The sequence below is a fragment of the Cheilinus undulatus genome, linkage group 10 (assembly GCF_018320785.1).
Source record: "Cheilinus undulatus linkage group 10, ASM1832078v1, whole genome shotgun sequence".
In the NCBI taxonomy this organism is placed as follows: Eukaryota; Metazoa; Chordata; class Actinopteri; order Labriformes; family Labridae; genus Cheilinus; species Cheilinus undulatus.
The window spans coordinates 47,618,680-47,672,911 of record NC_054874.1 but is presented as its reverse complement, the minus strand read 5'-3'; the positions used below and the strand labels follow the sequence as shown (position 1 = coordinate 47,672,911).

The 54,232-nt window shown below is 41.5% G+C and overlaps 1 protein-coding gene across 1 annotated transcript; it reads right to left on the bottom strand.

The window, feature by feature from the left end:
• Positions 1 to 625: 625 nt before the first annotated feature.
• abca1b (ATP-binding cassette, sub-family A (ABC1), member 1B) lies at positions 626 to 53,953 on the bottom strand. The gene is made up of 49 exons (XM_041797376.1): positions 53,881 to 53,953; positions 45,840 to 45,952; positions 43,277 to 43,370; positions 38,212 to 38,353; positions 37,694 to 37,812; positions 33,236 to 33,357; positions 32,593 to 32,796; positions 29,978 to 30,067; positions 24,784 to 25,024; positions 24,217 to 24,356; positions 23,816 to 23,932; positions 23,235 to 23,429; positions 22,814 to 23,019; positions 22,554 to 22,730; positions 22,250 to 22,472; positions 19,469 to 19,690; positions 18,492 to 18,696; positions 17,841 to 17,954; positions 17,587 to 17,761; positions 17,331 to 17,462; positions 16,753 to 17,030; positions 16,463 to 16,680; positions 16,294 to 16,369; positions 15,919 to 16,169; positions 15,480 to 15,531; positions 15,270 to 15,395; positions 14,654 to 14,802; positions 14,455 to 14,579; positions 14,255 to 14,353; positions 13,946 to 14,135; positions 13,656 to 13,750; positions 13,544 to 13,576; positions 13,344 to 13,449; positions 12,094 to 12,168; positions 11,459 to 11,628; positions 11,100 to 11,277; positions 10,910 to 11,025; positions 10,589 to 10,733; positions 10,374 to 10,497; positions 10,162 to 10,291; positions 9,248 to 9,374; positions 8,733 to 8,795; positions 8,552 to 8,658; positions 7,226 to 7,367; positions 5,601 to 5,735; positions 4,539 to 4,642; positions 3,866 to 3,958; positions 1,996 to 2,239; positions 626 to 1,436 (listed from the first exon to the last, which is right to left on the bottom strand). The coding sequence occupies exons 2-49, from the start codon at positions 45,903 to 45,905 to the stop codon at positions 1,284 to 1,286; spliced, it is 6,888 nt and encodes a 2,295-aa protein (XP_041653310.1). The 5' UTR covers positions 45,906 to 45,952; positions 53,881 to 53,953; the 3' UTR covers positions 626 to 1,283.
• Between the last annotated feature and the right edge of the window lie 279 nt (positions 53,954 to 54,232).

Genomic DNA, 54,232 nt, shown 5'->3' with positions numbered 1-54,232 from the left:
ATCTACCTCCATCCAGTGGCTGGTAGCTCTACCTCCATCCAATGGCTGGTAGCTCTACCTCCATCCAATGGCTGGTAGCTCTACCTCCATCCAATGGCTGGTAGCTCTACCTCCTCTTTCAGCTGGTAGCTCTATTTTCCAACATTGGCTGGGAGTTCTACCTCCATCCATTGGCTGGTGGCTCCACCTCCATCCAGTGGTTGGTAGATCTACCACCCTCCAGTGGAGGGTAGCTCCACTACCCTCCACTGGAGAGTGGCTCTACCTCCATCCATTGGACGGTAGCCTTACCTCTATCCATTGGCTGGTAGCTATACCGCCATCTAGTGGCCGGTAGCTCTTATTCCATCCAATGGTGGGTAGCTCTATTTTCCAACATTGGCTGGTAGCTCTACCTCCATTCAGTGGCTGGTAGCTCTACCTCCATCCAGTGGATTTTTTGGGATTGAGTGGTATTTACCATCGTTCCATATTCAGGTGAAACTCGATGATGTTAATACAACAGGTGTGCATTTTATTGATCACCTTTCTGAATGAGAGCATATTCCTAATGGTATCTCTAGATTAAATAAAGGTTCAATGAATAAATGAATATAAAAATAAAAGTCCCGATGACAGACAGGTGTCAGATTTGTTTCTTTTATTTTGAAGGACAAGTCCAGGAAACAGCTCCTCTTCATCAGTGTGATAAAAAAAAAAGTCTAAAGTCAGAGGTGTCAGTGCAAACACGTAAAGTGCTGAGGAGCTCATTGACCAATCAGCCAAAGGATCAATTAACTGATCAATGGACTAATCAATAAATTGATGAGCTGTCTGCGGTGATCAATACTGTGCCGTGAGGAGCTGCTGAGGTATTTCCTCCAAACTACAAATCCGTTTTTTTCTCTTTTCTTACAAAAACTATAAAATCAATCGACTGATCACTGATGGGCTGTTGAACAGGAAGCAGTGATGTCACACAGATTAAAGAAACATAAATAAGTTTAAAAACGGAATCAATCGTTTTTAAAATCCTCTCAGGCGACGCTGGCATTTGATTGGTTCTTCATGTTGGACCTGATCAATCACAACAACAACTTATTCAAGTGTCTCTAACAGTCACATGATCGGCGACAGCGCTCGTGGCGGCGGCGCCCAGAACACGAAACGGTTTGCATTGAGTGGCATGAGGCAGCAGGTGACTCTGCCCACAGTTTAAAATCACTATGACATCACAGCGGGAAGGCAGGGCTTCAGCTCTGCTGGTGTCAAGTCCACCTTAACAAGGTCACACAATCACATGATCACATGACGCTTTCCCTCAGAGAGCTCCGCCCCTCTGCCGCTCCAGGAGAGGAGCTCAGCGTGGGGATATTGATTGAGATGTCCTTCCTTCTGACCGAGGCATCTTTGGAGTGGTAGTCATCGCTCTGGTCCTTGGCAAAGTTTACAAACACCTGGAACAAACAAACAAACAGGTAAATAAACAACAATGTAAGTAGACAAACAAATCAGTAAACAAGAAATAAACAAATGAACAGATATGCTCTGATCCTCGGCAAAGTTTACAAACACCTGAAACAAAGAAACAAACTACAAAAAATAAACAAATCAGTAAACAAACAACAAAGAAATAAGTAAACAGATAGGCTCTGGTCCTTTGCAAAGTTAACAAACACCTGGAACAAACAAGCAAAGAGATAAATACTTAAAAAAACAAAAATAACAATTAAAAAGTAAATAAACAAACAAATACACAAATAAATTACATAATGTACAAAAATCAACAAAAAACAAAAACAGTATAAATATAATTCTGAAAAAAAAATCAAATAAACCTATGAATGAACAACAAATAGTTTATGAAATTAAAAACAAGAGACAAATAATAGAAATAAAAAATTAAACAAACTAATGGACAGAAAAAATAAATTATTAATTATTATGCAAAGAAATAAATACATACACCAATAAAGTTAATAAGTGTTAATAAGATTGACAGTGTTGGATGTTTACCTGGTCCAGTGTGGTCTGAGTGACCGAGTAGTCCTCGATGCGGAGCATCTCCTTGTTCTTGGCGAGGATGGAGAAGATGTGGGTGAGCGAGGTGAGGGAGGACGGCAGCTGGTACTGTAGCATGTTACGGTGTTTCTCCTTCAGAGTGCTGCCGCTCAGCTCGCTCTCAATGAACTTCATGACGGGGAGCAGGTCAGGGTCAGGCCCTGCTACCCTCAGGATGATGGTGTACCCATCACCAAACCTGGACGACCAAAAAACAGGATGTTTAGAGACAACCAAAAAAGCAGGAAGTTTAGAGACGACCAAAAAAGAGGACGTTTAAAGATGACCAAAAAACGGGTAGTTTAGAGAAGACCGAAAAAATAGGTAGTTGAGAGACAACCAAAAAACAAGACGTTTAAAGACAACCAAAAAACAGGAAGTTTGGAGACAGCCAAAAAATAGGTAGTTTAGAGACGTGAAAAAGGAACAGAAACATGGATTAGGCCAAAGGGTTTGGTTTTTCTCTCATTCCTAACTGTAATTCCCTTTATTCCTTTTTCATTTGTTATTTGCAATTTTGTTAAATTTCCCATCTTTATCATTATATGCCATTAATTTCTTCTTTTATCCTTCCTGAAGCCTTTTTCTCAAATGTGCATTTCCCCATTGTCTTCTCTTTTGTAAGAAAAAGGCAGCGTTAAACACTTTAACAAATTCTGACATGAACAAGTGAATCCACAAAAAACATGATGAATAATTCATGTAAGGCTAATAGGACAGTGTCAAAGCTACTGCAGCATAATAGGACCGCTCGAAAAAGAGAATATGTTTTTGAGAAAATAACTTTAAGATACTGCAAATTTGTAGATTGCCAAGAAGCCAAATTCAAAATTTTGGGTACAAAAAAGTTCTAAATTTACAAGAAAAAATTCAATAATTTGGAGATCAAAACGAACAGATTTTGACATCACGAACTCAAAAGACTAATAGAGCTTCTACAAAATAATATGAAACAAGGATCAGCTTTCTTTCTGATCAATTTTTGTTTTATGGTCACACATTTACTGCAAAAACATGAAGTCCTTTTTTAAAAGTCGACCTTGTAAGCTCAAATTTCACCTTTATAGTCATAATTTATGATTAAAAAATCAATACATTTCATGGTTGAGAGTCAAAAGTTGTGTAAGAAACCAAACTCAGAGTTATTGGATTGTAAAGTCATTACATTTTTGAGTTTATCAGGTTTAAATTGATGAGAAATTAAAGTGAAAGCAGGTTTTATCAGAGTCGGTTTCCAGATTAACTGTAAGTTTACTGAAATGTCTCTGATAAGTTCAGATGATAATGAAGGATTCTGGGATTAAATATATAGGATTTCCTTATTGATCAGTCCCAGTGAAGTACTGATCAGGTTTCTAAACTGCAGGACTGGTGCAGGAAAGCGGCATTATCTGGTCGATTTTTGAGGACTTTTTAGACTAAAAGAATTTCAGTTTTTCTAAAAACTTTCTTTTTGTTTAGAGTGGCCCTAATTAACAGAGTTATGTACAATTAATGTTAAATTTTAAAGTAAAAATATAGAGTTTAAGACCTCATAAAAGTAGAAAGTATGACTCTTTAGGACATTCTAAGACTCTTAAAGGACACATGGAATATAAATAATTACATAAATGAATTATCAAATAAATTAATAAATAAAGGCTGATAGTGCAGTGTCAGTCTCTAGTCTTGTTTTAAACCTTTAAAATAACTCAGTGGGACTCTGTCGCCCCCCAGTGGTCAAAGCTGCCCCCCAGGTGCTGTTTGGTTTATTGTGCAGCTGATTAATTGAAATATTACATGGTCCGTCCCTGTTGTGTGATTTAAAGCTTCAGTGTGGTCTCACCTGTTCTTCAGGTGTTGGACGCTGCCCAGACACCTGAACCTGCCGTTCACCATGATGGCCATCCTGGTGCACAGAGCCTCACATTCCTCCATGCTGGGAACAGACAGACACGGTTAGAGCGTGCTCAGAGGAAACTGACAGACCGAGCGAGCTCAGACAGAGCATGCTCAGATTGAAAATTTTCTGTTTCTGTTTCAAGATTTAGTCCTGGATCAGGTCTTAGATAAACCATCTGGTTTTGGTTCTCAAAAAAAAGAAAAAATCCATTGATTACAATCTTGGTCAAATCATGTTAAATTGCCCCGGTAAATCCCAAGATGTTGACTTAGTCCTATTTAAAGGTCAGACGTCTACTTAAAAAAGCCCCCGGAGGAGTTCGAAAGGTCATGACCCCTGGCAGAAAAATGACCCAGATTTGACAAAGTTATTAAAATGGTGGATTTCCTGTTAGAGACGTGGTCTCACTGGGGTTTTCACATCCTTATAATCAGGCTCTGTTGTTTATAAACAATGACCATGTCTATGCGCAGAGATGATGACCTCTTTCCTCTACAGGGGCCAAATATGTCACAACATGTTTACATTTTTATTCATAAAGGAGGCGGGACTTAAAGATGAAGAGAGCAGTGAGGACGGTGGCGTGGCTACCTTTGTGGGTGTGTTTGTCTCTTACCTGTGTGAGGTGAGCACGACGGAGCGTCCCTCCTTGATGACGCTGTGGATGCAGTTCCAGAGGGCGCGGCGAGCTTTGGGGTCCATTCCTGTAGTGGGCTCGTCCTGTAACAAGGAGGACAGCGAGGTTAACGTTCGCCCACAGGTGGAACAGGAAGCAGAGGGTGAAGGTGAGGAGGAGGGGGAGGAGGTGCATGTCTGCGTCCTTCTTCTTATCTGCTTTTATTCTTTTTCTTCTGTCCTGGTGAAATGCTGCTGCTGCTGCTCTAATCTCCCTCTGTTATACAACCCCCCCACCACCGCACCCCAAATCCCCCTCAGCTGCTCTCTGATTGGCTGACAGAGCTCAGAGGCTGTTGTGTAACTGTAAACAGTGTGCTGCCTGAAAACTTCATTAACTCTTCATCAGCATGGTCTCCTTTAAAACATGAGGTTCAAATAACTCTGCTAATGGTCGACTTTTCCTCTCACATCATATCCTGATGATGTTTTTAAACAAGTCAGACTAAATGGATCACTTGTTTGAGTTTGGTTTCTTTCTAATTTACAATTTTGAATCTCAAAAATTCATATTTTTTGTTTCTGTAAAAATAGGTTTATAAAACTCTAAAATGTCTTTTTTGTAGAAAACAAAACATTCATTTGATCTTATTTCAGCTATTAACGGTAAACAAGCTGAGCAAAAATAGACAGCGCCCTCTTCTGGTTAAAAAGAGCACTGAATTGTTTTGTTTCATAAAGTTTTTGAAATTGTCTATTTTGTCCTGATTTTTCAATCAAACTTATTTTTACATCCCTAGATTTCTGTGTTAGTGTTCTGTCTGCTAAGCGATCAATAAGCAGATCTATAATATCTCACCCTTCATATTTGTAACTGTCTATGTTTAACCGCTGATATTTATTACTTTATAACTGTGTTTCAGCACCACACTGAGATATCAGAGGAAAAGAACGTCAGCATTCAGACTCTAAATCACCGCTGTTTTTACACCTCTAATGTTTTTGTATTGATAATAAATATTCAGTTATTGTACCAAGTGTATTTGTGATGTGTGTTTGTTACCAGGAAGACGACCGGGGGCGCTCCAATCAGAGCCATGGCTGTAGAAAGCTTCCTGAGGTTTCCGCCACTGTAACTTCCTGCTTTCTTATCGGCGTACTTCACCAGACCCAACTTCCTGATCCCCCACTCAGCCACCTGTCAATCAAACATCATCTTCATCATCATCATCATTATAATCTGAATCACCCTTTTATCTTTCATTTCGTCTCCAGTCTTGTTTCTCTCCTCTTCCACCATCATATTTTCACACCCAGAGAAACAGCAGAGCTCTGAGACGATGCTAGGTTTTAACCCTGCGGTGTCCTACCTGTGGTCTAAGGGCTAAATGTGGCCCAGTTTTAATTGGTCTGCAGGAAATTAAAAAACAGAATGAAATATGGCCCTCATTAGAATATGGAGCTTGGGCTTGACTGCACTGTCCTTCTTAGTGGACACCAGGTGGTGCTGCTGAGTTAATTCTGTAAACAAACATTTTGACAAGAATTCATTAACGCGTGTTTAATCATGACTGAACGTCAATATAAATGCTGCCAACCAAAATAATAATGAAACCTGGATCCATACTGAGAGTCAGTGTCTCTACAGCTAACTAATTACAAATGAGACATCCAAAATAAAGAAACAAGTCCTTTCCTAATTACTGCTTAAAAAAATGAAAAATAAAAAGAACAGCCACGGAAATCTAAAACCTGCCCTCAGCGCTTTCAGCAGGTTTGATACCAGAAAAATCAAAATACAGAAAATATCAAACGGTTTTCTGTTTCTCCTCTTTCAGTGTAAATGTTTCAGAAAAGGAAGAGCAAAGAACAGAATATTAATGATTTAACATTATTTTGTTTCCAAAAAGGATGATGACAGAACAGAACACTGGTGATGTAACATTATTTTGTTTCTAAAAAGAAGATGAAAGAACAGAACACTGGTAAAGTAACATCATTTTGTTTCCAAACTTGAGGATCAAAGAACAGATCTTTTTCCCCTTGGTGTCTAAAAAGAAAGAATGCTACATGGGCTGACTGTGGTTCAGTAGGTAGAGTTGGCTCCTGCAGCTCCTGCAGTCACATGCTGATGTGTCGTTGGGTGATCCACCAGTCTGCTCTCACTGCTCCGTTGGTGGTGTGTTAACAGGTGTGGATGTGTATGAATGGGATTAGCTGATACTGATGGCCAATGATGAGTGAAAGAGTCGCTGTGACCTGAGTAGACAGATGACTAGTAGAATACTATGACAGCTTTACTTTAACATTACCATTTACATCATCGGTACTCCAACTTTTGATCTATTTTTGATCTGAACACATTTGTTGTTGTGAAACAAAAACTGAGGAACTGAAAATTAAAAACAAGGAACAGAAAATTTAAAAAGTTGACTTTAATTTTCTGTTTTAATCCTCAGTTTGGTTTCAAACTGCCTGAAAGAGCCCAGTGCATGTTTTTTTTTTTTTTTTTTGAAGTTCTTCTCTCCCATTTAAAGCTGTTCTTGAAAACATCTTGTTTCCTGATTCTGGATTTCTTATTTTTAAAGTACGGCCTGTTTAAGAGGCCCCTGGTATTTCTGCATGTGGCCCTGAGTGAATATTGTTAGGACCCCCCCAGTTTAGCCCTTGGTCTTGTGTTATACTCACGTCACACACTTCCTTCTCAGGGACTCCTCTCAGTATGGCGTACAGCTCCAGGTGTTCTCTACCGGTCAGCAGGTCATTGATGGAGTCAAACTGAGGACAGTAGCCCATGTTCTGGTGAACCTCGTCGATCTCTCTCAGGATGCTGCAAAGAACCACAGACAGGTGAGCAGATCTAAAACCTCATCACGCTGATCTCTGCTCTGAGCAGGTAAAGTCGACAGGTGCGACAGTAAAGAGCCGTCCCATCAGGAACCAGCGTGTCCTTCTGTTAGAGCGCTCATCTACACTTCAGAAAGTTTAGTTTCATGTGGTTCTGGGCTGTTTGTTCTCTTTAAAAACATCGTCAGGTTTCTGATCTAAGGTTGATATGGAGTAAGGTGAATCCTCCTCTGGGTAACATGGACTTGCACCACAGGACCCTGGGAGTGTGGGGGACAGCCCCACAGGGTCCCTGAGCCTCAGGTAGAACCCCTGCTGTAGCTTTGAGATTAACAAATGAAGAAACACGTCTGTGATCATTTGGATTAATGAGCTTAACGAGGAAGAAAGTAGAACAGCAGCAGCTGATCTCAGATTAAACATTCACCTAGAAACACTCTGAACCAAATCAGCTCCAAACAACACCAATCACATATGTATATACTAGTACACAAATGTGCAGGACTTTTAGGCATGTTTGGGCCCGAGAAAGCGGCTGAAGTAAGTTGTGTAATGGCACCATTGGGTAGAAGGAGGATTTACACAACCCCAGTCATGCTCTGAATGTCCAGGCATATTACCAGGGGTGTGAGAAAATAATCTGTTGTAAGAAAACAAAGTCCACAGCTTAAGTGTGGAGTCAGGGGTGGATGTGCAGGGTAAGCACAGCCTAGGGTACCACCAGGAGGGCAGCAGGGGTTGCCACAAGCCCCTGAATGTGTGATTGATGTCCCAAAGGCCTGAAAACTGCTGGCAGCCTCCGAGCCTCTAACAAGGGTTGTAGAGGCCCAGACACAAGAGATTCTATCAAGGCTGACTCTAATAGACCCTGAGGAGTAGTACAGAAGACCTCAAGATGGATCCTCTGTGTCCTGCATGCATAAAAACTTAAGTCTGGCCTTTCAGCAGTGACCTTCTGTGGCTTATCCTTATGCTTATTGTAACAGTAGTAATAATAGTAATGATGGTAATAACTCTGTACTTCAATAATGCTAATAAATCACCCCTGTATTTTTCTGAGTTCTGTCCTGATGTGACTGGATGTTTTTGCTTCTCTGAATCCTGACCTGACCCTGAACATTTATGTCTTAATCCTCTCTGTTAATCCAGTTTTGGCTCTCAGCTCACCTTTTCCCCGACAGGAATGCCTCGCCGCTCGTCACCAGCGTGTCACCCGTCAGCATCTTAAAGGTGGTTGTCTTCCCTGCCCCGTTCACACCGAGCAGCCCGAAACACTAAGCACAGAGACACAGCGTTAGAACTGATCACTGATCAGGATCAATTATCAGTGATGGCTGATCAGACTCACCTCTCCAGGTGGGATCCCCACACACAGTCGATCCACGGCAGGTTTCTGCTTCCTCTTAAACACCTGGAAGACAAAATCCACCCAATCAGATGCCCAGATCTCCTCCCATATCCTGTGCTGCCACTGATAAACTATTCAAAGGAGCAATACGTCTACATTGCTGCCATCTTGGAGAGGGGAGGCTTATAGAGGTGGACTGTTTTTAATTGTTTTAGTTCAGAGAGGGGCCAGGCTTCAGAGCTCAGAACATCTGAAGATCTGTCCTTTTAAAGATTTTTATTATCGTCCATCATTACGATAAGACTGTTTCTGTAAAACATCAAAACCCCTCAAAGTGACAAAATGTTAACCACATTTTTATACAATTTAGACAGGTTTCAGGAGTTTTCTTGTGGTCTTTGAAGGATCTGTTCCTCTCCTACACCCCAACTGAGACGATGTGCATGTATGTGATAGAATGTTGGGACTCTAGCTAATCTAGGGTATTTGGTTAAATTAAAAGTACAGAATCTTACCTTGGTGAGCTGTCGGAGCTCCAGGATGTCTCCATGTCCGAGCCCGTGGACAATCCTCTGCCTCTCTCTGGCGACGTCCTCGTCTTCTTCTCCCAGAGGAGGAAGTTTGGTGAGTTTGCTGACCGGCCTGCATAAACACAGTTAGTTTATGATGACATGTGTTGAATCAGATTCTTTTTAAACTTCACGTCCCTCAAACCATACACATTTGATGAGATAGATTAATGACAGGAACTTTATGAAGACCATGATGGGGACTGAGTCTGGTCCCCCTGTTAGATGGAGAGACTGTACCATCTGCATAGAGAGGAACTATCAAAATGCCAAAGTCTAGCTCTGTTTAAAGCCATGACATCTGTTATGGGCTACATTTGAGTCCTGATGGCAGTGATGCATTAAGACAAAATGTTTATAAAGCTCACAGCAGCAGACAGATTAAAAATCTCCATCTAAAGACTGAAGGGGCCGAGTCAGACCACACACTCGTTTAGTCCATTTCAGTTTGGTTGAGTCCTGTTTGTCATAGTAAACTCTGATTGTTCCACACCTGATGTCTGTCCAGCCTCACTAGTTCTGATGGGAAATCTGTCTCTTTGTAGAGATCAAGATCATTTTGCTCAGTGCAGTTGTAAAAGCTGGTCTTTGGTCCTCCTGGCTGGCTCGCCAAAAGAGTACCGGTTTAGGTTTTTAAATGAGGATAAAATAAGACGAACTAACAGTCCCTCATGTTGACTATCCTTTGTTGACAACTTTTGGAAAAGTAGGTGGAACCTAGCTACTCGCCAGTTCCACCCTCCTTTCCAAAAGTTGTGAACTATGGCCTGCTCCTTGGCAAAAATGAAGGGAAAAAGCCACCATTTCCAAAAACAGGCATTCCTAGCTCCACCTTTTCCCTCCAGGACAGGTGTTTTTACCTGGGTTTGATGCAGAAGCGGTACTGGATGAGGAGTGTGATGATGAAGAAGACCACGCCCTCCACCGCCATGGCAAACAGGTTCTTTCCCACCATGTCCCACTCCAGCGGTGAGCGTAACCTGTTCTCACCTGGATTAAAAACAGAGACAGGTTAAATGTTTGGAGGATTAAAGCTGGGACCAAGGAGCATCATGGGAAAACAAGTCTGTACCGAATCTCTCAAGGGCATCTGCCATTGCCTGGTTCTTCACCATGTCGATGAGACCTCGGCCCAGACAGAAGTGAGGGAAGATGAGCAGGACATTCTTCAGGATGTCATTGATCCCGCCGATCTCCTAGGGAAACAGAGGAATAGGCCACGCCTCCTCGTTAGAGCCTGATTAAGGTTTAAGCTTAAAGCTACGGGGTGTTTTCATCGCGACTCACGTTGTTCCCAAACAGCTCCATGACGAAGGTAGAGATGCTGCCGTTGATGCCGATGAGAATGTTGACGCTGGTGAGGACCACGTATGCCGTGCTCGGGATGGTGAAGAAAAAGGAGGCGGGGTACATCAGAGGGGTGATCGACCAGCTACCAGGGGCCGGAGACAGAGGGACAGGAAGTGACATACCAGCAGAAAATAATAACACCCAAACAGGAAGTGAGAAAAACAAAACATCAGCTGGCAAGAACAACAACAACTTGGTTAGATATACACCTGAATAGTATAGTGGTTTTGTGTTTTTGTAGTTTAGTAGTATTTTTACCCATAGAGCAGCAGCAGCAGGGCGAGCGCTGGCAGGTTGGTGGAGGACACATAGGCTTTTTGTTGGAAACAGATGAAGATGAGGATAACCAGTGTTGCCGGGACGATGTAGTTACACTGCAGAGAAAAACAACAACGTGAACTCAGAGGCTGGCTGCAGGCTTGAAGGGTGCATTTGATATGTGTCTCACCATGTCCCAGATGAAGCTAGCAGTCCAGTAGAGCAGTGGTTGTACCCCGCTGATGAAGTGCATGTGTTTGGTCTTACTGACACGCTCCTGGATCAGGAAGACCACGAAGCTGGCGGGGACGAATGACATGGCGAAGATCACACAGATTGACACCAGGACGTCCACGGAGGTAGTTACCCTGGAGACACAGGATCAGGGTTATTTCTGTGAGGTTATCAGCCCTTCACTGGCAGAGAGCCCCAATAAAAAGCCACTGTTGGGCTACGTCCTGTTAGATGTAATCTTATGACCATATATATGTGTACACTGTCTGTATTGTATTTTTTTGTGTATATTGTGTAGTGTGTCTGTGTACTCACAGGGCGACCTGCGACAGCTGCTCCTTGGTCAAGTTCAGCGGGTGGTTGAAGGCCGAGATCCCGTAGCTGCTCGGGTCTTTACCTGGAGGCAGGTTAGCTCTGAGGATGGCGTTGTTCATGACATTGACGAACGCGCCGATGCTGTGCCAGCCTTTGTTATTGAACCAGATCTAATCAATCACAAACAGCTGATCGGTTATCAATACTCATTTCTCCTTTTCTCATTTTAATTATTTTGATTTTAATAAAACCTTTGAAGGTTTCTCCCTCAACATTTTACACTCTTATCTTTAACACAACCACATAGAGCTTAACCTATCAGCTCCCATAAGAGTAACTCTGAGAATTTAGAGAAAAATCTTTATCTAACTTAAAAATGACAAAACATCAATGTAAACCCCGGTGTTTGTGTTTAAATCAATCACACTTTAGTCCTCAGGACGACCTCTGTGTCCCAGCAGCTGTTTTATTGCCTTATTATATATGATATCCATATATTTTATGGCCGTTTATTACTTTATTTAATATGATAGCCATATATTTTATGACAGTTTATTACTTTATTATATATCTCACATCTATAGATCATGGTCAAGGCAGGTTTATAGTTCTGTTTTCTGTCAGCTCTGTCTCACCTTCACGTTGTTCTTCGTGTCCAAACCGTTGATAAAACCTGAGAGATTATCAAGGAACCGATCAGCAGCTGCTCCCTGAAACAGGATTTAAAAATGCTGTAAGATTAGGATAAAGACAGGAATGCTTACACTTCTGATGTAGTTTAATATGTTAATCTGCAAGAGACTGGTAAGACTGGAGGGACAACTGGGGGACTAGACTGGTCTGTTTCCTACAAGGCAAGGATGGAATGTTTTATAGACACTGAAATAAGACATCATCTTTAGAGACAAGGAAGGAATGTTTTATAGACATTGAAAGACGAGATCATCTTTAAAGGCCAGGATGGAATGCTTTATAGACTTTAAAGGATGACATCATCTTAAGAGGCACGGATGGAATGTTTTAAAGACATTAAGCCATAACAACATCTTTAAAGGCAAGGATGGAATGTTTTAAAGACATTAAGCTATAACAACATCTTTAAAGGCAAGGATGGAATGTTTTATAGACATCAGAGTATGACATCCGCTTTAAAGGCAAGGATGGAATGTTTTGTAGACAAAGAAGTATGACATCATCCTAAAAGGTAAGGATGGAATGATTTGTAGACATCAAAGTTTGACACCCGCTTTAAAGGCAAAGATGGGATGTTTTAAAGAAAATTAAAGTATGACATCATCTTTAAAGGCACGGATGGAATATTTCAAACACATTAAGCCATAACAACATCTTTAAAGACAATGATGGAATGTTTTAAAGACACTGAAGTATGACATTTTTAAAGGAAAGGATGGAATGTTTTATAGACATTAAAGGATGACATCATCTTTAAAGGCAAGGATGGAATGTCTTATAGACATTAAAGGATTACATATCTGAAGGCAAAGATTGAATGTTTATAAGCTTTGATGACATCATGTTGCTGAAGCCTATTAAAGACTTTAAAGGATGACATCATCAAGGGTTGAGGATGGAATGTTCGTGAAGCTGGTGGTGTGGGGGTTTTCCCTCCATTTTTACTATACAGTAAACCATGGTTGGTTGTTTGGAGAAGACTGTGGGACTGGCGAGGAGTGACAGAAACCTTTTGAGGTGTCTGAGATGTTCTTTTCCTTTTTTTTTTTTTTTTTGGCTTAGGGATGAGAGAGCAGGGAAGAGGCATACAGGAAAGTGCCACAGGCCAGATTCAAACCCAGGCTGACTGCGTGCATAAACCACCTGCGCCCCATGAGATGTTCTAATTCTAACAGATGTCTCATTCTTTCACCTTTTTGAGCTCGAAGATCTTCCTCACTCTTGCGATGGCGTCGTCAATCTCTTTGGCCGGTGGGAGGACCTGAGTGCTACGGGCACCCAATGACAAGCCTCCATACCTGCAGAGCGAAAGAGAAGGATCCACATGGTCACACAAAGGTGAAAAAACAGGAGAGGATTTTTAAAATAAAAGCAGAAGAATTAAAGACTCACCTGAACTCGTTCACCCAGACTTTATTCTTCAGACTAAAATTAAAAACAAATATTTAATCAATGACTCCTGAAGTACATGTTTGTATTAGAGTGGGGTCGTAGAGTGTCTCACCTCTTGCCGATGATCTGAGCGTACGTTTTCACCAGGTAGTCTGAAATGTTTCTACCTGTCAGGTTCTGTAGCGTGTCTGAGGCGCTCATCTTCATCTGTGATAAGGTTTAAATACAGATATAGTAAAAATATATAAAATACAGAAAAGCTAGATTACATTAACACAGAAACCCTCCACTGGAAACATAAATCCATCAGCATTCACTAGCACAGATGCTACTGTAGATGTTGCCATACTAAAATGTGTAGTATCTGAAAAAGTTGACTCCTGGTGTGTTGTAGGCATTTACCTCCGGTGGCGGCAGTCCTCCGGCGCCGGCGGGGCACTCTGGCAGCATCTTCTTTTTTCCCTCACAACTGCAGAAACACGCCGGAGACGGGTTGTCCATGGTCCAGTTTGTGGAGCTGAACAGCTGCTGGACACTTTCAGGAACCTCCGGAAAGATCCAGTCCTCATCACCCATGGTACAGGGGGCCTCTCTAAAGGGTTGATAACCAATAACTATCAAACAGGTGGGAGATTTAAGAGCTACAGACTTCATCTGATAATAAAAAAGGAGACTTTTCATCAATCAGTAAATATTTAGGTGGTCTCTTACGGGATAGGGTGTCCTTCCATGCAGCGAGTGCCAAAGCCTGGAGGGTCGAGGAGAGCGCTCAACAGTCTCTGCATGTTAGCATCTGTGGGGGCGTCGTCACTGACACAAACATGTTCACGCAACGTTATAATGAATATTATATTTAATATAACAGCTATATGATTCTATAACAGCAGGATCTGTGTAGGACAGGTGTGTACCTGATGAAGGTGACCTGGTCCTCATACATCCAGGGCTGCAGCTCCAGACTCGGGTATTTTCCAAATGGGGGGACGATGAGACTGAAGACAAGAGCGATGCACACAAACACGGCAGGCAGAACGATCTAGAAACACAGATATGATGTTTTAAATGTGATTTTTAACCTGCAGTAGAAAAAAAGTCAAGGTGTGTCCGTACCTGGGCGAAGAAGCCCTTCCTGGAGCGGCGGGCGTACAGGAAGCGTTTCCACATCAGAGCCACAAACTGCTGCCTCCTCAGGCTCCACCCCTTCACCTGGTACGAGCCTTTGCCTTCAGTCACCTTCAGCCAGTCCGTCTCCCTGCAGTCTGAGACAGGTGTCATACCGACAGGTGTTAAAGGGGTACAGAGATGTTAACAGACAGGAGGTCTTACTCTGATCATTTTCAAAGATCCTAATATCCTTAATGTTTATAATAAATAAGGGTTGTAAAAATAATCAATACTTTGATATTTTTCACTTATTTTAATGATCCCAAAGATAAAACTGATAAAGCTATCAATAATGATCAAAAAGGAAAGAAACTTTCCATTAGACAGCAGTGTACAAGAGGAATAAAAGCAGCAGATATTACAGGAAACGCCAGTTAAAATTCTATAGTTTTTTCCTAATTTTTCTGGGAATCCAAAGCAGGACATGCTGCCTATCTAGGACTTGTATTTTAGATGCCAGAGTATCCTACAGCCGTTTGTGTTGTCTCATTTTTACCAGAATTACCAGACTTATAATTTCCAGCATCATGATGATCCCCTAAACGAAGACCGGGTGACGTACCGGGGTCTCCGTCAGACTCGTTGCACTCGTTGTTGTCGTCCTCCGTTAACGGTCTCAGGCAGCTCTGATGGTCTCCGCCCCCGAAGGCGTGAGTCCTCCTCCGCCTCCGCACAGGAAGTGTACCATCTGAAAAAACGCAAAAACAAGGTCATTTCAATTCAAGGTCAGAAATATTTCACAGTGATGTCACAGTTAGAGGTCGGTCATTACCTGAGGGAACGTCAGTGTCCACGCCGTTATCCTCGGCAACTTTCAGGAAAATCTACAAAGACAGGAATATTTCCATTATTTCATGGTTTCTAGAACATTTTATCTTTTCTTCAGTGTTTTCAGAACTTTGTTCTTAGTGCCGTACTATCCCTCTAGATCCTTGCGCTCCCAAGATGCTACCCTGCTTGTGCTACCTTTAGTCTCTAAAAGCAGTATGGGAGGTAGATCCTTCAGTTATCAGACCCCCTCCTTTGGAATCGTCTACCTTTAGGGGTCCAAGAGGCAGACACTCTCTCAACCTTTAAGAGAAGGCTTAAAACTTTCCTCTTTGATAAAGCCTATAGCTAGGACTGGCTCGAACCTGGACCAGTCCTTAGCTGAACTGTTATAGGCTTAGACTGCAGCACTGGAAGAAGACATAGAAGTCATGTGACGTCACCTCCTCAAGTGTGGTGTCGGAAACGCCGTAGCTGGAGATGCCGAGGTCAGGCAGCTTCAGGTCCAGGTCTTTAAACAGTTCAACGAAGGCACCATCTTTGGCAGCGCTGTATGGCAGCACATAGGTCAGCTCATGTCCCAGGTCCTCAACCAAGCGGGCGGCGGGGACGTGACTCAGGATCACATTAGAGACCAGGGACACATCAGGGGGTACAAGAGGGACGTCACAGACGGAAGCTGCAGGGCCGTTCTCTGTAGGCGAAGACATAAAACCATCAGAATGAGCTGAAGGTGAACAAATCAAGCTTTCCCAAACCCAGAGGTCCCTAAACCTAAACCCCTGTCCAAACCCAGACCCCAAGGACAGAGAGCTCACCGATGGTCGCTGCCTCACTCTCGTGTTCACTACCAAGGCCGGCGTCGCTGCTGCTAACAGACCCACACTCTTCTTCCTGAAACACAAAGAAACGTTTAGAAGTTACCGAACAGAGAGAGGAAGTTAAATCAGAGTCCTCCTGGGTCTAAAGGCCATCTGCATCCCTTACCTTGTTGATGGACACTGTGCTGGATGAGTTCCTGCAGGAGCTAACAGAGGGTTCCGGTTCTTTCTTAACGAGGGTCAGGTAGTACCCTGTCCCCAGCTGGTTCTTCAGGAAGAGGGAGGAGCCTACGCAGCACAGTTTCCCATGAGAGATGATGGCAATGCGGTCTCCTAAGATGTCGGCCTCGTCCATGTGGTGTGTGGACAGGATGATGGTGCGGCCTGAGGGGGCGGGACAGGAAGTAAGTGCTGCAGCAGGTCAGATCACATGATCAAAGGTTTTTAGATCCTCACCTTGTCTGTATTGGAGTAGAAGATCCCAGATCCCCCTGCGGGCGTACGGGTCCACGCCGGCCGTTGGCTCATCCAGAATGACGACCTTAGACCCTCCAACGAAGGCTAGAGCCACTGACAGCTTCCTCTGCATCCCCCCTGACAGAGCGCTCGTCCTGGACCGGCGTTTGTGCGGCAGCCCGGTGTCCTGAAGGATCTGCTCGATCTCACCTTTGACCTGCTCCTCTGATAGACCTTTGAGACGGCCGTAGAACCAGATATGCTCCTCCACTGTCAGCCTGCAGGGGGCGCCATAATGAGTACAAGTTAGACTGGTTTGAGTAGTTTGATTTAAACAGGTCAGAGCTGAGGATGTTGGGAACTCCTCCATCTTTGCCAAACAGTAGGCCATAGTTGGCAACTTTTTAAAATGGGGTGGGAAACCCTCCCTCTTTACCAGTTCCACCCACTTTTCCAAAGGTTGCCAACAAAGGACAGTCAACATAAGGGATCCAGATTTTGGGGTACTCTGATCCAGGACCAGGACCCTAATGTAGACCACCCTCAGACCCCACAGACAACGGTTTTGTTGGACTCACATGCTGAAGAGGACGTTGTGTTGAGGACAAACTCCCAGACTCTGTCTGATGGCGCTCAGCTCTGACCGGATGTCTCTGCCCAGGATGTAGGCGGTACCTGAGGTGGGCGGGAACAGACCGGTGAGGATCGACCTGAGGGGGGACAGGATATGAGTCAGGACTAGTCATGACACCAGAGTTTAAAACTCCGACATGATTTTAGTAAAACTTTAAATACTACTGTTTGATATGTCAGCATAAATGGTGGTGTACTCACATGGTTGTGGTCTTCCCGGCGCCGTTGTGTCCCAGAAAAGACGTGATCTGTCCCTCATAGAATCCAAGCGTCAGTCCGTCCACCGCCAGCTTCTTCCCGTGTCGGTAAACCTTTACCAGGTTCTCGATGTAAACGCCGGGCTCCAGGTGAGCCGGTTCCTCCTCCATACACACCGCTGAGATTCAAACAAGGGTTAGAGGAAGTGTCTTTCACAATAAAAGCCTTGACTAACCTATATGCAACACCAGTCTCACCTCCAACATTTCCTCTGCGGCTCAGAGGGACTTTAGTGGACTTCCCATCCTTCTCTCCGAACCAGTACGACATAGTGAAGGGGAAAAACCAGGGCCGGGGGATACCGTACTGACCTGGACAACAGGAAAAAAACAAAACTCTGGATTTTAATACGTCTAAAAAATTAATAAAAACATTATATAAAATCCATAAAAAGCAACTAGAGTCCTAAACAACCAAAACAGACCCCGTTATTATGTTTAAAAGTTAAAAAAAAAAAAAAAGGGTTCCAGAAAACTCCTGAAACAGTCAAAGTCTGATCAGAAGAGATGGTGACTATGGTGCCAACTTAGGGAAGAAAGAGAGGAAGGAAGTATGGAGGAAAGAAAGGAAGGAGGCAAGAGGAAAACTAGAAGGAAAGAAGCAACAAAGGAAAGACTAAAGGAGGCTGATAAAGCAAGCAAGGATGAAAACCTGAAGGAAGAAAGAAAGGAAGAAAACAAGGAGAAGAACTGGAAGAAGGAAGCACGGAAAGACAAGAACAAAGATGCAAGACGAGAGACTGAGTCTGAGGGGAAGGCCTCAAGGAAGCAAGGAACCAAGGAAACAAGGAGGAAAAGTAGAATACAGGGAAGCAGCCAATGAAGAAAGAAAACTGGTTCTCTTCTCACCTGGAAACACGGCCTCCAGGTACCAGGTGAGCACGCCGTAGAGGAAGGAGTCGACGTACATCATGATAATGGCACTGCGAAGGCTGAAGTCATCCTCCTCCAGAGGACTGGACACCAGGTTCTTCCACTGGATACCCACACCCTGTTCCTCAAACAGAGCAAAGTACTCACAGCCGAACCCGAACGCCACGGGAGACAGGAAGCTCTGAGGGGGAGGAGATGGCAGGAATGTTCGACCAATCACAAAAAAGACCTGGGGTCTAATTAAGGCTGCCTGACTGTGTGAGGAAAGGAGGCATATAGGGAGGGAGAGGAAGCAAGGAGGGATACTAGAGGGAAAGGAGGCATCTAAGGAAGGAAGGAAGAAGGGAGCAAGGAGGAATACTAAAAGGAAAAGATGTATCTAAGGAAGGAAGGAAGCAAGGAGGAATACTAAAATGAAAGAATGCATCTAAGGAAGGAAGGAAGGAAGCAAGGAGGAATACTAAAAGGGAAGGAGGCATCTAAGGAAGGAAGGAAGAAAGGGGGAAAACTGGAAAGAAACAAGACAACTAAGGAAGGAAGGAAGAGATTAAGGAGGAATACTAAAAGGAAAGAAGACATCTAAGGAAGGAAGGGGGCAATGAGGAATACTAGTAGGAAAAGAGGCAACTAAGGAAGGATGGGAGGGAGTAAGGACGAATACTAGAGGGAAAGGAGGCAGCTAAGGAAGGGAGCAAGGAGCAATACTTGAGGGAAAGGAGGCATCTAAGGAAGGGAGCGAGGAGGAATACGTCAATGAAAGAGGGCATCTAAGGAAGGGAAGAAGGGAGCAAAGAGGAATACTAGAAGCTATGGGAAGTACCAATAAAAGGCTGCAAGGACTTAGGAAAGGAAAAAAGGTGACAAACTAAGAGGAAGGCAGCATCCAATCATCATCATTTCACTAGAACCAATGGTATCCTAATTTCTGTGGTCATGACATCACACGGTCTTACAGCGAAAACTTTGGCACCAAAGCCGATGTAGTCCTGCCACGCCACACACAGAACGTAGGGTAGATACAGCGTGAAGTAGATGATACCGCCGCATGCCGCTGCTAGGTTAGCACGAGCAAACGCTGTACTGAGCAGGAAACACTGCATGATGGTGACCACAGCGAAGGAACCGAGGAAGAGGAAGACCACGCCAGGGTCACTGTAGGGCAGAAGGTTCCCTTGCTGAAAGAGAGAAGAACAAACCGTTATTAAGGTTTTTACCATTTAATCATTAAAAACAGAGAAAACTTAAGGGTTAAATGAGGAGCTATTGACGGATCCATACATAGTCCCAACATTCTGTCACATACACACACAGTGAAAGTCTGAGAGTCAAAAATCATCAGACTTAAACAGTACTTATTAAAAATCTGTCAGAGACACAGAAATAAAGTTAATTCAGCATAAAAAGCTGAATAATTTTTCTACTTTTTAAAGTCGACATGAAGTTTGTAGGACGAACCAAGTGGGAGTTTTAGGGCTTGGAGGTCGACTGAGATTATGAAGTGTGTATGTGATAGAGTGTTGAGACTACAATTCATCTGTCTTCTGTCGACCTAGTTTCTTTTGTCCTAATACCTGATTTCTGTGTCCTCTGAGATACAAACTTATTGACTGTTTGGATCATTATTTATGGTCTATGCGTCTTAAGCATTTCAGGAATCTAAAAAAAAACTTTGTTTCATGCAAAACAAAAAATTGCCTTGTCTATGTTGTACTGATGTGACTTGAGGAGACTTCTTGGCTATGATGTAGGCCAGGGGTGTCAAACTCAAGGCCTGGGGGCCAAAACTGGCCCATGATACAGTTACACGCGGCCCGCAAGTTCAAATCATATTCTTATTATAACTGGCCCTAAAATACTGTATAAGGTCTGCAGATTTCCTCCTGTATAAAAATGTAAACTTAACCTTGATGATATCAAATATCTTTAAGTCATAAAAATGTGAAAAAAAGAGTAAAAATAACTGGATCAAAAGAAATGTGGGAAGATTCATTCGTGTTTTCATTTCATATTTTTAATTTTGCATTGGGCAGGTATGACTTCAATCTATTACTTTCATTCTGTATCTCAGATTTGACATTTTCAATGTATTACTTTGACCTTGATATCATATTTTGACCTTTTTGGTGCACCATTTTTAATTTTAAGTATATTTTTGCCTTCAAAACATGATTGTGACTTTCTTTTTTACAAATTTGCCTATTAAAAGCATTATTTAAACATCTAATTTTGTGTTTTGAATTTTTGAACAAATAAGTTTGACTTTTTATCCCTATTCCGTATTTGGACTTTTTACATCTCAAAATCATTTATAATCATTGCTAATTTTTTCCCTCATAATTTATTTCTGGCAAAAATGAGGCTGACAGTTAAATGTGGACCCTGTTAGGCCATTAGGTCAGACCTAAATTCAGAATATGGACCCCTCTGTGATTGAGTTTGACACCCCTGATGTAGGCATATCAGGCTAGATCGGCTTAAAATAATCATGTGGTTCTGTGTTTCTTAGCCCGTAACGTGTACAAGCACACTGGCCCTCCTTGTTAACTCAGACAGAGTCTTTATTATAGTTGATGAATTCAACAGGATTTATCAACCTAAAACTAAAGCAGTGGTCCTAAAATGAGATCAAAGGAAGGAAGGAAGGGAGCAAGGAGGAACAATAAAAGAAAAGGAGACATCTAAGGAGGGAAGGGAGCCAGGAGGAATACTAGAGGGAAAACTCGGCATCTAAGGAAGAGAGCAAGGAGGAGTTAATAGGAAAGGTGCCATCTCAGGAATAAAGGGAAGAGGAAGCAAGGAGGAATACTAGAAGGAAAGGAGGCATCTAAGCAAGCAAGAGGAAGTGAGGAGAAATTCTGGAAGGAAAGGAGGCATCTTAGGAGGGAAGGAGAGGAAGCAAGGAGGAATACTAGAGGAAAAGGAAGCATCTAAGGAAGGAAGGGAAGAGGAAGCAAGGAGGAATAGTAGAAGGAAAGGAGACATCTAAGCAAGGAGGAGGAAGTGAGGAGGAATACTGAAAAGAAAGAAGGCATCAAAGCAAGGAAGAGGAAGCAAGGAGAAATACTGGAAGGAAAGGAGGCATCTAGATAAGATAGGAAGGGAGCAAGGAGGGATAGTAGGAGCAAAACTAAAGCAGCGGCCCTAAAATGAGATAAGGAACTTTGTCCTGTGTTAGTATTTGATGTTTTATCTCTTGTGGAAACAGGCCGTTACATGCATGGCCCTCATACAGCAGAGAGACCTGTCTAGGGGCTGCTTGTATCAGAGAAACCATACAGTTGTCCTTTTTCTGATATCCTAAATAGGGATATGTATTGTGACTCATTGTCTGTGCTCAACTTTTCAGCCACTAGGTGGGAGTATTTGCATCAACAGTTGTCACTGAATATTGTAGCGCTTGTATTTTTGCTGGCTCTGTGGTTATCCTGAGTCTTTAGTGAGGTTTAGCCCTCTATGACTCCTGGATTTCATTATAATAGAGGCACAGACTTTATTTAGATCTCTTACATGTTTATATTCTTGTTTGTGCACATATATGAGACCCACACTGTACTAAAGTCTAACTCCTTCATGGAGGAAAAGCACAGAGACCTCACCGCACAGAGACTTTGGGGGTTTAATGAGTCATACTGTCATGTGAGTCCCCCCTTAGTTAATGGCGCTGTACTCTCACATCCTCCTGGTCTATGGCCTGTTGTAAAGGTTTCAAAGACCGAGTGTGAACATGTGATCACCTTGAGCAGCAGCACCAGCAGCCCGGCGCTGATCAGCAGAGGGATGAGGCTGCTGATGAACCAACTGAACCACAGGATGCCGTTATTCAAACCCATGATCCTCATCGTCTCCTTCAGACGAGCCTCCTTCTCGTACACCACGCTCTTCAGGATAATCGCCACCGAGTACATCCACGCCAGAGTCATGAAGAGCGGCATGGAGCGGCTCATAACTCGCAGGAATCTAACACGGAGGAGGAGGAGTCACAACCACAGAGCCTATCCATAGAATAACCAATGACAGATGAGCGGCGGTCATTCTTACATGTCGTCCACGTAGCACGGGTACGGCATCTGCTGGATGTACACCCCTGTCTTCTCCTTGGTGCCCGTCACTGCCCGGATGATGCCCTGCTCAATGACGTCCTGCAGGTACGTGAACCCGCCCCAGATGTACCGCATGTCCTCAAAGGGGTCGGCCCGAGGACCGGGGTCCCAGTACCTGGACAGGAAGGGAAGACGGTGGTGTTAGTCTGAGGGTGACGAAGGAGAGAGAACAAGAGGAGCTGAAGAGGGAGTCCTCACGCGTCTTTGATTTTGTTGGTCCGCTCCACGTTGTCGATGTCCATGCGGATCTTGTAGTTGAGTTTGGCGGGGAGCTCGGTGGCATTCGGATCGACGTCGGGGAAGACGATCCCCGCCCAGAACTTCCTGTCATCCAGCAGCAGCATGGACTGATTGATGAGACGCTCCTCAGTGGAGACAGGCTCAAGTTTGTCCAGGTTTACACACTAAACACAGACAGAGAGAGGGGAGAGGTCATGTGATCGTTCCCACCAATCACAGCTGATATTAACAGCTGACCTTCCAGTTTCATGGCCAGTTTAAACGTCCTCACAGGAAGTTAGACATCTCTGTCTAAGACGACACAGAGACTGAAGAAACACACATCAGGGTAATGCTGACGCCATGATGGTTTCAGACTTCAGAGTGTTGATAAACCGACCTCCATGAAGCGGGAGATGCTCATGATGGCCTGGTCTGTCTCGTTGAACACTTCCCTCCAGGTGACGGCACCGCCCTCTGGCCGGCGATCCTCTGCCTTCTTAGTCAGGAAGTTGGAAATGTCAGCGACGGTGTAGTCAGTGCCGGACAGCTGAGCGTGAAAGAACCCTGCGGTGACGTTGTTCTTGAGGAGAGTCTGAAGCAAAGACAGGAAGGAGGGTCACAGTAGGGCTTTTATTTTGGTAAATAAGACTAACAGCAGATCCAACAGCTGACTTTAGAGCCTCTTTTCTTCCTTTCTTTTTAACATTTGTGAAGCAAAAACAGGTTCAACCTCATATCAAATCAGCTATGAGTCCACCAGCAGAGGGGGCTAACAGCTCATTCTATGTTTCTACTGGTTAGAGGAAAAACTACAAAGACATGAATTATGTCAAAGAGACGACCTGTGCAGGTGTCACTTCAGCTCTCACATGGACACTAAATAATTAATTAATTAAAAAAGGCAAAGAAAAAACAAAAAATAAAAAAATAAAGATCAGAAAATCTAGTAAAGGTGAGCTGTGGGCAAAGCCTGTTTACCCGGATCAGATCCATCTGCTCGCTGTTCTCCATGAAGTCCCAGACTTTTGGTCTCATCTCCTCCCACATCCCACCAAGGTCCCTGAACACACCAAGCTCCTGGAATGTCCGATTCACCTGAATGCAGTTGGGACAGATGTGGGACAGAGGGGGGACAGAGGTGAGACAGGGGTGGGACGGAGATGGGATAAAGGTGAGACAGAGGGGGGGACAGAGGGGAGGGTCAGTGTATTTAACAGTCAAATGTGTTTTTTTTTTTATCTGAAATGAGAAATCTAAAACACAGACCGTGTGTTTCTTGATTTTTTAATTTCTCATTCCAAATTACAAATCTGTTGGCTGTAAACTACACTGACCGCTGAGACAAGGGGGGAAACAGGTGAGATAGACCGTTCACTCACCTCGTGTATAACCTTGGCGGTGGCGGGTGTGTGCGGCGTGTACAGGATCTTCCCCAGCAGCAGAGGCTTGACAGCAGTCCAGATCATCCGAGACATGGGGTTAGAGTCCATGCTCCTGACCAGGCTGTTACAGAACGGAGCTACAGACAAACACAGAGGTATCATCATCAGAAGTGTAGTTATGGTTTAGAACAGCAGGGTCAGAGAACAAGGACTACATTACCCATAAGTCTGTTAGAGAACTGTGACTATAGTTACCGTCTGAATCTGCTCAGTCAGACCGGGACGGCCCTGGTCACACTGAGGGGGTAATCACACTCAGCAGTCAGACCCCCAAAGTCCACTTTAGCATGGTTACTGTTCAGGTACATCAGGGACCCGAGTCCTGATCTGAGTACACTAGACCCTGAAGTCTGGTACGAACACCATCGGACCGTACACGGTGACATGCCTGAGTCCTGATCTGACCTTTAAGTCCTGATCTCTGTGCTTATATTTTGACAAACTTTCGTTGGACTAAACGCCGTCCCCTGTGATGGAGGCGAGGCTGAAGGCGTGTTGACTCACTGGTAGAGTTGTCGTAGAGCGCCGCTGGCTCGTCCTCGCTGCTGTTGTGGTTTCCAAACAGAGCCTTGTAGTTGCTGTCCTCGTACCAGTTTAGAGACTTGATCTGCAGACCGCCCCCCTCCGGGTGACCGCACACGATCCTAGACACAGCCTGGTACATGGTGCTGGGGGATGACGTGGCATTCCGGGTCAGGAACACGATCTCGTTCCTCAGGTCAATCCAGCTCTTCATTCCCGCCAACTAAAAGAGAACAGAACACAGGAAAGGGATTTAAGGATCTGGACCAGATCTATGATACCAGACGGTCTATCTTTATCTCAAAATATTTAGATTTTTATTCTGGGTTATCAGGAAAGGGGCTTAAGGATCTGGACCAGATCTATAGTACCTGAAGGTCTATATTTATTTAGATATATTTAGAGTTTTATTCTGGGTTATCTGTTCCAGTCCATGTCCCTGTCAGAGAAGCGTTTACATTCTTGTTTTGTTTTTTGGGTTATTTTTTTATTTTTAACTCTGAGGCCGTTTAAATGTGATTCTGGTTTTAAGGCGGTTCAGTCTGATTCCTGATCGATGGTCCAATAAGGACGAGTTCTAAAACCAAACCTCACTACTTTATGAGTCAGATGTGTAGCTGAGGGATGAACCTCACATAAACTCCTGTAAACGGCCTCAGTTGTACAAAAAAGTTGTCAACATTTAGAACAGTTGGAGGCGTATTAAGTTCCACACTAAAGCTCTACTCAAACAGGATCAGGACTACCTAAGGACCTCTGTGAGCCTGAATGTGGTCTTTAATTTACCCAGGACCTTACAGACATGGTGGATCCAAAAACCCAGACATCCTCCATGATTACTGAACTATCAGAGGTCATAGGTCAGGCTGATCCTGAGTGAACTCGAGTTATTCTAAAATGATGGTACCACAGCTCTGTTTCACCTCTCTGAGGAGAGGGAGGAAAACCGGACAAAAACATTGTCAGCATCTAAACAAGGCCGTCATTATCACAGCTGTCAGACGCCTGATTGGATGAAACAGCCTCAGAGTCGTGATGTCATCGGCGTGTTTTAGTGCTGACTCGGCAGAGATTTAACACGCTAATGAACTCCAGTGACTCCAGCTGAAGCTCCGAGGTCACATGTTTCCTGCTGCATGACGACGAGGAAGAGGAAGAGGGAGAGGGAGAGGGAGAGGAGGAAGGAGAAGGAGAGGGAGAGGTTACTGAGGGTCAGAGAGACTGAGAGAGAAGTGAAACTAAAGTCAGAGAGAGAGAGAGAGAGAGAGAGAGGGCGATCAATACTACTATATCTTACATATCTATCACTGTAACCTGATCAGAGCTGAGGAGACAGGGGAAGTGAAACTAAAGTCTGAGACAGGAGTCAGAGAGGAACATGAGGATTGGTGCCGTTATTGATGACTGATCATATCTATAGCCTGATTAGAGCTGAGGAACTTTAGCAGACATCTGAGTGGATGAAGACTGGTGAGGTTCACGGTCCTTTAGTTCTGCCAGCTCCTCTGTTTGAGGTTTTACTGTCAGAATCAAAGTAAACCTCTGATGAGCTGAAAGATCTGACTGAGAAAAACCCATCAAACTCCTGATCAGTGACTAATCAATACATGATTGATAATGATTCAGAGACTACAGGAAGGCAGGAGTAAAGCTGTATGATACCTTCATCATATCAAAGTCAACAAGACAGTTTCATTGGAGGATTAGATTTTTTCATTGTGATGGTAATAGGGAAAACTTGTTTAAAGAGGACATAGTATGCAAAAATCACTTTTTCAGGCTTTTCTAGCAAAATATGTGTGCCCCTAGCCTGCCCACAAAAAATACATTCCCTTTCCCCTCTCTTTCTCCACCTTTCCGAAAATGTGTGCTGAAACAAGCAGTTCTCAGATTTCCCCTCATGATGTCATGTGGGGAGTTATCCCCGCCCCCAGGTTTGGTAGGCCCTACCATGATAAAACTAGACTAAAACTAACAAAAATAGATCTACGATGACTAAAACTGACAAAAACTAAGTTTAGTTTTCATCAAGATGACTAAAACTAGACTGAAATGTAATGTGGTTTTCGTGTGACATTCAAAATCCATGATATTTCTCCGTTGTGGGTAAATCTGTCAAACAACAATGCAGCTGTAGCTATTCTGCCTCTCATCTGTAGAAAGCAGGGACCCCAGGTTTGGCAGGTGGATAGAACACACTACCATGGCTTGGTTCAAGATTTAGTCAAGAGAATAAATGCTTGAACTAAAAGTAAAGACTTAAATGTGAGGAGAGTTTATCAACTACAACGAGACTAAAACTACAAAGGATAGAAATGACTAAAATGTGACTAAAACTAAAATGCATTTCATTTAAAGACTAAAAGTAAGACTAAAATTAAATATAGCTGCCAAAATTAACACTGGAATATAATAAAAAAATGTGGGGTTGTTTGAAAAAGGTGATTTATTTGACTGGAATGTGTGGACTTAGTGAAGTTTGACGGAAACATTTTGGGAATAACTAAAGGAATATTGGTGTAATTTTATGGCACACTTTAGAAATGTGGTTACAGAAATTATAGGAAACTTCTTCAGAATTTTAGGGATTTTTTTTGGGGGGGGGGTTTTAGGAAACTTAAAATGGGTGATATCCAAATAATCCAAGACTTTAAATGGCAATGTCACTCATGCTTAGGCTGAATCAGTCCTTGTAGTCCATCTGTGGACATCCTCTTAGGTCTAAACTACTTCCTGTTCAATTAAAAGGCTGAGCTGTTTCCCTGATCAGGTCCATAAACGAAAACACAAAAACAACCCAAAAGTTAGGAGCTCAGATGAGAAACTGGAAATTACAACAGGAGGGAATGCTGGAAAGGAAGTGACAACTACAGTGAGTGTGGATGAATAAATGAGAATATTGGTCAAAAATGTTGTCAACCATAGAGATATCATAGAGAAACTCTCTGTCTCCTGTTAACTCTAGAATGATGGATGTAGGTCAGAGGGCAGAGACCTAAAGATGCAGCACTTATGAGGTTTCCACATGACACAGAAGGAGGTGAGGTTTTAAATACAGTTTTAAACTATGAGATCATCACAGGAAGTGTTAAAGGTAGTCAGGATTTCAAAATAAAGGTCCTTAAACAAAAGATGATGCTGGTTTGAACAGAGTTTCTGACAGACGCTGATTAAAAACATGTGACTGTGTTTATGCTGACGCTGAGTCAGGAAGAGCAGCCGTAACCTCAGGGAGGAAAAACTACAAAGTGGGTCATTCTGGATGAACTTTACCCTGATTATCAAACCTACAGTCCTCTTCAGTCCTCCATAGTCCTCCATAGTCCTCTACAGTCTCTTACAATCCTCTACAGTCTTCTAAAGTCCTCTACAGTCCTCCATAGTCCTCTACAGTCTTCTACAATACTCTACAGTCTTCTAAAGTCCTCTGCAGTCCTCCATAGTCCTCTACAGTCTTCTACAATCCTCTACAGTCTTCTAAAGTCCTCTACAGTCCTCTACAGTCCTCCATGGTCCTCTACAGTCCACCACAGTCCTCCATCATCCTCCAGTGTCCTCCACAGTCCTCCAGTGTCCTCTATAGTCCTCCAGTGTCCTCTACAGTCCTCCAGTGTCCTCTATAGTCCTCCAGTGTCCTCCACAGTCCTCCAGTGTCCTCTATAGTCCTCCAGTGTCCTCTACAGTCCTCCAGTGTCCTCTATAGGTTCTCCAGTGTCCTCTACAGTCCTCTACAGTTCACCACAGTCTTCCATGGTCCTTTACAGTCCTCCACAGTCCTCCATGGTCCTCCACAGTCCTCTACAGTCCTCCACAGTCCTCTATAGTCCTCCAGTGTCCTCTACAGTCCTCTACATTCCTCTACAGTCCTCCATGGTCCTCCACAGATCCAGTGTCCCCTACAGTCCTCTACGGTCCTCTACAGTCTACCACAGTCCTCCATGGTCCTCTACGGTCCTCTACAGTCTATCCTTGACTGTCCACACCCAGACCTGATCACTGCCAGACCTGTTGAATGAATAAATCCTTTCTATAGAAGCTGTCTGACAAAGTGAAATAGGATAAAAGATCTCCAAACATCATCAAACCATCTAAAGAAGAACAGATGAGAAACAAAGTCACTGACATCTATCAGTCTGAAAGGGTTGCAAAGACATTTCTAAGACCTTGGGACTCCAGCAAACCACGCTGAGAGCCATTATCCACAAACTGGGAAAACTGTGAACAGACGTGAACCTTCCTAAGAGTGGCCGGCCTACCAAAATTACTCCAAGAGTGCATGGACTACTTATCCAGGAGGTCCCAGAAGAACCCAGAACAACATCTAAACACCTGCAGGCCTCACTGACTCAGTTAAGGTCAGAGGTCATGATTCAACAATCAGAAAGAGAAAAATGGCATTTGTTCAGTGTTACAAACATGCTATAAAAAGTTTTTTTTTCTTTTTCACAGCTCTGTTAGAAGATAAGTTTGAAGACCATGAACCAAAGATGAAGAAAAAAAGAAGAATTCAGACAGAGGAAGAAGAAGTGCACCTTGTCTTAGTCTGACCGTTCTGTGCTTTTGCTGACCATGCATTTTTTTCCTGTTTGAACTTTACCTCATTTATTACTAACACAGCTGAGTCAGATCCTTGCCTCTTATTGGTCGATGACAGCATGCCTTGGTCTGTTATTGAAGGACTGTCAGAGACAGGCTTCAGAGGGAGAGGGGTAAGGCACAGGACGGACCCTAGACCAGACCACCAGGGTTTATGGGACATGACCATGTGGACCCTGATATCACTGGTTTAAAATGATGCAATCACCGCTATCAGATATCAGACCATTCAGGATTGCCAGTCAGTATCTGGAGGATCAAACCAGATCTAAATCCTGCTAATGGTGTAGGAATGGGGTCTGTGTGGGACTGAGCATGTTTGTTTGTTCAGACTGGAGACTAAAATCCTGCTGAGGATCTTTGTTCAGCTGCAGACCCTTTAATCACAGACCTACAGAGACCCCCATGGGGTCCTCAGTATGTATGTACGAGAACTACAGAGATCCTTGTTTGGATGATTCAAGAACCCTGGGTCTGATTCTAGGTTATCTACAGTGAGTTATTAATATGGCGTCTGCTGCATCATTCACATCCCTCTTGACATGATGACATCACAAAGGTGTCCAGGTGTGACTCTTACCTCCACAGCCAGTGAACCCAGACTGTCCAGGAGGTTGTTTGTTGCCTTGGCGACCTGTTGCACGGCCTCAGGGTCAGACGTCACGTCCCTCTGAGAGACACAGAGACAGATGGTTTACTGATTAACGATGATTAAATAATAATTTTCTAACAGCTGATGTGAGAACATTGAAGGATTTTAGACCACACCGAATGTCTGACAAAGACTAAAGTACATTTTAGTCTAATTCTGGTCATCAAAGATCTGGTTTTGGCTAGTCTCAGTCTAGTCTAGTCTGTCCACCAACAGTTTTAGGGGACGAAATTAAGACTGAACAGGTGTCCATGAATGAAAACATTCACATGGCTGATTAAACTTCATTCTAACATAAACCTAGCACAGAAGTAAGTCAAGGATTATTTCTCTGCTGTAACGATGGTTCTGGTCTTATTGTTGTGTAAACCCGGGTACCAGAAACTTAAAACAAGAGGTCATCATCATCATCAACAACAGCAGAATCAGCAGAGGACATCCAGAACATTCTTCATGGACTAACCCACATCCTCGGCTCTGCTGCTCATCCCACAAACACATGTTCCTTACAGATGTGGCTCCATTTAAAAGGAAATAAACAGACTTTACTACAGGATCAGATTTATGATAAGAAGCATCATAACAACAAAAACATAATCAATAACACTCATTAACATTAACCCTGGACTAAACCAGTGACTCCTGTTTAAGATCTGTGCTATTCTACCAGTGTTCTCTCCCTGTTCTCTAACCTCCCCTGTTCTCTAACCTCCCCTGTTCTCTAACCTCCCCTGTTCTCTAACCTCCCCTGTTCTCCCTGTTCTCTAACCTCCCCTGTTCTCTAACCTCCCCTGTTCTCTAACCTCCCCTGTTCTCCCTGTTCTCTAACCTCCCCTGTTCTCCCTGTTCTCTAACCTCCCCTGGTCCCTCTGTTCTCTAACCTCCCCTGTTCTCCCTGTTCTCTAACCTCCCCTGTTCTCCCCGTTCTCTAACCTCCCCTGTTCTCTAGCCCCTCCTGTTCTCCCTGTTTTCTAACCTCCCCTGTTCTCCCCGTTCTCTAACCTCCCCTGTTCTCTAGCCCCTCCTGTTCTCCCTGTTTTCTAACCTCCCCTGGTCTCTCTGTTGTCTAACCTCCCCTGTTCTCTAACCTTCCCTGTTCTCCCTGTTCTCTAACCTCCCCTGTTCTCCCTGTTCTCTAACCTCCCCTGGTCCCTCTGTTCTCTAACCTCCCCTGTTCTCCCTGTTCTCTAACCTCCCCTGTTCTCTAGCCCCTCCTGTTCTCCCTGTTTTCTAACCTCCCCTGGTCTCTCTGTTGTCTAACCTCCCCTGTTCTCTAACCTTCCCTGTTCTCCCTGTTCTCTAACCTTCCCTGTTCTCCCTGTTCTCTAACCTCCCCTGTTCTCCCTGTTTTCTAACCTCCCCTGGTCTCTCTGTTCTCTAACCTCCCCTGTTCTCTAACCTTCCCTGTTCTCCATATCCTCGGTTCTGTGATCAGCAGCCTCTCTCTAAATAAACCTGTCCCAGTGTCAGAGTTTCTCACAGTCCGTCAGTAGCTCGTACATTTCTCCACACAATGAGGAGCTGACACACAAAACCCTCCAAACACGTCTCCAGGCTACGAAAACTGAGACTGTAAGAGACGGGCTGGGACACGCCTCCTCCCACACACAAAATACACACAGAACACACACTCTAACCTCAGTGAATAGAGGGAGAAAGGCTCGGAAATCACAGAGAAAACACACCCTGAGAACAGCTCCAGACACCTGGAATAAAAACACTTAACGAACACGGTAAAACAGCCTGATATTTCCACGCCTGCACCTCTGTCAGTCCAGAAAATAATGCTAGATTTCCTCTGTCAGTCCAGAAAATAATGCTAGATGTCCTCTGTCAGTCCAGAAAATAATGCTAGATTTCCTCTGTCAGTCCAGAAAATAATGCTAGATTTCCTCTGTCAGTCCAGAAAATAATGCTAGATTTCCTCTGTCAGTCCAGAAAATAATGCTAGATTTTCTCTGTCAGTCCATAAAATAATGCTAGATGTCCTATGGCAGTCCAGAAAATAATGCTAGGTTTCCTCTGTCAGTCCAGAAAATAATGCTAGATATAATCAGGACAGGATTCAACAAAAAAGGGACCTTTAGACGGGAAATAAACCTGAGAGGAAACAGAAGGAACCAGCACTCTACAGCGCCACCCTCTGGTTTAAACATCCATCCATCATCCATCCCTCAGCCATCCATCAATCATCAATCCATCCATCCATCATCCAGTCATCCATCCATCAATCATCCATCCATCCATCCATCCATCATTAATCATCCATCCATCCATCCATCCATCATCAATCATCCATCCATCCATCTATCATCCATCAATCATCCATCCATCCATCCATCCATCATTAATCATCCATCCATCCATCCATCCATCATCAATCATCCATCCATCCATCTATCATCCATCAATCATCCATCCATTCATCACCCATCTATCATCAAATTCATCCATCTATCATACATCCATTTATCCACCCACCATCCATCCACCCATCAATCATCCACCCATCATCCATCTATCATCCATCAATCAGTCTTTACCTGGATGGGTTTCAGGAAGTCCAGGTTGCTCATGAACAGCTCCTCGGCCTGGTTTAACCAGGTGGGCGGGGCCTGACAGAGGATTTCCTGTACCAGCGTGGACACGTGAGGGTCTGAGATATTAACAAAGTCCTGTAAGCTCCGCCCACTCCCTCTCCTGGGACACATGTTCCTCAGATGAATGCCAAAACCTTTGAGGAGCACCTGAGATGGACGGAAGGGGAGGAAGGTCAAAAACCAGGATTCAAACATCAGTTTGAAGACTGAGACAGATGTTCAACATTTTGATCATATTAGCAACCGTAGAACAGGAGAGTCTGTCCAAAAGTTGTCAACATTTTTCTCATTAAGTGTGTCATAATGAGACATCTAAATCCATTTATCTGAGTTTGAATGAGTTGTTCATCGTTTTGAATTAACTTTTATTAACCGGCATCTATCTGGACCGGTCAGCTAACTGATACCAAGGAAAATTACATTTCATTTTTTATGTAGAGTTTATATGTTTGATGATACATGACACTCCTGGGATTTATGAACAACTGTCAAAAGATGATTGAACCCATTCTGATGTTTCTCCGTCTTCGACTCGTTTTAATCCACATGGTCATACTGAGCATGTGCAGAGCAAGCATGTCCTCACCTTCTCCAGGTTGACGTCGGCGTTTGTGATCTGCTTCACATCTTGCTCAGAGAGTGAGGCGTTCCTGCGTAGGAACGTTGACAGAGTCTCATCATCACGCAGGAAGTGCTTCAGCTTAAACCCTGAGGGGAAAACAAGACAACAGGGTGAGTCAGGCACACAGCATGCCACCAACCCCGTTAGAAATCCAGTCTGGACTTGACCAGACCTTTAACTGGACGCTCTGACACACGTGGACCCGTTAATTCGAGTCTGAGCGTGTTGTCACTCGCCTGCAGGACAAAGAGGAAACTCCCCCTCCCTTCTTCTTCTGCTGCAGGTTTAAACGTGCCGCAGTGACGAGGACAAAAAGAAGCTTCTGGAAACATGTTCAGGTTTACATGTTTGACTCTATAAACAAAGATTGAAGCGACAGGTCTGAACACATGAGGTGTTTAAAGGAGCACGCCTCAGAATCAGAAGGGGAAAAAGAGACAGTGACTTTAAAGGAAACAAGGATCCAGGTCTGGAAAATCAACCAAAAATCATCAACTCTAACCAGTTATTTAAAATTCACCAAAAACCATCAACTCTAACCAGTTATTTAAAATTCACCAAAAACCATCAACTCTAACCAGTTATTTAAAATCAACCAAAAACCATCAACTCTAACCAGTTATTTAAAATTCACCAAAAACCATCAACTCTAACCAGTTATTTAAAATCAACCAAAAACCATCAACTCTAACCAGTTATTTAAAATCAACCAAAAACCATCAACCACAACCACTGCTAAGCAGTTATTTGAAAGTACAACTGTTCAGCAGGAGCAAGTATGGAGGCCTCTAAGGGTCATATCAGACCCAGGTGGACCTGGTCAGATCCCCCGCTGACTGTCTGACATCAGCAGCTCGCTGTGATGTGATTGGTCAAATGAGGAACCGCTTTGATGCACGGCTCCAACAGAGAGAGCCGTCAAATCCAATCAGAACACTCAGAGAGAATTTAACCCTTAAACCCCCAGGTCTGGTTTTATACCTTAACCTTGCCGTGATCCGTGATAGTTTAGATGGGTTGTTAAATGGCCTGGTAGTCTGGTTTTAGACCTTAACCTCACTGTGATCCATATAACATGCTGACAGCCCTGTTAACATATCTTACCTTATTATAGGGCTGAAGGATTCTGAATAAATACCCATTTCTGTTTTATTTTTTTAATCACACTTTGAACGGCAGAACATTTGAGGAGGAAGCAGAAGGACGGCATTTTACAGGGATCATTTCAGGTTCCTTAAAGAGTTCTTCAGACAGGAAAAGGCAGGATAGCTTAAAGAATCATGACTAGAGGCAGAGCAGCATAAAAGAAAGACTCTTCAGATCCAGGGACGAGTAGAGAGTGAGGCCTTCCACCTGACATGGCACCTTTAGGAGAGGTATCAGTGTGGATGTAGGACCACGGTGAGAAGGAAGTCGAGGCTGTAGTAAGGTCTACAAAGGCTTGGAGTCCCTACTGGGTCTCTGCAGCGTGCCTAAGGTCCTCCGGTTTCTATGTTGATTACTAAGGTTAGTATGGGAGAAACAAATCCTGATTCCCAAGGAGAGGGAGTCCTTTGATCTGAAGTGGTTTAGAACCACTTCACTGTTGAATGTAGAGGGAAAGATCTTCTTTAGTATCGTGGCACAGAGGCTTAGAAGTTACTTGGTTTAGAACCGTTTAACATACGTGACAGTGCAGAGAGCAGGGATCCCAGGTTTGGCAGGGTGCATAGTACACACAAGCATGATCTAGCAGCTAAGTCTTAAATTAAAACGTTAAAATCGGGGCGTCTGATTGGGCCTTAGTTTTTCCTTCTGCTCTCTAAATCAGCAACCCAATGATCCAAGTCTGCTGTGTCCTGTAAAGACCTGGAGTGACTCAGTGACACGGTGCAGGTCTGACCCGGTGTCAGCTCTCTGTATGTCTCTGGAGAAAATCAGGGTTTGTTCAGCTGCAGAGAGACGGTCTGAACTCAGCGACGCTCAGCACGCCGCCGCCAACACCGGGAGGAAGAGGGAGAGAAGAAAAGGGCAAGGGAGGGAAAAACTGCAGGAGAAACCATGCTCTGCACCAGTTAGATCCTCCACTTCCTGAAACCTGTCATCTCTCACCTGGACTACCCTCCACAGACAGACCATCACATGATAAATGTTCCTCCTGCTGAGTCTGTGGTTCTCAAACATCTCCTGATCTGCTGTCAGACCAGGTGAGCTCACCTGAGAACACTCCAACAGGTAAACCTGCCTCAGCTCGCCCCCCCCACCCCCCGCCCAATAGCAGCGTGCTCTCAGATCTCGTGTGAGGTGATTAGAGGACTAAATGCTGAACCACGGGGGTGGGGGTGGGGGGCAGGCTGGTGCAGGTAGAGAAAAGAACCCCCCCTCCTCCTCCCGCAGAGAGAAAAAGGACAAATTAACACAAAGAAGGAAAATTCTTTATGTTCAATGAGGCTGAAAATCACCAACAGAGACCTGCTGAGTATACGGAGCTCTAGAGACGAGAGGACGACTGAACACAGGTGGACCGCCACAGCAAAACACACACACACACACAATAATCATAATAATAATCCTCAGTGTTCAATACCACAGAATTAAACTACACCAACAATAATCATAATAATAATACACAATGTTCAATACCACAGGATTAAACTACAAAAATAATCATAATAAAAATCCTCAAGATTTAGTACCACAGGATTAAAATACACCAACAATAATCATAATATTAATAAACAATGTTCAATCACAGGATTAAACTACACCAACAATAATCATAATAATAATAATAATAAACAATGTTCAATACCACAGGATTAAACTACACTAAAAATAATCATAATAATGATCTTCAATGTTCAATACCACATGATTAAACTACACCAACAATAATCATGTTAATAATAAAAGCCTGTAAGATACACCAGATTAAACTATACAACCAGATAAATAAATTAATAGCTTAATAAATATCTAACTAACCCAGGTTTAACTATAAAATAATAATAAATAAATAAATGACTAAATATCTAGGTAAACCCAGGCTTAACTATAGAACCATAGTAAATAAATCAATTAATCAATAAATAAATGAATGAATGAATGAATGAATGAATGAATGATTTAATGAATGAATATCTAGGTTAACCTAGGTTTAACTTTAGAACCATAATAAATAAATGAATAAATAAATATCTTGGTTAACACAGGTTTAACTAAAGAGCCAAACTAAATAAATAAATAAATAAATGGGTTAACCCAGGTTTAACTATAGAGCCATAATAAATAAATAAATAAATAAATAAATAAATATCTGGGTCAACCCAGGTTTAACAATAGAGTTATAATAAATAAACAAATAAATAAATAAATATCTGGCTTAACCCAGGTTTAACTATAGAGCCATAATAAATAAATAAATAAATAAATAAATAAATATCTGGGTCAACCCAGGTTTAACAATAGAGTTATAATAAATAAACAAATAAATAAATAAATATCTGGCTTAACCCAGGTTTAACTATAGAGCCATAATAAATAAATAAATAAATAAATAAATAAATATCTGGTTAACCCAGGTTTAACTATAGAGCCATGATAAAAAAAAAAAATCATAATAAAATAAATAAATCAATGAATAAATAAATATCTGGCTTAACCCAGGTTTAACGATAGAACCATAATAAATAAATAAATAAATATCTGGGTTAACCCAGGTTTTACTATAGTGCCATAATAAATAAAAAAATAAAAAAAATAAAAAAAATAAATGAATTATTAAATAAATGAATAAATAAATATCTGGGTCAACCCAGGTTTAACTATAGAGCCATAATAAATACATTAAAAAATAAATAAATAAATAAATATCTGGGTTAACCCAGGTTTTACTATAGTGCCATAATAAATAAAAAAAAAAAAGAATAAATAAATGAATATCTAGCCTCACCCAGGTTTAACGATAGAACCATAATAAATAAAAAAATAAATAAAATAAAAAAATAAATGAATAAATAAATAAATAAATAAATGAATATCTAGCTTAACCCAGGTTTAACGATAGAACCATAATAAATAAATAAATAAATATCTGGGCTAACCCAGGTTCAACTATAGAACCATAATAAATAAATAAATATATAAATAAATACATATCTGGGTTAACTCAGGTTTAAGTATAGAGCCATAATAAATAATAATAATAAAAAAAAAAAAAATAAATGAATAAATAAGTAAATAAATGAATAAATAAATATCTGGCTTAACCCAGGTTTAAGTATAGAACCAGATTAACTAAATTAATTAATTATTTTTTAAGAAAGCTAAACTATCTTGATTTATTGTTTGTCGATCATTCTTCTCTGGTCTGTTTTAATTTTAAATAAAAATATTTTACTTCTCTGTATATGATTTCACTGTATGATGTCACCAGTCTCTCACCTGATTGGCTTTTCTGCATCACCTGTAGGGCCTGAGAAAGCTCCTTGAACCCCTCCAGGTTTTTATCATTCTGACTGTACAGAAGAATCTTCTTAGCATCTGAAAACAGGCGGGAAATTCTGCAGAGAAACACAGAGACAGTTAGAGCTCAACCAACTCAAGTAATTACTCTCCATGTTTTTGTTTATTCATCAATAAATTCTCAATAAACCCTGAATCTGGTCTGACAGGCTCAGAGCGTCAGTAAAACCCCACATAAGGTCTGACAGGCTCAGCGAGTCAGTTAAACCCTGCTTATGGTCTGATAGGCCCAGAAGCTCAGGTAAACCCTGCTTGTGGTCTGACAGGCCCTGATCCTGGTCTTACATCAGAATTGTTTTAATTTGAATCAAAGTGTGAAATCTACAGAGTCATTGGGTCGTTTATTTTCATCAAATTAAAAACAAAAAACAAACAATATTGGAGCTTTTCACAATAAAAGCAGAGCAGATTTTCATAATAAAAGCCTGTGCTGTTACATGGAGTCGTTGAAGTTGCCGACGACACCCGGCGACTCTCCTGGTGTTGGGTTCCTGAAACACGGGTTGTTGGCGTTACAGAGGATCCCCTGTATCCATGGTAACGTGCCTGCTGATGGCATGGCTTTGTTAGGGAAGTGACCTGAGGAAACAGGAAGTGAAGATCAAACACACTTTTCTGAAACATCCTGTCCGAATTTGAACATATACAAGTACAAAAATACAAATATACATATTTAAAGAAAGACAGTCAAACTGGTACCAAAAGAAAGAACTCAGCAGATATAATCCTGTTTCTGAACAACCACAACATAATCATGTTTTTAAATGACTACAACAGATATAATCCTGAGAAAAAGAGTAAATTAGGATAATCATTGGTGTGGATGTGTGACCATGTGTGTCTAACAGGATGTGATGAGATGTTCAGTTGTTTATCTGCTGCAGCGTTGGAAGAAACGTCCACCTGGACATGAAGATAACCGATGACTTTATAATCACCTGAATGTAGAGAGAGCAAGAGCGGTGACCTTTACCCTCTGAGAGTGAAGACGCTGCTATCAGAACCTTTAAGACTGCCAACTATCAAACAGTGATAAGATAAACGGTCATGTTAGTGAAGGAACACTCTGATCAGCCTCATTCATAAACCTCAGTGATGTTAATAAAGGTTCTCTGCTCTCATTGGTTCAATCAGCACATTTAATATAATAATAATGATGAGAATGATAACTCATCTCTCATTGGTTCTGTATTGATATCCCTCAGTGTCAAACTGTTTATCGAAGGGTTGTTTTCTTTGCTTTTAGACCTGGCCCATACGTGGGACCACAGAGGCCACTGCTGCTTCAGGCACTAGAGACACTAACAGAGACATAGAGGCGGAGCTAAATTCTCCTGATGAACACCTACTACACGCTGACATGTATTCATATCAGCTATGTCCCTAATAAAGAAAACTGATGAGATAATACAGCATCTTTCAGCTCTCTGTCATTATTAGAACACAGATATATCAGTAATCTTTCTACTATATGACAACAATGAAGGAAAAAAGGCTCCAACATATCAAGCTTTAACAACATTCCATCCTTGCCTTTGAACACTACGCCATCCATTGAGTTTTGAAAACCTTCTATCCTTGCCTTTGAAGATGACATCATCCATCTAAGTTTTTTAAACATCATATCCTTGCATTTGAAGATGACATCATCTATTGAGTTTTAAAATGTTCTATCTTTGCCGTTGCTTCTAAAGACAATATCATCCATTGAAGTTTATGAAGTTTATAAAACATTTTATCTTTGCCTTTGAAGATGATGTCATCCATTGAAGTTTATAAAACATTTCACCCTTGCCTTTAAAGAGGATGTTCTCCTTCTACAAACCAAAACGGATGAGTTATAAAAAAACACTACCCTCTGTCCAGTGTGTGTCCATAAAGAGATTTAGATGTATTATAAATGTATATTATTCTGACATTCTTTCATAACATTTTGACATTTTAAATGTGGACTGGGTCCTTGGGGTGCCAGGTTTTGATCAGCACCCCTAGTGGTGGGTCAGGCTATAGTACCATGTCGCCGTGAATATGTATTTAGTAAGGTGGCAATGGCCTTTGACCTCGCAACTGTTATTAATTCACCCTTTGGTAAAATCACTAAAATAAAATCACAGCAGAGGAAAAAGAGCTGATACTGAACCATCAACACCTAGTCTGAACCGTTAATCTAAAACCTGATGGTTGACTCAATATCAACAGGTGAGAATAAGAGGAATAATCCAACATGAGCTCCATGTTTAAGATGACATGGACACCTGGACAAAAACACTGATGATTAACAGACTCTACTGAAGCCCCATCCACCACAATCACACCTGTTGGTTATTTCCAAGTGATTTAATGTCCTGATCTTTAAAAATAAACCAGAAATGAAGTTTAATGTTGGTACACAGAGAGCTTCTCTTATGTAACCAATCAGAACGTTATCAATGGTCAACGGCGCTCAGTGACCTTGGACAGGTGTGATCAGGACGCTCAGGTGAGATAAAGGGTCATAAACACAGGTAACTCACCTGAGGAGCTCAAAGAGAACCCCTACTACAGCTGATCAATCACAACACCTGCACTAACAATCCCAGCATGCACCTGGCCATTCAGTCAGATGGTCGACCACAGAGGTGACAGGTGACTACGGTGGGTAACCTCAGCTAAGCGCTAACCATTAGCTTAGCACTGCAACACAATCCATCAGTGTTTATTTAAATCATAAAAGACAGCAATCACGCACTCCACAACAATCTAACAGGAAAAGACCTCCAACTAACCTTCCGTTAGGCTCCGCCTACAAAACACCTCAACACTGAGTACAAACAGAAAAGGGTTAAAGCTCCAGACAGATGGGCTGGGGTCATTCTCACCTGCTGCTCATACCTGGTTTCACTCTGTTCCCAAGGGCCCTCTCTAACCCTAAGGGGCCACTCTAACACCGAGGGCCCACTGTAACACCGAGGGCCCACTCTAACACCGAGGGCCCACTCTAACACCGAGGGCCCACTGTAACACCGAGGGCCCACTCTAACACCGAGGGCCCACTGTAACACCGAGGGCCCACTCTAACACCGAGGGCCCACTGTAACACAGAGGGCCCACTGTAACACCGAGGGCCCACTCTAACACCGAGGGCCCACTGTAACACAGAGGGCCCACTGTAACACAGAGGGCCCACTGTAACACCGAGGGCCCACTGTAACACCGAGGTCCCACTGTAACACCGAGGGCTCACTGTAACACCGAGGGCCCACTCTAACACCGAGGGCCCACTGTAACACCGAGGGCTCACTGTAACACCGAGGGCTCACTCTAACACCGAGGGCCCACTCTAACACCGAGGGCCCACTGTAACACCGAGGGCCCACTGTAACACCGAGGGCCCACTCTAACACCGAGGGCCCACTCTAACCCCGAGGGCCCACTCTAACCCCGAGGGCCCACTCTAACACCGAGGGCCCACTGTAACACCGAGGGCCCACTGTAACACCGAGGGCCCACTCTAACACCGAGGGCCCACTGTAACACCGAGGGCCCACTCTAACACCGAGGGCCCACTGTAACACCGAGGGCCCACTCTAACACCGAGGGCCCACTGTAACACCGAGGGCCCACTGTAACACCGAGGGCCCACTCTAACACCGAGGGCCCACTCTAACACCGAGGAGCCGCTCTGTCCCCGAGGGCCTTCCCTGTCGTAGAGGGCCCGCTCTGTCCCAGAGGGCCTTCCCTGTCTTAGAGGGCCCGCTCTGTCCCAGAGGGCTCTCTCCATCTTAGAGGGTCCATTTTTATCCATCCAATGTTCACTATCAGTTAGAAGAAGGGAACAACAAGGAGGAGGACAAAGACAAAACTGTTGTGGTGTGGTTAAGGACTTAGATTGTGAAGTAATAGAATGTATTAATGATCTCCTAAAGTTGATCTCTCATAGACTCGGCTCTAGCACCTCTACACCCCCCCCCCAAAAAAATGTATTACTTCATGGTGAGCCTTGGTCCTCGCCAGTGCTTCCCACTTTTTAAAAGGTTGCCAACTTTGGCCTACTGTTTTGCAAATATGCAGGGACAAGCCCCCAACATCCTAGCTTCACATACATTCGGTCCTCTTCCTTGGATGACATCATGCTTTGAAGTCTTTGATAGAAGTAAAAGAGATGACATCATCAAAGTTTATAAACAGTCACCCCAGTCTAACCAGTACTCTACTGGTTTATTCTCTTATTAGTATACCAGTGTTTCCATTAAAGCAGGTCTATGGCAAAACAAGGGAGAAAAGCTGTTAAAGAATCTCAGCTAGCCTCTTAACTTGGTCCTAGACTTTGTAGAGTTTGGTCTCAGTCCTAGACTCCTCTCGACTCTGGTCTCAGTCCTAGACTCCTCTAGACTCTGGTCTCAGTCCTAGACTCCTCTAGACTCTTGTCTCAGTCCTACACTCCTCTAGACTCTGGTCTCAATCCTACACTCACCTAGACTCTAGTCTCAGTCCGAGACTCCTGAAGACTGGTCTCAGTCCTAGATATCTCTAGACTCTGGTCTCTGTCCTAGACTCCTCAAGACTGGTCTCAGTCCTCTAGACCCCTCTAGACTCTGGTCTCAGTCCTAGACTTTTCTAGACTCTGGTCTCAGTCCTAGACTCCTCTAGACTCTGGTCTCAGTCCTAGACTCCTCTAGACTCTGGTCTCAGTCATAGACTACTCTAGACTCTGGTCTTAGTCATAGACTCCTCTTGACTCTGGTCTCAGTCATAGACTACTCTAGACTCTGGTCTTAGTCATAGACTCCTCTTGACTCTGGTCTCAGTCATAGACTACTCTAGACTTTGGTCTCAGTCCTAGATACCTTTAGACTGTGGTCTCAGTCCTAGACTCCTCTAGACTCTGGTCTCAGTCCTAGACTCCTCTAGACTCTGGTCTCCCTTCATCTGTCCAGACCTGTAGTAGGAGGTCTGCAGGACTGAGTCATCAGTCCAGAGCATCAGTGATCTGGATCCCCTCCTCTCCAGGTAAACCAGTTCACCTGTGGTAAAAATCACTTTGCTCGGCGCGCCAGTAGTCGAGTGGTTAAGGCGCACACCATATACGCCGGCGTCCCGGGTTCGAATCCGGCCAATGACACTATTTCCTGCATGTCTCTCCCCGCTCTCTCCCCTGTTTCTGACTCTATCCACTGTCCTATCAAAATAAAGGCCAAAAATAAATCTTTAGAAAAAAAATAAATTAAAAAAAAAAAAACTTTGCTGTGTCGGGATCAGAGGGGATGGATATAGGAATGTTCTGATGATAACTACACAGCACAGCGCCACCTAGAGCTTTAAAAGACTAACCTTACCACAATATAATTGATTGAGAACTGCTGTTCTTCACTTCCTGTCCGCCAACACGTCATCAGATTCAACAAGAGACAAGGAAGAAGACAAAGAAAAACACTGAAAGTGAAGAAAAAAGGGAGAAGAAGAAGAAGAGGAGGAAGTGTTCTGTCCTAGCTGTTTGTGTCGATAAAGCTTGTTTGAACTCACATTCATGCTGCTCATATGGAGGATAGTTCAGTCTGACAGCGATGAGGATGAAGAAGATGAAGAGCGGCCAGACGATCTCCACCAGCAGCTGGAGCTGAGGGGGGAGGGGGGGTCATCATCATCATCATCATCATCATTATTGTAATGCATAATAACTACACAGCAGTCGTCATGACAACACAGACACTCTGACCGATCTAGGGCTGAATGATCTGGGAAAATAATGTAACTATGACTTTTTTCACCCAATATTGCGATTGAAATTCATCATGTGATTATTCTTCAGGTTCCTCATCTTAGAAACCATTCTATGTAACACACAAAGCTATTTCTCCCAGAAATTTATATCCAATCTCCCAAAATCTATAAATAAATGTTAAAAATTCTAAGAAAATAACTAAAAATTAAAAACCTGCCCCACCAGCCCCCCCCCCCCCCGAAAAAAATCTAATTATCTTCTTAAAAATGTACAAATACATTTCTCAAATTTTCATGAAATTACCTAAAAGTTTTAAAGCTAATTCCCCCAGAAATTTTAATCAAATTCCCTAAAAATTACAAATAAATTTATCAAATTTTCAAGAAGATACTTAAAATTTTCAAAGCAAATCCCCCCCCTGAAATTCAAATCAAATTCCTAAAAATGTAAAAATACATTTCTCAAATTTCTGCAAAAATATTTTAAAAACTCTGGGCAAACTTCCCCCCAAAATTCAAATAAATCCAACAAAAATGTCTTATTGCTATTATTTTGTCCTATATTGCAAATTTGATATGAATTGTAATGAAGGGAATGATGATTTTATGGATTTCTTACTTTGAAGAAGACAAAAAATAGACAAAAAACAAGGAAAGTAGGAACTTTTTCAATTATTTTAGAAAATATTGGCACTTGAATGTTTGCATTATGTGTAGAGCAAAACACCTCTGCCTAAAAAAATGTATTAAACTGGTATTTCGAAACACATTTCAGGTAAAAGTATTATTTGAAAATTGCAGTAGGTCACATTGCGATTTAATTTACATTTCGATTAACTGCCCAGCCCTAGACTGGACATCAGAGTTTCACTGATATCAGCCATCCCGATATTTCATCAATCAGACTCTGATACAAGCACACCTGTGTATAGGTAAGAACACCTGCTAAGCTGATCACAGCTCAGACAGGAAGTTAACAGTCTGGTCTATGTTTGGGGCTTCATTCTAATGTTCAGGGCTCACTGTGGGGCCCAGAGAGTGTGGGGGGTCCTAGACCTTAAACAGGGGGGTCATCATTTAGACCCAGTAGTTCTAAAGGAGATTTACTAATGTTATTATGCAGAATAAAACTGGGGTGTTTGGAGAAGCAGGCTTTAATTCCCTTCCTCTGTTTAACAGACCTTCTGGAAATAATCAAACATGACATTTTAGTAGGGGATAGTTTTGTCCTCTGTGTGACTCTGAAAAATAATTCCTCCAGAAAACCTTAAAAAGGGAAATTTGACCTCAGAATGATCCATGGATAGTTAACCAGTTTGTTTCCCTCCATCCTACAGTCGACTTTAATGTCAGATATTTTTCTGTTTAATCCAAAAAAAAAAAAAAAAAAAAATATCACTGATTCTAGAGAAAAGGGACAAACAGGGCCAGACATTTGACCTTCAGTTTAAATAATAATGATAATAATAATAATAATAATAATAATAATAATAAAAATAATAATAATCAGAAATAATAATCATAAAAACAATAACAACAACAACAACAATAATAACAATAATAATAATAAAATAATAAAATTAATAATAAAATAAAAATGAAAATAAGAACAAAAATAAAAATAAAACAATAAAATAAAATAAAAATAATAACCTAAAGTGTATATTTGTGCAGGTTTAAGTCTAAACTAACAGATGTGAAATATGAATTTTAAAATTCTACAAATCTAACTTGTTTCCATCATATTCTGATTTTTGTCGACTATCAACATTAAAATACAGTTATCTAATCCTGGTATTCATTCATAATATTTAAAAATAAAATGCATTATTTTCCACTTAATTTCATTTTTCACCTATCTGAAGGATCTGAACATTGTATTTTATAGTTTTCTAACTTGAATATTAACCATATTAAACTAATATATTTAAATAAATTAGTCATTATTTCGTGTATATTTATATATACATTACAAATAAGCAGAACTACGTGAAGAGAGGATAATGGAACCATTAGCTGACAGAGCTGACCGTGAGGATAAAGAGTGAGGTTGTAAACTAGCTTTTTAACCTAAATAATTCTCTATAGATAAATAAAAATGGTGAGAATGAAAGGTGGCATGCTCTGATTTATATTTATTTATTTAGTTAGTTCTTTTTGGACCCCCTTACAGGTCTGGACTGTGTTTCTCAGAGGTCTTTCTTCAGACATTCTGGTTCTGGCTGAGCTCCACTGATCTGGTCTGGTTTATTCTCAGTGGCATAAATCAGACCCATCATGAGCATTAATCTGTCACTCATTAAACATGCTGGATCTGAGAGTCTAAAGCCCGGACCCGGACTCTCTAACACGGCGCTGTACTCACGGTCTGCCGGCGTCTGTAGGTCAGGTTCTTCCACAGCAGCAGGCCCAGCTGAGTCCTCACAGACATGTCTGACGTCCGCTCGTCTCCACGTCTGAATGATGCTGCAGCTTGCTCTGTCAACGCACGCACAAACACGGCGTCAGCCAGCACAGCGCTCAAAGGTGCCGGGGTTAAAGGTCAGCCGAGAGGACTGATACTGGAGCTGCTGAGCTCGCACACGGTTATCTGCACACTCCTACACAGAGACACTAACATTTATCTGCACATGTATCTGCTGGGAGTTCATCAGTCATACATGCTGCTGATATCACGATTATAGAGTGGCCATATATTCCTCCATATCTCTGCTATACATCCACCTATTCTCTTATAGAGACATACCACATCTAGGGTCAGACAGTACACACGGAAATGTTTCAGAATCTTAGACTAAAATATCCTGAGTAACTCCTAAAGTCAGTTTTTAAATGATGATTTTATTTATTAAGGATAAAGCCATCCAAACATACCTGTGGAAAAAACATCCCCCCCTAAACCTAATAACTGGATGTTCCATCCTTGGTGTTTTTGAGTCTTTCACATCACTGTGGAGGAATGTTGTCCCATTCTTCTTTGCAGAATTGTTTTAATTCAGCCACACTGGAGGGTTTTCCAGCATGAACGGCCTAACTGAGGTCATGCCACAGCATTTCAGTCAGATTTAAGTCCAGACTTTGACTAGACCACTCCAGAACCTTCATTTAGTCTTTAGTCCATTCAGAGGTGGACTTGCTGGTGTGTTTGGGATCATCGTCCTGCTCCATAACCCAAGAGCGCTGGAGCTTGAGGTCATGAACTGATGGTCGGACATTCTCCTTCAGGATTTTCTGGTAAAGAGCAGAATTCATGGTTCTAGTGGTCCATGGTTTTGATTAAATGCTGTTAGTTGAACTCCACATGGAACACCTTCCAGAAAGTTCATCTTCTGTCTGGTCAGTCCTCAGAATATTTTCCCAGAAGTCTTTGTGATCATCAGGATGTTTTAAGTCAAATGTGAGACAAGCCTTTGTGTTCTTTTTGTCAGCAGTGGTTTTGGCCTTGGAACTCTCCCATGATGCCATTGTTGCCCAGTCTCTTTCTGATTGTTGAATCATGAACTTTGACCTTAACTGAGTCAGTGAGGCCTGCAGGTCTTTAGATGTCATTCCAGGTTCTTTTGGGACCTCCTGGATGAGTCATCCATGCACTCTTGGAGTCATGTTGGTAGGCTGGCCACTCCTGGCCACTGTTCAGTTTTCCCGCTTTGTGGATAATGGCTCTCAGCGTGATTGTCTGGAATCCCAAAGCCTTAGAAATGTCTTTGTAACCCTCTCCGGACTGACAGATTGCCGTTCATGCTGGAAAACCCTCCAATGTGGCTGAATTAAAACAATCCAGCACAGAAGAGTGGGACAACATTCCTCCACAGTGATGTAAAAGCCTCACAAACACCAAGGATGGAACAACCAGTTATTAGCTTTAGGAGGCAGAGAGGGTTTGGATGGTTTATAAAATCATCATGAGTGGATGTGATTGGTCGGTAGTGCTGGGTAATATTCCCAATTCTCAACCACAGTAAAGATTAAACTGTCTGAAGGAGAACAAGTGTTAACAGACTCTGAAACCTCAGACAGACTAGAGACCAGCTGATGGTCACCACTAAACAGGATCATCTAACTTCCTGTTGATCACAGCGGGGATGACTGGGGGGTTACATAAATGTAAATGACACCCACCCCCCCCCCCCCCAGTTTACACACTTTAAAGACAGACAGAGCCACAGCCATCGACACTCACAGGAAAGTCTCTGAATTAATGAGGATGGGGGGGTTAACAGTCACCCATACGTCCACCCTAATGTCCCGACTGAGGGTGATGAAATCAGCTGTTTGACCAGGATCAATCAACTCTCAGACCTCCTGATGATAATCTACGACGGTTTAGATCCCAGACCCTAGAATACCCCCGCCAGAGCCCTGAGACCCCCCCTGTCCTGGAACCATCCTGTTCAGATTTACGTTTTAGAGAGTTTAAGTTCATTTTAGCACAAATCTCCCTCCATCCCTGTGGTTTAGACTTAACTCATTCTAACAACACTGGATCAAATAAACCATTTATGTTTTTTGGAAAGCATCCTGTGAACCATGACTCCGTAATCAAACCATTAGAATGTTTTTTGAGTATCAGGCCTCACTGGCCTGGTCTTCAATCTATCAGTCTGATCAACGCTGTCACAGCCTACAGCTCATTTAAAAACATTAATACAGAAATATTAAATGAACACATCCATATATCTGTAAGACTGCCCGGCTCTAGAGCTGCCCCTAATCTGGACTGACAGCTCAGCTCTGGTCAGGGTCAAAGGTTAAAACAGATTAGGTTGAATCAAATCAGACATGATCACTTCCTTCTGTCGATTTTAGAGACAATTTAATTAAATATAAGAAAGACAGTCTGTTATTTTAGGTGTAACTGATACACAATAATTTAAATCTTATTATTCACTGATTTAAACAGAAAAAACAGAGTTTTTTAGTTAGAATACGGTTTAAATCAATCTTAACATTTACCTGTTAATCATTGGGTTTTTGTTTCTAACATTTAAAGAAGAGTGGTTATTTAAGGATGGATTTATTGTGATTACCCATACGCAGATATTTTAGTCTATTTAATATACCTTTATTTAAGTCAGTGAAACATCAGGGATTAAACTTTATCTGTAAAACGCGAATTAGAGTTTAAAGATGAAAAAAGAGAAAACTTTAACAAATACACTTCTGTAGGTCCTTAATGAAATAAGAAACAAAAACTATAGATACCAACTGATAATAAATAATATCATAACTAATAATATAATATACAGCTGATATAGACTGATATTTACAGCTGATATAGACTGATATTTACAGCTGATATAGACTGATATTTGCAGCTGACAGACTGATATTTACAGCTGATATAGACTGATATTTACAGCTGATATAGACTGATACTTACAGTTGATATAGACTGATATTTGCAGCTGATATAGACTGATATTTACAGCTGATACAGACTGATATTTACAGCTGATATAGACTGATATTTACAGCTGATATAGACTGATATTTGCAGCTGACAGACTGATATTTACAGTTGATATAGACTGATATTTACAGCAGATATAGACTGATATTTACAGCTGATATAGACTAATATTTACAGCTGATATAGACTGATATTTACAGCTGATATAGACTGATATTTACAGCTGAAATAGACTGATATTTACAGCTGATATATTTGCAGCTGAAATAGACTGATATTTACAGCTGATATAGACTGATATTTGCAGCTGATATAGACTGATATTTACAGCTGATATAGACTAATATTTACAGCTGAAATAGACTGATATTTACAGCTGATATAGACTGATATTTACAGCTGAAATAGACTAATATTTACAGCTGATATAGACTGATATTTACAGCTGAAATAGACTGATATTTACAGCTGATATAGACTGATATTTACAGCTGATATAGACTGATATTTACAGCTGATATAGACTGATATTTACAGCTGATATAGACTAATATTTACAGCTGAAATAGACTGATATTTACAGCTGATATAGACTGATATTTACAGCTGATATAGACTGATATTTGCAGCTGACAGACTGATATTTACAGTTGATATAGACTGATATTTACAGCAGATATAGACTGATATTTACAGCTGATATAGACTAATATTTACAGCTGATATAGACTGATATTTACAGCTGATATAGACTGATATTTACAGCTGAAATAGACTGATATTTACAGCTGATATAGACTGATATTTGCAGCTGAAATAGACTGATATTTACAGCTGATATAGACTGATATTTGCAGCTGATATAGACTGATATTTACAGCTGATATAGACTAATATTTACAGCTGAAATAGACTGTTATTTACAGCTGATATAGACTGATATTTACAGCTGATATAGACTGATATTTACAGCTGAAATAGACTAATATTTACAGCTGAAATAGACTGATATTTACAGCTGATATAGACTGATATTTGCAGCTGAAATAGACTGATATTTACAGCTGATATAGACTGATATTTACAGCTGATATAGACTAATATTTACAGCTGAAATAGACTGATATTTACAGCTGATATAGACTGATATTTGCAGCTGATATAGACTGATATTTACAGCTGATATAGACTAAAATTTACAGCTGATATAGACTGATATTTACAGCTGAAATAGACTGATATTTACAGCTGAAATAGACTGATATTTACAGCTGATATAGACTAATATTTACAGCTGAAATAGACTGATATTTACAGCTGAAATAGACTGATATTTACAGCTGAAATAGACTGATATTTACAGCTGATATAGACTGATATTTACAGCTGAAATAGAATGATATTTACAGCTGATATAAACTGATACTTACAGTTGATATAGACTGATATTTGCAGCTGACAGACTGATATTTACAGCTGATATAGACTGATATTTACAGCTGATATAGACTGATATTTACAGTTGATATAGACTGATATTTACAGCTGATATAGACTGATATTTACAGCTGATATAGACTAATATTTACAGCTGATATAGACTGATATTTACAGCTGAAATAGACTGATATTTACAGCTGAAATAGAATGATATTTACAGCTGATATAGACTGATACTTACAGTTGATATAGACTGATATTTGCAGCTGACAGACTGATATTTACAGCTGATATAGACTGATATTTACAGCTGATATAGACTGATACTTACAGTTGATATAGACTGATATTTGCAGCTGATATAGACTAATATTTACAGCTGATATAGACTGATATTTACAGCTGATATAGACTGATATTTAAAGCTGATATAGACTGATATTTACAGCTGAAATAGACTGATATTTGCAGCTGACAGACTGATATTTACAGTTGATATAGACTGATATTTACAGCAGATATAGACTGATATTTACAGCTGATATAGACTAATATTTACAGCTGATATAGACTGATATTTACAGCTGATATAGACTGATATTTACAGCTGATATAGACTGATATTTGCAGCTGACAGACTGATATTTACAGTTGATATAGACTGATATTTACAGCAGATATAGACTGATATTTACAGCTGATATAGACTAATATTTACAGCTGATATAGACTGATATTTACAGCTGATATAGACTGATATTTACAGCTGAAATAGACTGATATTTGCAGCTGAAATAGACTGATATTTACAGCTGATATAGACTGATATTTGCAGCTGATATAGACTGATATTTACAGCTGATATAGACTAATATTTACAGCTGAAATAGACTGTTATTTACAGCTGATATAGACTGATATTTACAGCTGATATAGACTGATATTTACAGCTGAAATAGACTAATATTTACAGCTGAAATAGACTGATATTTACAGCTGATATAGACTGATATTTGCAGCTGAAATAGACTGATATTTACAGCTGATATAGACTGATATTTACAGCTGATATAGACTAATATTTACAGCTGAAATAGACTGATATTTACAGCTGAAATAGACTGATATTTACAGCTGAAATAGACTGATATTTACAGCTGATATAGACTGATATTTACAGCTGAAATAGAATGATATTTACAGCTGATATAAACTGATACTTACAGTTGATATAGACTGATATTTGCAGCTGACAGACTGATATTTACAGCTGATATAGACTGATATTTACAGCTGATATAGACTGATATTTACAGTTGATATAGACTGATATTTACAGCTGATATAGACTGATATTTACAGCTGATATAGACTAATATTTACAGCTGATATAGACTGATATTTACAGCTGAAATATAGACTGATATTTACAGCTGAAATAGAATGATATTTACAGCTGATATAGACTGATACTTACAGTTGATATAGACTGATATTTGCAGCTGACAGACTGATATTTACAGCTTATATATACTGATATTTACAGCTGATATAGACTGATACTTACAGTTGATATAGACTGATATTTGCAGCTGATATAGACTAATATTTACAGCTGATATAGACTGATATTTACAGCTGATATAGACTGATATTTAAAGCTGATATAGACTGATATTTACAGCTGATATAGACTGATATTTGCAGCTGACAGACTGATATTTGCAGCTGATATAGACTGATATTTACAGCTGATATAGACTGATATTTACAGCTGATATAGACTGATATTTACAGCTGATATAGACTGATATTTACAGCAGATATAGACTGATATTTACAGCTGATATAGACTGATATTTACAGCTGATATAGACTGATATTTACAGCTGATATAGACTGATATTTACAGCTGATATAGACTGATATTTACAGCTGATATAGACTGTTATTTACAGCTGAAATAGACTGATATTTACAGCTGATATAGACTGATATTTACAGCTGATATAGACTGATATTTACAGCTGATATAGAATGATATTTACAGCAGATATAGACTGATATTTACAGCTGATATAGACTGATATTTACAGCTGATATAGACTAATATTTACAGCTGAAATAGACTGATATTTACAGCTGATATAGACTGATATTTGCAGCTGACAGACTGATATTTACAGTTGATATAGACTGATATTTACAGCAGATATAGACTGATATTTACAGCTGATATAGACTAATATTTACAGCTGATATAGACTGATATTTACAGCTGATATAGACTGATATTTACAGCTGATATAGACTGATATTTGCAGCTGATATAGACTGATATTTACAGCTGATATAGAATGATATTTACAGCAGATATAGACTGATATTTACAGCTGATATAGACTGATATTTACAGCTGATATAGACTGATATTTACAGCTGATATAGACTGATATTTACAGCTGATATAGAATGATATTTACAGCAGATATAGACTGATATTTACAGCTGATATAGACTGATATTTACAGCTGATATAGACTGATATTTACAGCTGATATAGACTGATATTTACAGCTGATATAGACTGATATTTACAGGTGATATAGACTGATATTTAGAGTTGATATAGACTGATATTTACAGCTGATATAGACTGATATTTACAGCTGATATAGACTGATATTTACAGCTGATATAGACTGGTATTTACAGCGGATATAGGTTTATATACTGCCTTTTAATCTCAGTTGTCTGTATAAATAAGATACGTTTTGTAACCATCAGTATTTTGAAAGTCAGCAGAAATCCAATACTGAGCATCCATAGTTACAAACTCAGCAGACTTCAGTTTCAGAGGTCCTACAGCTGTGACTGAATCTGTTTGAATCAATACTCTATCAGCAGGTATTTACACAACTCTCTGTTAATTAAAGTGAATATGATCCAGGTTAAAAACGACTGGAATAATCTATAAATCCCTTCAGAAGTGTTAAATTAATCAGAAGTTAAATTTCATGCCCTCGGGTGGTTAAAATAGTTCTGCTCTTAAAATGTGACAGCGCCCCCGTAGACTCATACACGAACACCACCCTCGCGTTAAATGAACCTGAAATCTTCAGACATGTCCTCGGACTTTCTCATGGTTTTGTTCTCAAATATCCACAGAGACACGCTATAAAATAACCAGGACTGCTCCTGTTGAGCCGAGCCTGGTTCCGGTTTAAACTGAGTTCTTTTAATGAACTTTTATTTTGTACTAACAGAGAAAATCCGCTTATTTCATCTCTAAAGCTTCTCCTCACTGATTGAACCTTTTCGACCAAATATTGGACCCCAGAAGAAGAAAAACCAACTAAAAAACGAACGTAAACGTGACTCAGGTAACTGTGGATTTACTCCTGTCTGATTTAAACACCTGGAGCAGCGGCGGGCTCTCTGTCCGGGACTTTTCGGTTAAATAAAGTTTAAACAGAGTTAATAAAGTTATTAAAACTCTTAATCAATGTTTATACAGATACTGAAAGTCTAATAAAGAGCATCAAAGTTCACATACCAGTGTCGGTAAACTTCTCCGCTCCCTCCGTCTCCTCTCAGCGGCATCTATCAGAGACAGAGCTACAGCTGTGGGACTACACTGGAGACACGGGGCATCCGCCAAACCTTTCAAAATAAAATACACTTAGCGCTACAGCTGTGTGACTACACTGGACAACACGAGGCTTTCGCCGGACCTTTCAAAATAAAATAAACTTAGAGCTATAGCTGTGGGACTACACCGGAGACACGAGGCTTCCGTCAAACCCTTTCAAAATAGAATACATATAGCTACAGCTGTGGAAATACACTGGCGACACGACGCTTCGGTCAAACCATTCAAAATAAAATACACTTGGAGCTACAGCTGT

Bases quoted from the DNA above. Each gene is read 5' to 3' on its own strand.
- abca1b (XM_041797376.1), bottom strand. From the start codon at position 45,905: ATGTCTGTGAGGACTCAGCTGGGCCTGCTGCTGTGGAAGAACCTGACC. The intron at 14,803-15,269 runs GTACGTCACCCG...CACCTGTCTCAG, and splicing joins CGAGTCTGACGGAGACCCCG to ACTGCAGGGAGACGGACTGG. The intron at 8,659-8,732 runs GTGAGTCTGATC...CTCTGTGCTTAG, and splicing joins TGGGGATCCCACCTGGAGAG to TGTTTCGGGCTGCTCGGTGT.